Consider the following 72,089-nt stretch of genomic DNA (forward strand, 5'->3'; position numbering starts at 1 on the left):
TCCCTCCACGGGCAGAGGGGTTCGGCAACTTGTAATCCATATACACATAATCCACTCGACCGCCTCCGGGCTCCGAGACGTAGGGCTTTTACTTCCTCCGAGAAGGGCCTGAACTCGTACATCTCTTGTGTTTACAACCTCTCCATAGCTAGGACCTTGCCTCTCCATACCTACCCCCCACTCTACTGTCAGACTTAGAATCACGACAACTTCTTCTTCGCCTTTTCACTTGCGTAGTTTCTCTTTGCATTGGCAATGGCACGACCTAGATCATCAGCGTGCTCATTTGATGGGTCTTCTTCAGCTTCTTCCCGCATTTCCGGCTCAGCTTCTTCCCCCATTGTTGTACCATCATATTCAGAGAACCATGGCCAGGATAGCTGTCGTCATCCTCTTCTTCATTGTCTTCCATCATAATCCCTCTTTCTCCGTGCTTGGTCCAAACATTATAGTGGTGCATGAAACCGGACTCAATGTCAACCTTGGTCGAAGGCGGCTGGCTGCTATAACCAACATTGCCAGCTTTATTGGATTTTTTCACCGTCGGTCTCTTCCTCTGCTTCTTCTTGGTGGGCTCAGGTGTTGGTGGGTCTGTCAGACCCTCCCTGAGCACCACCCATAGTGTTGCCGGGCTCAGCATTGGACGAATCTGGCTAATTAGTTGAGCTTGGGTGGAACCGACATCTGGAGGCGTGTCCTGCGAGGATTGCATGAACAAAGACTTCTTGCACCCCCGAGGACGTTCCGGCTCTCGTACATGCATCTCATATTCATATGTTTGACTCATTGTTACTTCGTTGTCATAGCCGGTATTGAAATCCTGGAGAGGGTCATCGGCCTCCTCCTTGTCATGATCCATATCCTCTTCCATGGGGCAGATGGCATCATCTGCGGGAACGGTTGGCCCTCCTTCCTCGTGTCTCTCGGTCTCAGCAAGCAGCACAGATGATGGTTGTACTTGTGTAGGTGGGTTTGTGGTCATACCTTCCTGAGCTCCCGTTGGTGTGCTCCCGGCCACCTTGACATGAAGAAGATTTTTCGGCCACTGGATCACCCAATTTTGGCATTGGCCAAGCTGCGTGGGGGTCTCGTCATCCTCTCCATCAGTTTGTATCGGACGAGGGAAACCCTCGTAGCCCGCTTTCACACTCGCCATGGAGACCCTTAAGGCGTTATCAGGCATCTGCCAGCGGTGGAACAATCGATCCTTGGGCTTCACTATAGTACCCTTCCCCACATCCACCAACCCACCCTTCATGTGGTAAAGGAGGGTGCATGGAGTGGAGTTGGCCTACAAAGACATATACGTGCGGCGTCAGAGATCCAAAAAGAACGACAACTAAAGATTAATTAATTAGTTGAGTTGATGAGGGTGTGACGCGTATTTACCATGAGGGCATCAAGCTCAGCCAATATCGACGACCCAACATTCAAGCCAGAGATGGATCTAGGGCTGCTGTGAGAGCTGGGTGCAGGAGCAGGTGCTGGAGTAGGTGTGGATGCGGTCGCCATACTAGGTACTGGTATGGGTGCGGTGTTCATTGAGTTGCTCCCGGTGAAGCTGGGCATGGGAAAATCAGTTGGTGGCGCATTTGGATTTTGTTGCACCCAGGTGACCATAGTTGGTATCAAGCTTGTACAGGCATCCACCATATCATGTCTACAGGTAGCTACTACTTCCCTGATTGCCTCAGCTTTGGCCTCAGCTTTTGTTTTCTCCATTGCCCGCACCACCTTTTCATCGATAGTCACTTGACTGAGCTTCTTTCTCCGTCTTTTAGCCTCGGGGTCCTCATTATATTGGTGTCGTCCCTGGAACCGTGCACACGTCCATATTGCGGCCGCTGGCCCGGCGGCTGTCCCATCATTATGTTCATGGCCCGGTTGAAAGGAGTGTCCCACTTGTACATTGCCGACGACTGAGTCGACGAGTTGCTTTCGGCCGCAAGCTTGTGTTGCTCTCTCTGCAAAATGGAGTGTGAATCGTTTACGAATGCGACTAGAATGTAGTATACTTCATTGATCATAAGCTAATATGTAAGGTGTTAAAAGGATAATTAGCAGTAATCTCATGAATTTTGTAGTCGGCCCGTCGGTGAAAAAAAATCTTTTTGGGGGTCCCATGAGAATCCGGCCTTGATGAAGTCGTGCTCTTACTAGTCGGTGAACTCAGCCAATGGGTCTGGGATCCCTAGACGTTCACGTTCTGCGTCCTCCTTAGCCCACACGGGCCTCTTTCCCGTGTAACCACGACTTTCAAGGCTGTGGTTCCCCATGTTCTTTGCCTGCAGCTGCTTGCCTCTCTTCGACCTAGCCTTGGCAGCTTCTTCTTTGCAAGTGTCCTTGAACTTTTCAAAGTCCTCTATCGTAATTTTTGGATTGTCTGCAACAATCTCGGTGTAGGTTTCATGGTCTACTTCAATCGCCTTTTTCACCCTAGTTTTCTAAGCGCTCAATGCGTTGTTGAACTTCCCTAGAGTTTTGTTGTTGATTGTTTTCATGGCATCATCATCCCATAGCTCGACATCGTCATTCTGACCAGGGAATAGGAATCTTGCGTGCAACCTAGTTAGGAGCAGCTTCTTCAAATTTTCATTCTTTCATATTTTCGTTGTGTTGATGTTAGCGGTATCCCGTAGGATGCATGCTAGTTGGTTTTCATAACACGCTGCCACTTCCCGCGGCTCTATTGGCTCGAACTCGCCAGGGTGGACCGGCGTGACCACCAGTCTTTTGGTGTCGAGATCATTTGGGTGTCGTGTCCTTTTTTCCTTTTTTCCTTCACTGGCTTTGGAGGTCCCACTGAGGGAGTCCCGGACTAGGGGGTGTCCGGATAGCCGAACTATCATCTTTGGCCGGACTCCTAGACTATGAAGATACAAGATCCAAGACTTCGTCCCGTGTCCGTATGGGACTTTGCTTGGCGTGGAAGGAAAGCTTGGCGATACGGATATGTAGATCTCCTACCATTGTAACAGACTCTGTGTAACTCTAACCCTCTTCGGTGCCTATATAAACCGGAGGGTTTTAGTCTGAAGGACGAAAAACAATCATACCATAGGCTAGCTTCTAGGGTTTAGCCTCTCTGATCTCGTGGTAGATCTACTCTTGTACTACCCATATCATCAATATCAATCAAGCAGGAGTAGGGTTTTACCTCCATCTAGAGGGCCCGAACCTGTGTAAAAACACCGTGTCCCTTGTCTCCTGTTACCATCCGCCTAGACGCATAGTTCGGGACCCCCTACCCGAGATCCGCCGGTTTTGACACCGACATTGGTGCTTTCATTGAAAGTTCCTCTGTGTCGTCATCTTTAGGCCCGATGGCTCCTTCGATCATCAACAACAATGCTGTCCAGGGTGAGACTTTTCTCCCCGGACAGATTTTCATATTCGGCGGCTTTGCACTGCGGGCCAATTCGCTTGGCCATCTGGAGCAGATTGAAAGCTACGCCCCTAGCCATCAGGTCAGATTTGGAAGTTTGAACTATACGGCTGACGCCCGCGGAGACTTGATCTTCGACGGGTTCGAGCCACAGCCAAGCATGCCGCACTGTCACGATGGGCATGATCTACCTCTGCTGCCGGACAGTGCCCTGGAGGACGCACAAGTGTCTGCTGCGACCCTTAGCTCGGAGCCGACTGCGCCGATCGAGGATGGGTGGCCGCACACCGCCTCGAGGTCTGCTATCTCTACGGCGATTTGGGACACTCCAATTTTTTTTTGATTTGGTTTTTAATTTTTTTTATTTATTTGAAGGAGGCTATTTCAAGTCTTTCTATAAGGGCTCTCCTTCTCAAAAAATTTCTCTCATGTCAAAATTTTATTTTGGGTCATCCTCAACCTTGATGTTTGATATTGAAGGCTCTTCATTTGTGTTGACTCATCACAATTTATTTTTGAAAGTTTTCTATTAAAAAGAAATCCTTAGGGTTTTGGATTTATTCCTTTTTATTCCAACCATCCTCTTTCACCATGCCTCATGTTAAAAATTTTCCTCCAAAACACCTCCCTCCACTTTGGGTCAAGTCAAGTAGCCAATCCTAACAAGTTCAACCCATTTTGGATTTTTATTCCATTTATTTTATCCCCAAAACTATTTCTGTCTTTTATTTTGGACCTAGGTGATTTACAAAGGAAGTATCTAATTTCCTTTGAGTTTTAATCTCAAACCAACTCCTCTGACTAGTCCTTAGCACCCCCAACCTAGATCCATCAAGATCCACTCTTCCACAATTCAAAATTTTCAAGTTTCACTCACTGCAAGTTTGGACCAGATTCATCATTTTTGGTGAAATATATTTTTTTCCTTTTCCAAAAATTCGGACAAAAATCAGGCAGCCCCCAGGTGCATTGAGAGGCCACCCCACCAAAGATCAGCTCTAGGAAATTTCTCCACATGCCAAAATCATTTCATCGAGCACCTGGCCTGCACTGTTGCTGTACATGTTCAGAGTTCAGTGTTTCTATTCGACTGTCAATGTCGTTTTCTTTAGAGACACGACGTCGATCTCTCCAGTGCCCACTCTGGCGCCATGCACACTACTCCTTCTTCTTATCCAAAGCGCCGCATGGTCCTTTGGACGGGCACCATCGTTGGTGGTGACGTGTCCCGCCGACGCCGGCAGCTTCTGCGGTGACAGAGCCACCCATGGCAGCCGGCAGGGATCAACTCCAGCTTTCGGCGCCGTGCAGCACCGCCCAAGCCACCCGAGGCCTCTGCATGGCCGTCTGCTTGCCTGCGCACGCTGAGGCACCGTCGCCGTGGCCTGAGCAGCGTAGAGCGTGCTCCCTGCCACCGACGAGCTCCGTGCGCCGTTCCGTTCGGAACTTGGAGTATCAACCAAGGCAGGCCAAGCTTAGCACCTAAACCGAACCAGTAGACCCCCACGGTGATGCCTAGCCCCCTAAACCACCTGACCAACCACTGCACCGCCGTAATCGCCGCCGGAGTTATCCCGTTCATGGCCACCGCCTCGGATCAGCTATAAAAGGAGCCCCCGAGCTCATTCTCGACCCCGCACCACAACTCCACGTCACCAGAGCCCCGCCAAGACACCAGGAGGAACCTAAGGAGGTCTCCTTCCTCGACTCCGGCCGCCCCGATCCGCCTCGGGCTCCGGCTTGATTCACTCAGGTGCGACCATCCCCGCCTCCCAAACCGCGTCAGTAGCCCTCTAGTGCACCCAGTGCTCTTACCCGAGCCCCAATTCAACCTTTGCAGCCCTCCCCGGCGAGATCCATCAACACCCGAACGATCGTCCGCCGGAGTTGAGGCCGCCATCAACGTGGTGCTCGCTGACGACCAACTCCACCACCCACAGGTGCGGAAGGACCCAAGGAACCCGTAGGTACCCTCCTTTCTCCCTAACTCACCGTGGATCGCCGCCGGTGACTCTGTTTCAGAGTTTAAACCCGACGGGTGGGACCCCCCGTTAGTTTTTTTTGAAACGTTTTCTGAAAACGCCTTCGGGCAAATACGCTTTCAATCTGAAACGCTTTCTGTCCTTTTTTTGTTCTACCCCCTGGAAACTTTCTGTTTTATTACAGACAAGTCCCTGGGCTAAATCTTTAATAACTTTTAAACAGAAAATGATTTTCGATTGATTCTTTTTCTGTCACCTTTATTTTTCTGTCTAGTCTTTTATTATATTTATTTGAAAAATATTTGGAACACTTTTTGTGCACACACGGTATTTACGTTAGAATGTATTTTCTTTATGCCGTAGAAAACGGAGGAGGTGACGGAACTGCGAACTTCACCGAGCTAGCCTCCGACTACTCCGAACCAGGCAAGCATGTGATATGATGAGTGTTTTGCGTGTTTGCATTGAGTAGTCAGTTCATGGCATGTTTATGTGCATAGCAGTAAGTGTTATATTGCATGCAAAGCTAATGCAAGTGAACTCCGAAACTCCTTAGAGCGCATGGGTGTTTCCGGTTGGGACCAAGAGGGGGGCACCCCTTAGAGCGCGCGATATAAATTTGATCCCATGCTACTCGAGGTTGTAGCCTCCCCATCTCAAAGTTTTTCTTGAACGTTGCCAGGGTGATTCCTGGCATCGTGAGATGGAAATGGGTGTGTACTGGTTAGATGTGTTTCTACTGAATTACCGTAAACGGAACTAGTCCTTCGTGACTACTGAAATCCGTTGGCTGTGGTTAAATAGTATAAACTCTGCAGAGTCAAAATCATTCAAGTAACAGTATCTTTGGTCAAGGACTATGTTCAACTTGTCTTGTGAGTCTCAGTGTCTGTCTTAAGTGACAAGTCTCCGGTGAATAAACATGAATGTTAAAATCCGGCTGAATGATTACTCCTGTGGATGGACTAACCCGTTTATTATGATGTATTGAGTATTGTCCTTGGTGTGATTTAACTTCATGAATTTATTGAAATGAATGTTGAAATATAAGCCCTTTCTGTGATGTCGCTCAAACGTCCGACTGTGGCACTCTTATTATTTGCTTTCGATATCAGCCCTTTATGAGATGTCTCTCAGATGTCCGACTATGGCATCTTTGTTATTTACTTTCGATATAAGCCCTTTATGAGATGCCGCTCAGACGTCCGACTGTGGCACCTTTGTTATTTACTTTCGATATAAGCCCTTTACGTGATGTCGCTCAGAAGTCCGACTGTGGCATCACTGTTATTTATTCTCGTTATAAGCCCTTTCCGAGATGTCGCGTAGACGTCCGACTATGGCACGCACAGTCATTTACATTTCAATATAAGCCCTTTATGTGGTGTCGCTCAGACGCCCGACTGCGGCATGTTAAATTATTTTATTTTTACCTTTCGAGGCGTCGCTTCAGACGCCCAATCGGTTGTGAGTTACTTTATTGGGATTTTGGGAGGACTACCGCTTGACTTCCTTTTTATTTAACATGTCGTGCAAATTTATTACTTGAGTGTGTATTGCTAACTGCTCATGGCGCATCATGTTTGCATTTATTATATCTTATGTCAGAACTGTCTTGCGAGTACATTCAAAGTACTCACCTGGCTTGTTGATTTGGCCAGATGTTGACGAAGGCGATCTTATGGATGAAGAGTACGATAGAGAGTCTGACGCCTAGGGGAGTTCCAGTCAGTCCCGTGCGATCCTGGAATTGGTCACTTGTATCATATACGCTTCCGCTACCCGAATAAAATCATCGAGCCTCACTTCGATGCTTCATGAGCTGCAAGATTAGGAGTCATGTCACCCACTTCACTGTGACATATCCACCACCACTTTTATTTCGAGTCAGTAGTATGCCACCACACCCTTGTGTCATATCCGCCTTTATGTAAAATATTGGCGTGCTTGTAATAAATTGTTGAGCGACCTTAGCTCAACCCTGTATAATATTTAGTACTACTGGATTTCTGTATTAAGGATTTATCTACCAGTAAGGAGGATTTTCCTATACTGGGCTATATAAAGGTCGGTTTCTCAATAAGCTTTTATTGAAAAACCGGTCGTGACACGATTGAGCCGAACACCAACCCTGTCCTTTGCGAAGCTCGTGACTCCAAGGTGCCGGACTCCTCTCCGGACTCCAAACCTTCCGTGCCCCTGCCAATCGAATCCGATTGGGTGCCGATCATGGAGTTCACTGCTGCGGACATCTTTCAGCACTCGCCCTTTGGCGACATCCTAAATTCCCTAAAGTTTCTCTTTTTATTAGGAGAGCCCTCACTGGATTATGGTCAGGAAGGTTGGGATGCGGACGACGAAGAAACTCAAAGCCCACCCACCACCCACTTCGTAGCCACTATCGACGACTTAACCGACATGCTCGACTTCGTCTCCGATGACATCGACGGTATGGACGACGATTCAGGAGACGACCAAGAACCAGCGCCTACAGGGCACAGGAAGGCCACCTCGTCATACGACATTTACATGTTGGACATCCCAAAAGATGGGAATGGCGATGGAACGACGGAGGATGACCCCTCCAAGAAATAGCCCAAGCGCCGACATCAGCGGCGCCGCTCTAAATCCTGCCACAGTCAATACGGCGATTCCGGCACCGGAGACAATAACACCCCGGACAGTGTCGAAGACAATCCCCTCCTGCAGGATTTAGCGCAGGAGGATGGAGAGGCCAGCCCTCATGAGAGAGCGGCAGGCAGAGAGGTAGAGGACGATAATTACATGCCTCCCTCCGAAGACGAGGCAAGCCTAGACGACGACCAATTTGTCGTGCCTGAGGATCCTGTCGAACAAGAGCGTTTCAAACGCAGGCTCATGGCCACGGCAGCAGCATCAAGAAAAAGCAGCAACAACTTAGAGCTGACCAAGACCTGCTAGCCGACAGATGGACTGAAGTCCTCGCGGCCGAAGAGTATGAACTCGAACGCCCCTCCAAGAGCTACCCAAAACGCAGGCTGCTACCCCGATTAGAGGAGGAAGCACCCAAACCTACATCACCAGCGCATAATATGGCCGACCGGCCACCTTGTGGCCGCGACAGGAAGCCTCTCGGCCCTACACTCAAGCCGCACCCCGGCGCTGCTCAAAAAATACCAAGGCGCGGGAAAATGCGCCAGACCTGCGGGATATACTTGAGGACAAGGCAAGGCAAACAAGATCGATCTACGGATCGCGTGGGCGCCCCACGATACGTGATGATAACCGTCACGCCAGATATGGCAATTACGGCCGGGACGAACACAGTAGACAAAGCTCATTTGAGCTACGTCTTGATATAGCCCAATACAGAGGCGGCGCCCACCCACTATGCTTCACAGACGAAGTAATGGATCATCAAATCCCTAAGGGTTTCAAACCCGTAAACATTGAATCATACGATGGCACAACAGATCATGCGGTCTGGATCGACGACTATCTCCTTCATATCCACATGGCCCGCGGTGATGATCTACATGCCATCAAATACCTCCCACTCAAGCTTAAAGGACCAGCTCAGCATTGGCTTAACAGCTTGCCAGCAGAGTCAATTGGTTGTTGGGAAGACCTGGAAGCCGAATTCCTCGACAACTTCCAGGGAACCTATGTGCGACCACCAGACGCCGATGACCTAAGCCACATAATTCAGCAGCCAGAAGAATCAGCCAGACAATTCTGGACACGGTTCCTAACCAAAAAAAATCAAATCGTCGACTGTCCGGATGCACAGGCCCTCGCAGCCTTCAAGCATAACATCCCCGACGAGTGGCTTGCCCGGCACCTAGGACAGGAAAAGCCAAAATCCATGGCAGCCCTCACAACACTCATGACCCGCTTCTGCACGGGAGAGGATAGCTGGCTAGCTCGTAGTAATAACATGACCAAGAGCCTTGGTAATTCGGATACCAAGGACAACAATGGCATGTCGCGTCGCAACAAGCACAAGCGCCGCATTAATGGCGATAATATTGAGGATACAGCAGTCAATGCCTGATTCAGAGGCTCTAAACCCGGTCAGCGGAAAAAGCCATTCAAAAGAAATACTCCGGGCCTGTCCAATTTGGACTGAATACTCGATCGCTCATGGCAGATACACGGCACCCCCGAAAAGCCAGCCAATCACACCAACAAGGATTGTTAGGAGTTCAAGTAGGCAGGCAAGTTAACTGCCGAAAACAATGATAAGGGGCTGCATAGCGATGGCGAGGAGGAGAACCAGCCGCCGAACAATAGAGGACGGTGAACATGATATACGCAACCCACATACTCAGAAGGGAGCGGAAGCGTGCACTAAGGGACGTATATGCGATGGAGCCAGTCGCCCCAAAGTTCAATCCGTGGTCCTCCTGTCCGATCACTTTTGATCGAAGGGACCACCCCATTGGTTCTAGACCCAATCATTGACGGATTTCACCTCACTAGAGTCCTGATGGACGGCGGCAGCAGCGTGAACCTCCTTTATCAGGATACAGTGCGCAAGATGGGCACATACCCCTCAAGGATTAAACCCACAAAGATGACCTTCAAAGGCGTCATACCAGGTGTAGAGGCCAATTGTACAGGCTTAGTTACACTTGAAGTGGTCTTCGGATCACCGGATAACTTCCGAAGCGAGGAGTTAATCTTCGACATAGTCCCGTTCTGCAGCGGCCATCACGCACTGCTCGGACAAACCGCATTTGCAAAGTTCAATGCGGTGCCGCACTACGCATACCTCAAGCTCAAGATGCCAGGCCCTCGAGGAGTCATTACGGTCAACAGAAACACCGAACGCTCTCTCCGAACGGAGGAGCATACAGCGGCTCTCCCGGCGGAAGTACAAAGCAGCCTCTTAAGGCAATTCTCGAGCCCAGCTATTAAACGTCCGGACACCGTCAAGCGCGCCCGGAGTAACCAACAACAAGACCGTCTGGTACGTTCCGAGCACGTGTAGCAATGGGGCTCCAACCCCACCCCTCGCGAAATTGCGAAACCAGTACTACGCGTACATAATTACGCTCTGGAAATACCATGGGCATAGGGGGAGGGGCACGACCACGGCAGTCCCAGAATGCGGCTCAACCGCACTAGGGGCTCCCAATTGTGCCATTCTTCTTTTTTCTCTTACTTTCAGGACTCCTTTTTCAAGGAGCCCTGTCCGGCAGTAGAATTGCCGAACACACGATGCAACAGCCAGTGAAGCAGAAAGCTACGTCCAGTGTACAGGTGGTCTCTATAACAAGCAGTATACTTGTTTTACATATCATCCCGCAGCTCGCTCCTGGAGGGGGACATGTCAAATAGTCCCGTCCCTTGCTTATCGCACTATTTGTGTCGTTCTGCTTTTACCGCAGCTTTGTTTAATAAACAATGCAGCTTTTGCCTATTAGTGCATTCCTTTTTCTTATCTACATATGTTCACTTATGACATGTTGCATCCGTACGCTTTGGTACGGCCAAATACACCGGGGGCTTAAGTACCCCATAATATGGTGTGATAAGTCCGAACACTTTCACAAGTGCGGCACCCCGAATTTATAGCATTATATGCATCGGCTCCGAATCATGTCTTGGGTCAATAGTTGGGTTTGCCCGGCTCCCATGTTTTGGTACCTTACATTCCGTTATATCGGCTAAGGTAGCGCTGGGAGAACCACTGTGATTCTGCCCCGGTTGAGCTGGGTTAAGCACCTCAGTGGAGAAAGGTAAAACTAACCGTCATGATAGGGCGAGAGCCGGTCGCTGTTCGAGAGGTTTTTTCGAGTCCCTAAAGACTTATGCCGCTTAGAGCGAGGAGTCGGCTTTGTCCGGCCCAGGCGTGGATAGCGCCCCGAACTCGGTCTTCCGAATACTAGGGGCTTTGCCGAAATTTAAAATTATAGAATTCTATGGCTAAGTGGGAGTGTTCAAGCATTATAGTCCGGTTGCCTTGTTCGTTGCATTGAGTGCCTCCCTAGAAGGACCCAAGAATGGGAAAAAGAGTGCTCAAGTTTATCCCGAACACCCCAGCACTCGTGGCATGGGGGCAGAAGCCGACGACTCGCCATCTCTAAAATTTAATAAACGGCCACACAGAAGGTAATATTTTAAATTCACAAGCGTTGCTTAGCGCATATGAACAAGTTTTCAGGCGTACAGGATAACAAATGCGAGTTTACTCAAAAATTACATCTTTGGAGCATTCACCGGCTATAAGGCGGGCACCCTTCAGGATGCCCTGATAATACATCTCGGGCTTGCGATACTCCCTGCCCGGCGGTGGAGCGTCCGTCACAAGCTTCTCAGCGTCCATCTTGCCCCAGTGCACTTTAGCACGGGCAAGGGCCCTACGGGCACCTTCGATGCAGACGGAGCGCTTGACGACTTCAATCCTTGGACAGGCGTCCACAAGCCGCCTCACCAGCCCGAAGTAGCTCTCAGGCATGGCCTCCTTCGGCCACAACCGAACTATGAGACTCTTCATGGCCTGTTCGGCCACCTTATGGAGCTCGACCAGCTGCTTTAGCTGGTCGCTCAAGGGCACCTGGTGTCCGGCCTCAGCATACTGAGACCAGAACACCTTCTCCGTCGAGCTCCATTCCTCGGGCCGGTAGAATGCGGCAGCGTCGGACACACTGTGGGGCAGATCTGTGAATGCTCCTGCAGAGCTCCGGATTCGGGTAAGTAACAAGTAATTCACTTTCACATGCTTGCTTTGCATGAAGAATGCCTTACCGGCCGCTATTTTATTTATTGCTTCAATTTCCTGGAGGGCTTTTTGGGCTTCGGCCTTAGCGGCTTTGGCGCTCTCAAGAGCCGAGGCAAGCTCGGACTCTCGAGTCTTCGAGTCACGCTCCAAACTCTCGTGTTTTTCTACAAGAGCCTGGAGCTCTTGCCGCACCTCCGCCACCCGCGCCTCCTGTTTTTCTCGCTCGGTGTGTTCCGCGGCCGCATTGCTTTCGGCCTTGGACACCGCTTCCTTCAGGGTCGCCACCTCGTTCGTGGCCCCTGCAATTCTCACGTTATTCCTGTTATTTTTTGCAACCACATCTTTTATATACTTCCATAAGGTATTACTTACCTTCCTTGTCCTCGAGCTGCTTCTTGGCAAGGCCGAGCTCGTTCTCGGACCGCTCGAGGCTCTGCTTCAATGCATTGACCTCCGTAGTCAGTGCGGCAGAGGTCAACAGCGCAGCCTCCATTCCCATATTGACATGCCTATGTTAGACTCCTGCGTGTATCTTTTTAGATCCTCAGTTCGGCTTTTCTTTCCGAACACCAAACTGAGCATCAGGGGCTACTGTCTATGTGGTAATATTTTTATATATCTTAAATACATACCTCAAAGCCTGTTAGAAGGCTGGCACATGGTTCAATCAGCCCGCTCTTGGCGGACTGAACTTTCTGGACCACCCCACTCATAACAGTGCGGTGCTCCTCGCCGATGGAGGCGCCGTTAAGCGCCTCCAGCAAATTATCCGGTGCCTCCGGTTGGACGGAGGTCACCGGTGTCGCGGTCTCGCCCTTCTGACGAAGGGGCCGCCTGCAGGACTCCGGAACAGTACCGGGCTTAGAGCCCTTTGGTGTTTGATCCCCCTTATGCCCGGAGTCCGGGAGGTTGCCTTGCGGCGCCTCCGGGACCTCCTCCTCCAGGATGGGCCCCTTTTGGGACTCCACCTCGGCGTCGTCCGCAGCGCGAGGGGAGGAGACGGCCGGAAGTGAAATGCTATTCACGTCCGACGAAGCCAGGGAGCCGCTCGTTGGAGTGTCGAGCCCGTCCTTGGGCGGGCTGCAGGGTTATATTGGCGTTAGGAGATTCTATGCGACAAACAAAGCACCATGAGTTATTCCGGTATCCGGACACTTAAGAAGTCGCCAGGGGCTTAATCCTTGGTGGCCACTCCTCTTCATCGTCGTCGGCGTTGGTGGAGTAGTCTAGAGGGAGGGTCCTTCCCTTCTTGGATCCTTCGGTCTCCCCCGTTGGGGCGGCCTTCTTTTTCTTCTCTCCCCCTGCTGTGGGAGAGGCCTCTTTTTCCTCCTCCTCGCCTTCGCGGGAGGAATCCGCCTCGGAGTCATCGGACGATGAGTCCGACAACACCTAGCGTCGGGAAATCTTTCAAGTTCCCGTGGCCTTCTTCTTGGCCTTCTTCTCCGGCACCACGTAAGGTGCCGAAACCAGCAGCCCCGTCAATCGGGCGTCCGCTGGGTATTCTGGCAAGGGAGCCGGACAGTTAACCTGCCCTGACTTCTTTTGCCAGGCCTGTCAAAGGTAAGGGAGTTTAGATCCCGCATAGAGTCAAACTATGGAAAATAAGTGTCCTGTAAAGGGTAAAATAGCTTACCTCATCGGCTTGATGCTGCGAGCTGAATCCGCGATCTTCGGTAGCGGATGCGGGAGCCTAGGCGCCCTTGAACAGCACCTTCCAGGCATCTTCGTACATACTGTCGAAAAGCATGCTCAAGGTTTGGTGCTGTGCCAGATCAAACTCCCACAAGCGGGAGGCCCGTTGTTGGCACGTGAGGATCCGGCGGATGAGCATGACCTGGACTATGTTGACAAGCTTGATCTTCTTGTTCACCAGGTTTTGTACGCAGGTTTGGAGTCCGGTCAGCTCTTCCGAGTTACCCCATGTCAGGCCCTTCTCTTTCCAGGAGGTGAGCCGTGTGGGGATGCCAGATTGGAACTCGGGGGCCGCTGCCCATTCAGGGTCACGTGGCTCGGTGATGTAGAACCACCCCGATTGCCACCCCTTGATGGTTTCCACGAAGGAGCCCTCGAGCCATGTAACGTTGGGCATCTTGCCCACCATGGCGCCTCCACACTCCGCCTGCTGGCCCCCCACTTCCTTCGGCTTGACATTGAAGGTCTTCAGCCACAAGCCGAAGTGGGGCTTGATGCGGAGGAAGGCCTCGCACACTACGATGAATGCCGAGATGTTGAGGACGAAATTCGGGGCCAGATCGTGGAAATCCAGGCCGTAGTACAAGATGAGCCCCCGACAAATAGGTGAAGTGGAAAACCTAGTCCGTGGAGGAAGTGGGTGAGAAACACCACCCTCTCATGGGGCCCTGGGGTGGGGATGAGCTGCCCCTTGTCGGGGAGCCGATGCGCGATGTTGCTGGACAAGTATCTGGCCTTTCACTGCCTCTTGATGTGCCCCTCCGTGACGGAGGAGGCCATCCACTTGCCTCCCGCTCCGGACATAGCTGGGGAAGGTTGAGGCGAGATATGCGGACTTGGGCGCTGGAGCTTGAGTGCGCGGAAATGGATAAGCAAAGGAGGAAGAAGGCATAGGTAAAAAGGTGGATCCTTATCCCCTTATATGGACGGACGAAACTATGCGTCCCCACCGGCCTGGTAAAACTCGCTTATCTCCCAAGCACCATAATCAATGGCACGGTTGGGTTACCCACGCCTATATTGATGAGAATCCCGGGATAAGGGGACACGATCTCTGCTTTGACAAGACATGCCAAGGAAACCGCCTCGCTAAACGTGCTGAGGTGGGACAGTAAAAACGATTCGAATAAAGGCTTGGCCGTGGTGTGATATCACGCCACGGAATACGTCAGCAGATTGAACTTGTGTAAATATTATTCTCCCTACGGTGGTATGTGGAACTTATTTTGCAGAGCCGGACACTATCCTTGTGTTCAAAATCTTCTATGAAGTATTCAGAGGAGGAACCCGCCTTGCAATGCCGAAGACAATATGCGCGCCGAACTCGTCGTCATTGAAGCCTGGTTCAGGGGCTACTGAGGGAGTCCCGGACTAGGGGGTGTCCGGATAGCTGAACTATCATCTTCGGCCGAACTCCTGGACTATGAAGATACAAGATTGAAGACTTCGTCCCGTGTCCGGATGGGACTTTCCTTAGCGTGGAAGGCAAGCTTGGCGATACGGATATGTAGATCTCCTACCATTGTAACCGACTCTGTGTAACCCTAACCCTCTTCGGTGCCAATATAAACCGGAGGGTTTTAGTTCGTAGGACGAACAACAATCATACCATAGGCTAGCTTCTAGGGTTTAGCCTCTCAGATCTCGTGGTAGATTGATACGTCTCCAATGTATCTATAATTTTTGATTGCTCCATGCTACTTTATCTACTGTTTGGGACTATATTGGGCTTTATATTCCACTTTTATATTACTTTTGGGACTAACCTATTAACCGGAGGCCTAGCCCAGAATTGCTGTTTTTTTTGCCTTTTTCAGTATTTCGAAGAAACAGAATATCAAGCGGAGTCCAAACGGAATGAAACCTTCGGGATCGTGATTTTCCAACCGAACGTGATCCAGGAGACTTCTACCCTACTCCAAGAAGCTTCCGAGGAGGTCACGAGGGTGGAGGGCGCCCCCCTGGGCGCGCCCCCCTACCTCGTGGGCCCCTCGGAGCTCCACCGACGTACTCCTTCCTCCTATATATACCTACGTATCCCCGAACGATCAGAACAGGAGCCAAAAACCTAATTCCACCATCGCAACCTTCGGTATCCATGAGATCCCATCTTGGGGCCTGTTCCGGAGCTCCGCCGGAGGGGGCATCTACCACGGAGGGCTTCTACATCAACACCATAGCCCCTCCGATGAAGTGTGAGTAGTTTACTTCAGACCTTCGGGTCCATAGCTAGTAGCTATATGGCTTATTCTCTCTTTTTGGATCTCAATACAATGTTCTTCCCCTCTCTCGTGGAGATCTATTCGATGTAATCTTCTTTTTGCGGTGTGTTTGTTGAGAGTGATGAATTATGGGTTTATGATCCAGCTTATCTATGAATAATATTTGAATCTTCTCTAAATTCTTTTATGTATGATTGCGTTATCTTTGCAAGTCTCTTCGAATTATCAGTTTCGTTTGGCCAACTAGATTGGTAGTTCTTGCAATGGGAGAAGTGCATGGCTTTGGGTTCAATCTTGCGGTGTCCTTACTCAGTGACAGAAGGAGTTGCAAGGCACGTATTGTATTGTTGCCATCGAGGATAACTAGATGGGGTATTTATCATATTGCATTAATTTATTCCTCTACATCATGTCATCTTGCTTAAGGTGTTACTCTGTTTTTAACTTAATACTCTAGATGCATGTTGGATAGCGGTCGATGAGTGGAGTAATAGTAGTAGATGCAGAATCGTTTCGATCTACTTGTCATGGACGTGATGCCTATATACATGATCATACCTAGATAACCTCATAACTATGCTCAATTCTGTCAATTGCTCAACAGTAATTTGTTCACCCACCGTAGAATACTTATGCTCTTGAGAGAAGCCACTAGTGAAACCTATGGCCCCCGGGTCTATTCTCATCATATCAATCTCCATCACTTTATTTACTTGCTTTGCTTTTACCTTTTACTTTGCATCTTTATACCAAAAATACCAAAAATATTATCTCTATCAGATGTCACTCTCGTAAGTGACCGTGAAGGGACTGACAACCCCTAATCACGTTGGTTGCGAGTAGCTATCATTTTGTGCAGGTACGAGGGACTTGCGCGTGACCTCCTACTGGATTGATACCTTGGTTCTCAAAAACTGAGGAAATACTTACGCTATTGTGCTGCATCATCCTTCCCTCTTCGGGGAAAACCAACGCAAGCTCGAGACATAGCAAGAAGGATTTCTGGCACGGTTGCCGGGGAGGCTTACGCAAAAGTCAACATACCAAGTACCCATCGCAATCCCTATCTCTCGCATTACATTATTTGCCATTTGCCTCTCGTTTTCCTCTCCCCCACTTCACCCTTTCTATTTTATTCGCCCTCTCTTTCCCAATCTCCTCCTCTCTTTTCCGTTTGCCTTTTTCCTCGTCCGTTTGTCTGCTCGTGTGTTAGTTTGCTTGTTTGTCGCGATGGCTCAAGATGCTACCAAATTGTGTGACTTCACCAATACCAATAATAATGATTTCCTTAGCACTCTGATTGCTCCTCTTTCCAATACTTAAGCTTGTGAAATCAATACTGCTTTGTTAAACTTGTTATGAAAGATCAATTCGCCGGCCTTCCTAGTGAAGATGCCGCTACGCATCTGAATAGCTTCGTTGATTTATGTGATATGCAAAAGAAAAAAGATGTCGATAATGATGTCGTTAAATTGAAGCTATTTCCTTTTTCGATTAGAGATCGTGCTAAAGCGTGGTTTTCATCTTTGCCTAAAAATAGTATTGATTCTTGGAACAAGTGCAAAGATGCTTTTATCTCTAAGTATTTTCCTCCCGCTAAGATTATCTCTCTTAGGAACGATATTATGAATTTCAAGCAACTTGATCATGAACATGTTGCACAAGCTTGGGAGAGAATGAAATTAATGCTACGTAATTGTCCTACTAAAGGTTTGAACTTGTGGATGGTTATACAAAAAATTTATGCTGGATTGAATTTTGCTTCTAGAAATCTTTTAGATTCGGCTGCGGGAGGCACTTTTATGGAAATCACTATAGGAGATGCTACTGAACTCCTGGAAAATATTATGGTTAATTATTATCAATGGCATACTGAAAGATCTACTAATAAAAAGGTGCATGCTATAGAAGAAATCAATGTTTTGAGTGAAAAGATGGATGAACTTAGGAATTTATTTGCTAAGAGTGTTTCTTCTGGTCCCAATAATATGCCTTTATCTACTTTGCTTGAGAATAATAATGAATCTATGGATGTGAATTTTATTGGGAGGAATAGTTTTGGTAACAACGCGTATAGAGGGAATTTTAATCCTAGGCCTTATCCTAGTAATCCTTCTAATAATTATGGAAATTCCTACAACAAATCTTATGGAAATTTTAATAAGATGCCCTCTGAATTTCCATTGATGAGTGCAAAGAAAGAACCACTAGGATGCGTGCTTCCGAAGATGCCTTTATTGAAGTGTGTTCTTCTAATCCCTATGAAAATCAAGATGAATATCTAAAAGTTATTGATGTGTCCCCCATTAAATCTTTGTTTTGCAATATTAATCTTGATGAATCTGAAGATTATCTTCCTTTACCTAGAATGCGTTCTAAGAATTCGGAGTTTCTAGATCTAGATGATGAAATTGATGAAAGTGGTATTGAAATAAATAGAAACCGTGATGTTGCTAAACCCACTATTTTGGATCTCAAGGAATTTAATTATGAAAATTTCTCTTTGATTGGTTGTATTTCCTTGTTGCAATCCGTGCTAGAATCTCCTCATGCTTATAGTCAAAATAAGGCCTTTACCGAACACATTGTTGATGCCTTGATGCAATCTTATGAAGAAAAACTTGAGATGAAAATTTCTATCCCTAGAAAACTTGAGTTTCATGCTTTATGTGATTTGGGTGCTAGTGTCTGTACTATTCCGAAAACTTTATTTGATTTGCTAGACTTCCGTGATTTTGATGATTGCTCTCTAAACTTGCATCTTGCGGATTCCACTATTAAAAAGCCTATGGGAAGAATTAATGATGATCTTATTGTTGAAAATAGGAATTATGTGCCCGTAGATTTTATCGTTCTTGATATAGATTGCAATCCTTCATGTCCTATTATTCTTGGTAGACCTTTCCTTAGAACGATTGGTGCAATTATTGATATGAAGGAAGGAAATATTAGATTCCAATTTCCCTTAAAGATGGGCATGAAACACTTTCCTAGAAAGAAAATAAAATTACCATATGAATCTATCATGAGAGCCACTTATGAATTGCCTACCAAAGATGGCAATACCTAGATCTATCCTTGCTTTTATGCCTAGCTAGGGGCGTTAAACGATAGCGCTTGTTGGGAGGCAACCCAATTTTATTTTGTGTTTTTTGCTTTTTCTTATGTTTAGGAATAAATAATCCATCTACCTTCTGTTTGGATGTGGTTTTATCTTTTAATTAGTGTTTGTGCCAAGTAGGACCTATAGGATAACCTACGATGATAGTTGATTTGATTCTGCTGAAAAACAGAAACTTTGCGCGCATGAAATATAATTATGATAAATTACAGGAACGTGCTTTTGCGTTGATTCTTTTTGATGATGATCAACAAATAAATTGTCCAGAACTTCCTAGTTTGGTCGAAATTTTTGGGTTCCAGAAGTTTGCGTTAGTTACAGATTACTACAGACTGTTCTGTTTTTGACAGATTCTATTTTTCATGTGTTGTTTGCTTATTATGATGAATCTATGGCTAGTAAATTAGTTTATAAACCATACAGAAGTTGGAATACAGTAGGTTTAACACCAATATAAATAAAGAATGAGTTCATTACAGTACCTTGAAGTAGTCTTTTGTTTTCTTTCTCTAACGGAGCTCACGAGATTTCTGTTGAGTTTTGTGTTGTGAAGTTTTCAAGTTTTGGGTGAATTCTTTTGATGGATTATGGAACAAGGAGTGGCAAGAGCCTAAGCTTGGGGATGCCCATGTCATCCCCAAGATAATCCAAGGACACCGAAAAGTAAAAGATTGGGGATGCCCCGGAAGGCATCCCCTCTTTCGTCCACTTCCATCGGTAATTTACTTGGAGCTATATTTTTATTCACCAACATGATATGTGTTTTGCTTGGAGCGTCTTGTATTATTTGTGTCTTTTCTTGTTAGTTTACCACAATCTTCCTTGTTGTACACACCTTTTGAGAGAGCGATACATGAATTGAAATTTGTTAGAATACTCTATGTGCTTCCCTTATATCTTTTGAGCTTGATAGTTCACTCAGAGTGCTTCACTTATATCTTTTGAGCTTGATAGTTTTGCTCATAGTGCTTCACTTATATCTTTTGAGTGTGATAATTTTTGCTCTAGTGCTTCACTTAGATCTTTTAGAGCACGGTGGTGGATTTGTTTTAAAGAAACTTGATCTCTCAGGCTTCACTTAGATTATTTTGAGAGTTGTTAATAGCATGGTAATTTGCTTAATGTTAATATACTTGGTATTCAAGATATGTGAAACTTTCTTTTGAATGCATTGAATAATAAGATAATTTTGATGCTTGATAATTGTTTTGAGATATGAAGGTGATAAATATTAGATTCATGCTAGTTGAGTAGTTGTGAATTTAAAGAATACTTGTGTTGAAGTTTGTGATTCCCATAGCATGCACGTATGGTGAACCGTTATGTGATGAACTTGGAGCATGATTTATTTATTGATTGTCTTCCTTATGAGTGGCGGTCGGGGACGAGGGATGGTCTTTTCCTACCAATCTATCCCCCTAGGAGCATGCGTGTAATACTTTGCTTTGATAACTTCTAGATTTTTGCAGTAAGTATATGAGTTCTTTATGACTAATGTTGAGTCCATGGATTATACGCACATTTTCCCATCCTTCCACCATTGCTAGCCTCTCTAATACCGCGCACCTTTCGCCGGTATCATACACCCACCATAAACCTTCCTCAAAACAGCCACCATACCTACCTATTATGGCATTTCCATAGCCATTCCGAGATATATTGCCATGCAACTTTCCACCGTTCCGTTTATTATGACACGCTCCATCATTGTCATATTGCTAGCATGATCATGTAGTTGAAATTGTATTTGTGGCAAAGCCACCTTTCATAATTATTTCATACATGTCACTCATGTTTCATTGCATATCCCGGTACACTGCCGGAGGCATTCATATAGAGTCATATTTTTGTTCTAAGTATCGAGTTGTAATTGTTGAGTTGTAAGAAAAATAAAAGTGTGATGATCATCATTATTAGAGCATTGTCCCAAGTGAGGAAAGGATTATGGAGTCTACGATTCCTCCACAAGTTGGGATGAGACTCCGGACGAAAAAAGAAGAGGCCATAAAAAAAAGGAGAAAAGGCCCAAATAAAAAAATTCATAGAAAAAGAGAGAAGGGACAATGCTACTATCCTCTTACCACACTTGTGCTTCAAAAAAGAGAGAAGGGACAATGCTACTATCTTCATGATAGAGAGTCTCTCATTTCGTCACTTTCATATACTAGTGGGAATTTTTCATTATAGAACTTGGCTTGTATATTCCAATGATGGGCTTCCTCAAAATACCCTAGGTCTTCGTGAGCAAGCGAGTTGGATGCACACCCACTTAGTTTCTTTTGTTGAGCTTTCATCTACTTATAGCTCTAGTGCATCCGTTGCATGGCAATCCCTACTCACTCACATTGATATCTATTGATAGGCATCTCCATAGCCCGTTGATACGCCTAGTTGATGTGAGACTATCTTCCCTCTTTTTGCCTTCTCCACAACCACCATTCTACTCCACATATAGTGCTATATCCATGGCTCCACTCATTTATTGTGTGAAGATTGAAAAAGTTTTGAAAATGTTAAAGTATGAAACAATTGCTTGGCTTGTCATCGGCGTTGTGCATGATTTAAATACTTTGTGTGGGGAAGATGGAGCATAGCCAGACTATATGATTTTGTAGGGATAACTTTCTTTGGCCATGTTATTTTGAGAAGACATAATTGCTTTGTTAGTATGCTTGAAGTATTATAATTTTTATGTCAATATGAACTTTTGTCTTAAATCTTTCGGATCTGAATATTCATACCATGATTAAGAAGATTTACATTGTAATTATGCCAAAGTATCACTCCGCATCAAAAATTATTTTCTATCATTTACCTACTCGAGGACGAGTAGGAATTAAGCTTGGGGATGCCTGATACATCTCCAACATATCTATAATTTTTTATTGCTCCATGCTACTTTATCTACTGTTTTGGACTATATTGGGCTTTATTTTTCACTTTTATATTACTTTTGGGACTAACCTATTAACCGGAGGCCCAGCCCAGAATTGATGTTTTTTTGCCTTTTTCAGTATTTCGAAGAAACAGAATAACAAAGGGAGTCCAAACGGAACGAAACCTTCGGGATCGTGATTTTCCAACCGAATGTGATCCAGGAGACTTGGACCCTACTCAAAGAAGCTTCCGAGGAGGTCACGAGGGTGGAGGGAACCCCCCTAGGAGCGCCCCCTACCTCATGGGCCCCTCGGAGCTCCACCGACGTACTCCTTCCTCCTATATATACCTACGTATCCCCGAATGATCAGAACAGGAGCCAAAAAGCTAATTGCACCGCCGCAACCTTCTGTATCCACGAGATCCCATCTTGGGGCCTGTTCCGGACCTCCGCCGGAGGGGGCATCTATCACGGAGGGCTTCTACATCAACACCATAGCCCCTCCGATGAAGTGTGAGTAGTTTACTTCAGACCTTTGGGTCCATAGCTAGTAGCTAGATGGCTTCTTCTCTCTTTTTGGATCTCAATACAATGTTCTCCCCCTCTCTCGTGGAGATCTATTCGATGTAATCTTCTTTTTGCGGTGTGTTTGTTGAGACCGATGAAATGTGGGTTTATGATCCAGCTTATCTATGAATAATATTTGAATCTTCTCTGAATACTTTTATGTATGATTGAGTTATCTTTGCAAGTCTCTTCGAATTATCCATTTGGTTTGGCCAGCTAGATTGGTAGTTCTTGCAATGGGAGAAGTGCATGGCTTTGGGTTCAATCTTGCGGTGTCCTTACTCAGTGACAGAAGGAGTTGCAAGGCACGTACTGTATTGTTGCCATCGAGGATAACAAGATGGGGTATTTATCATATTGCATGAATTTATTCCTCTACATCATGTCATCTTGCTTAAGGTGTTACTCTATTTTTAACTTAATACTCTAGATGCATGCTGGATAGCGGTCGATGAGTGGAGTAATAGTAGTAGATGCAGAATCGTTTCGATCTACTTGTCACGGCGTGATGCCTATATACAGGATCATACCTACATAACCTCATAACTATGCTCAATCCTGTCAATTGCTCAACAGTAATTTGTTCACCCACCGTAGAATACTTATGCTCTTGAGAGAAGCCACTAGTGAAACCTATGGCCCCCGGGTCTATTCTCATCATATCAATCTCCATCACTTTTTTTACTTGCTTTGCTTTTACCTTTTACTTTGCATCTTTATACCAAAAATACCAAAAATATTATCACTATCAGATCTCACTCTCGTAAGTGACCGTGAAGGAATTGACAACCCCTAATTGCGTTGGTTGCGAGTAGCTATCATTTTGTGCAGGTACGAGGGACTTGCGTGTGACCTCCTACTGGATTGATACCTTGGTTTTCAAAAATTGAGGGAAATACTTACGCTACTGTGCTGCATCATCCTCTCCTCTTCAGGGAAAACCAACGCAAGCTCAAGACTTAGCATAGATCTACTCTTCTACTACCCATATCATCAATATCAATCAAGCAGGAGTAGGGTTTTACCTCCATCGAGAGGGCCCGAACCTGGGTAAAAAGATCGTGTCCCTTGTCTCCTGTTACCATCCGCCTAGACGCACATTTCGAGACCCCCTACCCGAGATCCACCGGTTTTGACACCGACACCCACCTTCCGTGCTAGAGTTAGCAACATCATCAGCGCCAGTCTCAGTGCCGGTGTCATTGTTGGCATTAGTGTCGGTGCCGGCGCCACCACCATCGTAGTCCATCATGAGAAGGGGGTCCTAAAATCCAGATTGTTGTCTCTCCTGATCCGCCAGAAAGTCGAGATAGGCGTGTGCCCGACCTAATTGGGACTGAGAACCTCCGGCCTCATCGGTGTCAGTCATGTTTCCTAGAGTTCAACGTCATAGTCGTTTAATTATCGAGCTTTATATAATAAAGTGAATAATGACAAAAAAGTGACCTTTGTTTTGCCTGAATGTCGTTTCATTCCCGTCGCGACAAATCTCTAACACTCGATATGTCTAACTTTCTAGCACAAGTCATTCGAAATTCACGGAAAATTTTGGCATGACCTTGGCTAGAAAGTGCACATATAGAGCGCCTGAAATTTGCCGAAATGGAAATGTATCAACATTTCCGGCAAAACATAGGTCACTCGCAATCGGTTTCCCTGCAAATGACAATGAGCACTATGTGCTGAAGTAGCATTTCACTACCATCTCCACTACTAGTTTACCATAGCAAAAGTGGTACTTTTCATCACAGTGTAGCGTGAACAGTACCATATGCCAATGCTGGCACAACATACATTCTAGTAAAATAACACACACATTTATATTGGCACTGTGAGCTATCTAACATTCAAAGTGGCACTGGTGCAATCTTTCATATTGGTAGAAACATTAGTATGATCTTATGCATGATCTTGCTGATAACATAAGCGAAAATGATTGTTGCTTTCTGCAGCGATCGATAGATGCTAGTTCAGTACATCATGAGGTTCAACATAGCTTGCAAAAGTCTTGTAGTCTTATTGTTATTTAACTATACGAGTGCTAAATTGTCAACATGGATGCACAACTCTACACTGCTAGAACATCTCCAATGAATATGAGATGTAAACACTAGTATTTGTTAGCTCATGATAAATGCAGAAATTGCTAATCACTAGCATATGACTAACAATACTTGCAAATGCATAATACCAGTATAACAAATGGGATTTCTATGCTATCAAATTAGCTACCATTTCTGAGGATAAAGAAGAGGGAGGGGGTGGATCACCGAGCGTCAGGGTCACCAAGGCTGAGGGGGGCGTCATCGGAGTTGAGGACGTCAGCGTCGTGGTTGGGGTCGCCGGGGCTGAGGGGGTCGGGGTCGATCTGCAAAGACCAAATTTGTTTAGAGAGAGAGAGAGATCGTAGGGAGACATGCCGGTGGAGAGAAGATGGCGCCGGTGGTCGAGGGAGCGGCGGCACGGGGGGAGGGGCCTGGCCAGGGGGCGCCACATAGGGAGGGGGTCACGGGCGGCCGGTGGCCGGCGTCGGGGTCGGGGCTGAGGCCGAGTCCGGCGTCGGCGGTGGTGTGGGTGGTGCGGCGTTGATGGTGGAGTGGGATCTCTCAGAGAAAAAGGGATCGACGAGCGAGAGTGAGAGAGAGGAAAGAGATAGGAGCTCTCGGACCGGTGATGTAGGCAACTTAGCTATAGCGCGTCTTGGCAAAACGCGCTATAGCTGAGTTAGCTATAGCGCTGCCCAAGCCAAACCGCGCTACTGCTAACTTTTTCTTTTTCTTTTTCTTTTTATTTTTATTTCATTTCATTTTCCACAAACTTACTTCCTTTTTCTTTTTTTATTTCATTTCATTTTCCACAACTTATTCCTTACTTTTTCTTTTTCTTTCATTTGCACTTTCCTTTTTCTTATCTTTTATTTACATTTGAACAAGTTTGTATAGCAGGGGTATATATAGCTCTAGCTGGGGTTTAATTTGGTCTGTCGTTGGACCGCTAACGGCGGTATACAAAATAGACACACACAAAATTTGTGGATTAGTTTGTCATCTTGGGCGACGACGATGCTTTAGACTGATCTTCTTCCCTCTTTTGTTCGTTGTCTAATAATTGAGCCCATGGTTGTGACTTTTCCTTTTCCGGGGATTACGATCTTTCGTAGGTAATGTAGTCTTCATTCTTCTATTGACATATATTTCAACATCATTAGCATCATCTTCCCCCATCGGATAACCGTACTGGTCGTAGTCTTCCTCGTTGGCGACTCCATCCATTCCGATGATGCTCCTTTTGCCTCTCCTCATGACAACACGGCTGGGGTTGATCGGGTCGGTTAGGAAGAAACATTGTGTCACATGTTTAGCATGTACCCATGTCTCATTTTTGGCGGTGGCGTTGACGGTACCGCTATGGGGGAGTCGGGTATACACATGGTAGTGAAATGTCGGTTTTCTCTTTGTACATTCTTAGCCCATCTGACACGGAACATCATCGTGCTATGCAATCCAGAGTAATTAAGCTCCCATATCTCTTCAACCCTTCCGTAATCTCTTTCAATTACATTCCGGGTCATGGCTTTCGTCGTCACCCCTGAGTTTTGGTCATCACTGTTTATATCTTTCTCCTCCGTGTAGAACATGTATCCGTTGATATCGTATGCTTGATAAGTCGTGAGGTTGGTCGATGGGCCATGTGCTAAGGCGTATATGAGCATTCCATTCGGACAGCCCTCTTCCGGGGGATTAGCCAGAACTCGCTCTTTGAACCAACGCAAGAAAGTGGAGTTGTGCTCTCTAATAACTTTAGCGTTCGTCTTGTGCACCCCATGGTCATGGTACTTCTTTGTGATGGTCTCTTTGTGCAGTGTCATGAATTCTTCTAGCACACCTAGGTGTTGTAGCACTACTAAGTTGCCCTGTCAAGGTCGTTTTCTTGGCCAGAGCGTAACACATTCACATCCCTATGACTGTTGGTGTGACCTTCGCCTTCGAGCCTTCCAGAGTGCTTGTTGACGGGCAAACCAACAACAGGGTCTCCGGTACCTACTAGATAACTCTCACAGAAAGAGATGCACTCTTTGGTCAGATATCCCTGGGCTATGCTTCCATCTGGACGGGACATGTTACGAACGAATCCTTTGATGACCCCATTCATCCTCTCGAACGGCATCATGTTGTGCAGGAATGTCGGCCCTAGGTTGATGATGTAGATGCACCATGACATCAAAGAATGCGAGCGGTAAGTACATCTCCAGCTCATTCAGTATGACAACAATCTCTTCCTGTAGCCTATGGAGTTGCTTCACACTGGTCGACTTTCGAGAGATAGCATAAAAAAAGTGGCATAGGTCAGTAATTGTCTCACGCACATGTGTGTCCACAATCCCTCTAAGTGCAACCGGGAGTAACTGCGTCATCATCACATGACAGTCGTGAGACTTCATCCCACTAAACCTTTTTTTCTTAGTGTCCAAATATCTTCTTATCTTCCCACAGTATTCGGAACTAACTTTGATTCCGGTAAGGCGCTTGAACAATTGATCGACCTCCTTCAGATTTAATTAAGGTGAAGCAATATTATTGTTCCTTCTTGTTTACTTTTTTGCCCCTATCTTCCGTCTTCGTCTCGGTCTACTCTGATGACTTTTTACCGGGCATTTGGAGATCTTTCCTGATATTAAAAAATTCTAAGTCTTTTCTTGCCTTCAGCCCATCCTTGGTCCTCTCCGGCATGTTCATCAATGTTCCAAGCAAACTCTCAAGGATATTTTTTGTGATATGCATTTGATCAAGGCAATGAGGCGTGTCGAGTTTGGGCCAGTATTCCAAGTCCAAGAAAACAGATCTCATCTTCCATACCTTCAGCAAGGGCTCCAGCGCCTTTTTCTTCATCTTTCCCGGCGAGGGGCACTCTTCCCAGTTCTTCAATAACTCATATATTTATGCACCGCTACGCTTACATGGACGACCTCGATGCTCAGCCTTACCATTGAATAGATCTCCATGCTTTCTCCACGGGTCATCCTCCTCGAGCCATCTTCAATGCCCCATGTACACGATTTTTGAAGACCCTCCCTCTTTCGATAGCTGCTGAGAAGTTCTATCATCCATGCACCTTGTGCATCCGCAATATCCGGGGCACACCTGGCCGGAGAGATGGCCGTAAGCGAGATAGTCCTGCACCGTCGTGATCAGCGCAACTCTCATGTAGAAATACTCTCCTTTGCTTGCATCCCATGTCTTGGCCGGCGTTGTCCATAAGGTATGTAGCTCCTCTTTCAGTACCCCGAGATATAGATTTATATCATTTCCTGGTTGTCTCGGCCCTTGAATAAGCATAGCCATGTGTATTTTTTTACTTCATGCACAACCAGAGGGAGGTTGTACATCCATACAAACACGTGCCATGTGCTATGATTGGTGTTCTGGTTGCCAAATGGATTCATGCCATCACTACTAACGCCAAGCACGATGTTCCTTGGATCATTTGTGGAAAAATCAAATTCAGCATTTAATGCTCTCCACTGGCTAGCATCTGTGAGGTGTCTCAGCTTCGGATCATCTCTGTCATCAGGCTTCACCCTCTCCGCGTGCCAGCGCATAAGCTTTGCTTCCTTAGGATCTATGAAATACCGTTGTAGACGCGAAGTGATCGGAAAGTACCATACAACTTTCTATGGAGCTTTCTTTCCGGCCTTTTTATATCGTGAAGCATTGCACTTTGGACAGATGGTTTTTTCTGCATGCTCGTTCCGATATATGATGCAATCATTGATGCATGTGTGATATCTAATGTGTGGTAGATCAAGAGGGCACATGATTTTCTTTGCCTCCTCGACACTAGTAGGACACAGGCTTCCAGAGGGAAGAACCTTCTTTAGATACTTCAGAAGCTCATCTAGGCTTGCATCTGTCCATTTGTTTTTTGCCTTTGTCTTTAGAAGTTCTAGTGTGAAACTCAAGCGGGTCACCTTGGGATTGCAACCATCATACAAAGGAGTCATCGAGTCTACCTCCAGTTGCGCCAGTTTGGCCTCCTCTCTAGAAGCAGCTCTATCGCTAGTCATCTTCTTGCGAAGCTGGTCTTGAACACGCGGGTCCCACATGGCTGAACTTAGTAGCGATGAAGATGACGGCATGTCTGCGTCTTCTCCACCTTTAACTGCCTCTTCGCCATCGACATTTCCGAGGCCGTCTTCCTCTTCGGGCACATAATCGGTCATCTCTTCGTCTGGTGGCCCCATGTCGTTATTTACTAACCCGTCGACATCCTCATCATCATCATCATCTTCACTCATCCACCGAGCATGGCCATCCATGAAACCATGCATGAGCAGGTGCGCTTTGAATGTACCACCCTCAAAGGGGTCGAGCCTAACTATTCCTTTGCATTTTCGACATGACATACAACATCCCCTCAGTCTATTTTCATACATGTCGTCCATAGCGGATTGCCAGTATCTTTCCACCATCCTTCCATTGACCTTCCTGATCACCTGCGCGCGGAGCAAATATTATAACCATGTATGCATGCATGGTTCAAATTCATACAAAAATTCAGCAAGACCTTCCCTAAACATAGAAAATATTGAGTTCACCCGAAATTCACCAAAATGGAATTGAATCGACATTTCGGCAAAACGTAGGCAACTCATGTCACCCACATTATTCCATCAAATACACAATGTAGGCAACTCAAATTATGCCACACACAATTCGGTATATTCTCATATCGCCCACATATATATAGTTTCGGTCCTATCCACACAAACACCTTTTTTTGCTCACCTATGTGTCGAGAGGGATATCGAGCACCTTTCTTCTTAATTACCTAGTAGATCTAGATATATAGCTCTAACTATCTAGCTAGCTATGGAGAGAGAAAGAGAGAGCTAGGTAGAGAGTGGGAGGAGAGGGAGAGGAGAGGGAACTCATTAATGGAAGGGGTTGGTGGAGGGCAAAGAAGAGGGGGAGGGAGGGCATTAATGAAGGGGGTGGTGGAGGGGCAAAGAAGAGGGGGAGGGAGGGCTCTAATGGAGGGGTGGTGGAGGGGCAAAGAAGAGGGGGGGGGAGGGCTAGAGGGGCAGGAGGGGGAGCATTGAAAGGAACAAGCAACGTGCAAGGAAAGGGGGGAAAGGAAGGGCGAGGAAGAAGAGAGGGGAGGAAGAAGGGGGGAAAGGTGGTAGGTGGTTGGCGGCCATAGCAGTAGCGCGGGTCACCAATGCGTGCTACTGCTATGGGCGCCTGCAAAATATCTACGACTAGTGTTGCACTACCTATAGCACGGGCTAGGACACCATGCTACTGGTAAAATGTTACACATAGAAGAAATAGCAATAGCGTGTTTAGGTAAATAGGTGCCATAGATCCTAAACTAACAGTAGCGCCGGTTAGACAACCAGCGCTGCTAATATTTATTAATTAGGGGGTGTGGGGTGTTACACTTACCAGTAGCATGGTACTAGACAACAGCCGCTGCTACTAATGAATACCAGTAGCGCTCTTTCTAGCCAGTGCTACTACTAACTACTAGTAGCGTTGGGTCATAAACAAACGCTACTGGTAAACTTCTATCTATAAGCATTTTCTCAGTATTAGGTTCAATTATGGTGAACCAATTGCTAGTGATTTGAGTGCACTAGATTATCTTTATAAAGTTTTGCTTGAGATTCGTGAATCTAAAAATTGTGATGAAGAAATTTATGAAGTGATTCATGATAGATCCTTGAATGAAAAGCATGATTGCAATGATTTTACTATAAATTCTATTAACGTCAATTGTGCTAATGATATGCAAAACCCCAAGCTTGGGGATGCTAATTTTGCTATATCCACTACTTGTTGCAATGATCATGATTGGGGTGATAATGATTCTTATGAACTTGAAAATTTATTTAAACCTCATGATGAATATGATATCGATAATAAAGTTTGAAATGATATTGAAAGTGGGTTTGGAAAAGCGTCAACTTTTCATAAAAGTAATCCCACACATTTGGAGAGTGTTCAATCTTAAAATTTTTTTGATGAAAGTGGGTTTGGAGAGGTCGTGACTTTAGTTAATGTTAATCCCACTATTTTGGAAGAGTGTCAACTTTGCATGCATGCAAATCATGAAGAGACTATTTTATGTGATAGTTATATTGTTGAATTTGAATATGATCCTAGATGTAATTATTATGAGAGAGGAAAATATGGTCGTAGAAATTTTCATGTTACTAAATTAGCTCTCGTTATTTGGAGATCATCAATGTTTTATTCGTCTTATTTGCATATGATAAATGTTTCTTGTCTTGATAATTTGTTTGCTTATAAAATTCCTATGCATAGGAAGTATGTTAGACTTAAATGTGTTTGTCACATGTTTCATGATGCTCTCTTTGTGTTTCAATTATTATGTTTCGTGTGAGCATCGTTGACATCATTATGCCTAGCTAGGGGCGTAAAACGATAGCACTTGTTGGGAGGCAACCCAGTGAAAAAATTAGTTTTGTCTTTTTCTTTCTATTCATTAGTGTTTGCACAATTATGCTACTGTTATTATTGTGTTTTTGTGTTTTAGTTAATGTTTGTTCCAAGTAAAGCCTTTAGGATCTTTTTGGGTGATAGTTGTTTGATCTTGCTAAAAAACAGAAACTTATGCGCTCAAGAAAATAATTTTAGTAAATCACAGAAATGTGATTTTGATCTGAATATTTTACACAAGATTGATATACAAATTGCCCTGGATGTCCTACTTTTTTAGAATTTTTGGAGGTTCATAAGTATTCGAACAATTCAGATTGCTATAGACTGTTCTGTTTTCGACAGATTCTGTTTCCTTTCCGCTGTGTGCTTGTTTTGATGGCTCTATGATTTTCTTTGATGAATTTTTGCCATAGAAAAGTTGGAATACGGTAGATATAATGCAACAATAAAATATGAATTGTTTGCAACAGTACTTATAGTAGTGATTTATTTTCTTGTACTAACGGATCTCACGAAGGTTTTATTGGGTTTTGTCTGATTGAAGTTTTCAAGTTTTGGGTTATTAAACGATGGATGAAGGAATAAGGAATAAGAAGAGCCTGAGCTTGGGGATGCCCTCGCATCCCTAGCTCTTATCCAAAAGAGAGCAAGGAACTAAGCTTGGGGATACCTCGAGTGGCATCCCCTCTTTCTTCGGGGCATCCCCTCTTTCTTCTAACAACCATCGGTATTTTACTCGAAGCTATATTTTTATTCGTCGCATATTATGAGTTTTGCTTGGAGCGTCTTGTATGATATGAGTCTTTGCTTGTTTTGCTTTTTGTTTATGTCATCAATCCTTGTTGGACACACCTATTTGAGAGGACTAAAATTATCTAATGACTTGTTAGAATTGCTCTCTATGCTTCACTTAAATTTTAATGAGCTATGGACTTGCTCTAGTGCTTCACTTATATCTTTTTGAGCATGGTATGCTTTAGTATTTTTGAAGAAATGCTCTCTTGCTTCACTTATATTTATTTGAGAGTTTAGTATTTTTGAAGAAATGCTCTCTTGCTTCACTTACATTTATTTGAGAGTTAGTAAAATTTCAAAAAATTCTCTCTTGCTTCATTTAAATTATTTTGAGAGAAAGAAATATTATGCTCATGATCCTTACTTATATTTGTTTGAGCTTATCAAAAGCTACACATGAAAATTAGTCCCAAAGTGATAGATATCCAAGAAGGATATAATAAAAACTTTCATGAAGATTATTGGGCAAAATAAACTAGAATCCTTGTAATAGTTTTGAGATATGATGATGTGATATGTGAGTCATGTTGATAAGTAATTATGCTTTAGTAAGCATATTGGTGTTAAGGTTTGTGATTCCCTATGCAAGCACGAAAGTAAATAGTCATGCACTGAATTTACATCCTACTTGTGGTGCATTATTCGATGTTAATTATGCTTAATGCTCGCTTATGAGATTATTCGTTTCTTGGTTGGTCGCTTCCCAGTCTTTTGCTAGCCTTCATTTTGCACTAAGTATGATCTCTACTTGTGTATCCAAATCCTTTAAACTAGTTTTGCCACATGAGTCCACTATACCTACCTATATGCAGTATTCTTTTGCCGTTATAATCAAATTTGTATGTGCCATATCTAATTTTAAAAATAAACTTCTCTTCTGTGTGCTCGTACCTCTCGTGAGGCGGTGAGGGGTGGCCTATATTTTCCATGCTAAGATGTGTTATTCTCATGATGAGTGTTTATTCACTTGTCATTGCACGAGAGTCAAACGCCAACACGAAGCAACACAACGTCAAATGCTGGAGCGAGTCAAGATGTTGCCGTCCCTGCTCCACATGTTTGCCGGCAAACCATCATAGGAGACGGGATGTCAACGAACTTCGGTCCAAAGGACCAGCACGCCAACGAGAAAGCCGTCGCCGACAGGACCATCACCAGATCCTTACACCCCTATACAAGCTGCAGCACCACCTGGCGAAAACCAACGGAGTAACACAGCAACACTGGTTAATACTCCCTCTGTTCCTAAATTTGTCTTTCTAGAGATTTCAACACGTGAGTACATACCAAGCAAAATTAATGAATCTACACTCTAAAATATGTCTATATACATCCGTATGTGGTAATCCATTTGAAATCTCTAAAAAGATAAATATTTAGGAACGGAGGGAGTATACCTGAGGACCTTTTCGCCAAAAAAGAGGAATCCAGTGCATGGCTGCATGCTTGCATGTAGGGAAGACAATTGGGTGACTGAACAGACGAGCACCCTAGAAGAGAAGGAGAGATATCTCAACCGAGTAATATCATGCGTGAGTTGCCAGATAATTAGCAAAGAGATTGGTGAAATTTGGGGGCCCGATGTGGTCGCTCACCTCGCATGCCCTCATAGACGGCCCTGGATGCGCCACGATAGAAGGACTCACAGATTCGTTGACTGAACAGACGTGCTTGATGAACCAAAGGCAACAATTGTTGCAGCTTGAACTTGTGCATGCCTTGCCAAAAGAGTTCCCAATATCTCCCATTTCTATGAACAATTTATCAGATACGAACATTGAACCCAATAAGAGTCGCGTGAAGGACGCCTTCTCCCGCTATACACATCACCGTTTTACCGTGCAACCTTGAGAAAAAAGAACGGCCTCTCTGATAGAGTGATCACAACAATTGGACGGAAGGGCTTCGCTCTGATTGGGTCAAACTGATCCAGATAACACCTTCCCCAGGACCGTCCTCCCTTTCCCTTCTGAACGAAGCAAACTGCAAACCTCATCTCTTCCTCGCTCGCCTCCCGCACGCAACCTCCGCCGCCTCCGCCTCTCCCACGTAACCGGCCGGCACGAGCGTCGCCAGCAGGAGAGGAACTGGCTCCGCTCTCCCACATAGTTACACATACGTCGTCGTCTCGAGGGAGGAGTGGGTGCGAGGAGAAGGCGGCAGCGGCAGTTTCGATCTGTGCTCTGCCTTACGCGGGAGGCAGCGGATCGATCCGGCCGAACTGGCTGCCGGAAGGATGGGAGGAAGAAACCATCGTTGGTCGGCTGGGGGTCAGCAGGCCCAGATGCGCGCATTGTCTCCTTCTGCACCAGGTCTCTTTTTCCAACTCCTTCCTTTTGATTTTCTGGGTGTTATTTGGTCAAATTGGGGGTGGTTTTAGCTTCCCCTAATCCAGTGCGAACCAAGGCGCCCATCGCCTGTCGCCCATGCCCATCCTCCTCGGCTCGTTATCGTCTCTGTTAGGCAGGTGAGAGATCATGCTTCCTCTCCGGGTCTCTCCGCAATAAAATAAAATAATATTGGAGAGTCGCATGGTTTTCAGCGGAGTTGACTTGTAGCTCCGCATGCACTTTCCTAATTCATCCTACACGGCGCCATTGATTTCTGCTGGTTTTCTATAACTCCATCGGGAAAATGATTGCATAGTTCGTGGATGTGAATTTCCTGAACAAGTCTCACTGTTGGATTTAGCTGCAGCCTGCTTGGTTGGAAGGAAATGAAATAGGCACAACACATGAAATCATTAACTGGTGTGTTTGTGAGAAAGCACGCAATCGCATTATCTTTTGTTTGGCTGCATGTAGTCTCACTAAAAGAGAAGAAATGATTGTTCATTACGTTCACTGGTTGTAATAACAAGTACCACGTACTCACTTCTGTTTCTTAATGTAGCCTCCAATGATCAGCACCCTTCGTTCTGCTTCATATGTATCCTAGGAGGTTGCATATGGAGCTAGGCTGAAGTTTGATTCGTTTCTTGGTTGGAAACAAATCAGTTATACCATGCTGATTATGAGATTAAATAAATAGCCAGGCTGAGGTCTCACCGGCCAGCCTGTCAATTTGTTTGTTTTGTTAGGCTGATACGGACAATAACAAACAAAAAGACACCGGAATAGGTGATAGATCACACCACCTCTTCATCTCTTCTGCATATTTCACTCTTGATGCATTTCTGCATGTTCATTTGCTATTTTGCTCCAGGTTAGTTGCAACAACTTCAGGCTGATCTTTGTTTACGCATTTTCTGTATTCCTGTCTTGAGCTGCCTATCTATACATCTAGGATATTCTATATAGCCATAATAGATTTTCTTGTGACTACCTATGTACCAATTTTGTGTCTACATAGAGCTTGCTGTCTGATATAACCTTAATGTTACTGTATTGCATGCTAATGTTTGCACACAGGGCAAACAATTGCTATTAGGAAGGTTCTTCGGGATAAGCAGTACAAGAACCGCGAGCTTAATGTCGTAGCTCTGAAGCATTGTTTCTTTTCTACAACTGAGAAGGATGAAATTTTGCTGAACTTGGTCTCGAGTATGTACATCCCATTACCGCACTACCTCCTTAAGTCTTGAGTGGTGGCGCTGTCGTAATCTTTGCAAATACTCTGATGACCAGGTGGTGATCGATGGCTCATGGCTCTCCCTAGTGGTTTGGTAGCGGGACGGAATAGGGCGGTGGAGGTGAGGCAGCAGAGAGCGGGTGCTGGCCATGCTCGCCAGGCCATCCGCGATGCATCGAATATGTTAGCAGGTTTGCACTGCGCTCATGATGATCATATGTTTGTTAAAATGCATTTCCTTCTCAGTTTTTATGTTTAATTTTTTGAGCTGTAGTTAATATATAAATTTATAAACTGAGATGTGGAGATCGCAATATTGATCTAAGTTCAGTTCAGTCTATTACGTGATCTGAGTTTGTTATCCATGATTTCCCTCATTTCTTTGTTATGGGCCTTATGGCACATGTTCATTAATTGATTATAGTCTACTTCAGGTTTTTTTTTGTGCATTTAGTTCTAGGTTGTTCTGATCTGAGCAAGTGGCGCCTAGCTTTTCATTGATTTCTTAGAATTGTTCATTATCTCGAGCCATACCTGATACTGAATCTGAACGTTTCCATCTCCGGTACCATGGCACGACATTGTGGCAGTATCTTGCGGAAGAAGAAGAGGACGACAATGGCTTACAGATGAAGATGACAGTGCCAACTTGCAGTGTAACAGGCTCACAATGCCGCCATGGATACTCTCCCGCACTAGCTATTCAGGTATACTAGATCGTCGCCGGCGCGCGTTGCTGCGCCCGTCAATTTTGACATTATAATATTAGTGATTGATGATTATATCTAAATGTACTAATTTAATCATCATATAATCACACATTATATTTAACATGCTCACACCTATGAATTGTGTTGTTTGACCCGAAATTTAACTGACGGTGTGTGCGTTTGTGCATGTTTATTTTTTCACGAGCATGTTAGTTATTGGTGGAACAAATATTTTAAGTTGATTATTATGCCCCTAGGAATGTGTTAGATGTTAAGAAGGTTGGCAATAGTATGATTTTGTATAAGAATACTCCCTTCTTTTGGGTTTATTGGGCGCTCTTTACTTCATTGACAATATATTTGTATACTTTCAACCATTCCTGCATTAAGCATTTTCTAAAGATCAGACGTTACACTTATACTATTGTACAACACATCAAGATTCAGACCATAACATAATGAACCTACACTGATTTTAATTGAATAGAAATTGAGGAATACGAGCATCCATATTGTGCAAATTACAGGCCGCTAACATTTTAATTTTATCCAAACTGATTCAACTTACTGCAATAGAACAATGGCACTAACATTTCATTTTCTATATAGAAGCAATTCAACTTACTGGCACTAATTAACCTTAGTAAAATTAACCGATCCATTCATACAATCAGTTTCCCCCCGAAGGCAAAGTAATAATGTGTGCAACCCAAGAGGGGACTTAACACTATTTATCAAACAAAGCTTAGAGGAGTCAAACTCATCTCATAGCTCTAGCAGAATGCGTCATGCACAACCAAACAACATCTTGAAGTCAAGTAGCTGCAGTAGCTTCTGATTTACCTGCTCGGACTTTAGCATCCACGCCACGAAAATATACTTAACAGGTCAACAATTTTTGGGGTACACATCATGTTCATCCTACACGGATGCGGTCATAGGTACTGCTCATTTGTTAGACTCAAGTCTGGTCAGCAACTGCCACATGTATTCCATTGTGTTCGCTGCAATAATAGAAATAGCATGAATTCTTAAAAGGCAAAATTGCAAGCTTTGCATTAACTGTAAAGTTGACTATCAAATAGAACAAGGACAAAGTACAAAGACTGAGATAATGTACAGGTTCAGCTTCTCAATCGAATTCACTCCATACAGAGAGATGTGCTCCTGTAGCTAACATTCATTCTACATAAGGCCCCATTTAGTATATCTGATCAAATGGCCAGAGCTAATGAACTCGACACCTACTGAAATTCTGCTCCACCACCTACTCAATTTCCACTCCACCTGCTCCCATTTAGTCCTCTCCTCTGTCCATAATTACAATCTTCTCTCTATGTTCCTGACATGAACAATATGCTACATAAATATTTGGTGTATCATAAAATGGACTACATCTGCTTGTAGTCTCACATGTTTCAATTTTTTTTACAATATGCTGATGCAGCCCTACACGATAAATTGCATTCTTGTACTACTTCTCTATCCCCAACTTCTAACTTGTCTTTGTTATGTTCACATAAATGATTTCATGACGCCATCCTAATCTAGAGTACATATTTTGTTGTAATACGTAAAGCTGATAAGAATAGAGATTACCCTGAAGCCAATTGATGTTTGACCTAAACTGAAGCAATATCTTGAAAAAAGAAATCAAGCATCAACAACACAATAGTGAATTCTATTGACAAATAAAGTGTTCATTGTACCCTCATGTACAAGGCTTTACCTGATTGGTGGGTATTTTAGATGTCCCAATCTGACTGAGGGGTGGATTTTGGTCACCTAAGCTTTGTGCAATATCTTCTCACCAGCGTGAAACAACAGTCACCACCTGCACGGAATAGGAATGATAAGATATTAACATGGGTGGAAGAAGGGATAGTACAGGAAAGGGGCAAAACAAAGACAGAGGCCGACCTAGCCAAGAACTGTGCTACCAGGGCAAGACAGTGATTCAGTAGAAAAGGAGCAAGGACGTTCATTGAGAGGGACAAGCGAGGGAGCTTATATTATACAGTACAACACAAGTTGGAAAGTAGAAAGACACACACCTTCATTAATCGCCGTCAACGACCGGCATATATCATCCACCATGAACGACTCTAGAAGCTGAAGATTAATTGCCTTCTTCAAATCCCAAAGGACCACACGCATCAGATGGATCCCCTCGTAGATAGATCGCGTGCGTCGGGTGTATCCAAGGATCCGCTCGTCGCCTGCATCGCGCTCGGCTGGATCGAGCCAGTCAACCCCGTCAACCTTCCATCTGGCAGCGATCAAACGCATTTTCTTCGGGAGGTTACCTGTCCAAAAGCCATTTCAGATGAACTGTTGAGAAAAAAACTTGACAGTAGGAAGCTCCAGAATCTACTCAAATCAGTCGACCAAGATCACCTGTACGACATGAGAGGATATGAGGATATTTTCTTTCAGAGGATATGAGGACAATGTAATTTTTTCATGCAATTTACAAGAAAGATACCTGAGCATGATGCTGAATAAGATGTTGATGCCGAGTGTAGAGGGTGTGGAAAGACTCGCAGGGGTGAAGCATTATATAGTAGCACTGACCATAGGAAACGATTGTAACATTACCAGGCATGAATAGGCCATGATTGCGAGATTCAAGAGAGAGCAAAGCTGTTTCATGCAGACGAGGCATCTGCCATTATCGCCCTCATCCCCAACTTTCTATAGCCGCATCATGCGCCTCGTCGCTTGAGCTCTCAACTGCATCGGCAGGACTCGGACCGCATCGCCCGCCTCATCGCTTCAGCTCTGAACTGCATCGTCTGTACCCGGATCCTGCTCCTCCGGTTGATCCCAGCGCACGGATGTACTTGCCTCGGTCCATCATGCACCTCAGGTGGACCGAATCGACCGAAGCGGCGGCTCGTCTGTGCAGCTCAAATCTGGACCGGATGAATTGGATCCTTTGAGCGCCTGAAATCCGGACTCGATGGATTCGACCGCATCTCCACTCGGGATGAATTGCCTTCTCTCTGCTCCTACAACCCGGGGTGGATGGATTCGGTGCGGTCGCTCCCACTGTGCCTGGAATCGAGACTTTTTTTTTCACGCAACCGAATCGGGAGTGGAGGACGCGCTCGCAAGCCTAGTACTGGAGTCCTTTTGCGCTGGAATGGGCCTGGCGGCTGTCCGAAGGCCCAGTGCACCACAGGCCTTCGTTTCGGCCTCTGGAGCAGCAGCCCACAAGACAGTTGGGCCAGATTAAACAGAATGCGGGTTAGATTGTGTTACCACGAGATCTGACGGCCATAATCTCTCAGATCGCGAAATTGGACGGTCTAAAACTCAAATCGCTGTGAGGGCTGGGTTTAGGCTCAGTTTTACCGTCCTTAATTTATTTTCTCCATCTGAAATTCTATAGAATTATGGGCTGCAGCTGCATACGACAGAAATTATTGCGAAGGAGAAAATGCTTGCATGATAGATAATGTAACTTTTATTGTTGGAACTTAACTGTGATAGTGTATTATTAAGAAATAAGTTAGTATATTATTAAAAGAATGTTCAGGTTAGGAAGTACATATTTGTCTATTCATACAGCAACAAGCATAATCTCATATTGTTTTATATCCTGGATTCTGACCAACTGATCACACTGGCCTGATTACAACTATTGGGTGGTCAAACTGAATTGGTAGAGTTGTAGCACAAAGGACGGGCGGTATATTTCTGTCTAATGCAGCTGCAAGGTGAGTGTATAAACTTCAGTGATTGTGCATAACAAAAGCCATTGGGAGGGGAAGAACATATTGAGTTGTACGCAAATATTTCTAAAAACTCAAGATCCATATGCTTTTAGACTTCCAGGCATGCATAAGAATACACACTTGATTAATTTAGTGTGAAGAGATCACTGTCCATGTGTTACTTAGATTAGCTTTGCTGCTGTGAGGCAATAGAGTTCTGAGGCCCACTGGTTCATTAAAGAGGTATTTTTTTTCTTCTTCTTATGCTCTCATTGTTCTTCTGTTTTGTGCTTTAATATTGTTCTTGTGTTTCTGCTTAATCTAAGGTTGTCAACAATCAACTGTTTGCTATTTGTAGGATTTTATTGTAAACTTGGAAATCCATTGGCAAATAGCGCTATTTGTCGGATACTGGTTGTATTGTCCCCCCCCCCCCCCCCCCCCCGTTGGTCTGGACATGCCTTTGGATTCCAAGTAGAAAGATGATTTTGTTTTTTCTATCTTAGTAATAAAAATGAAAGGTTAATACCATTGTGTTCTCTGAATATTGCTACGGCTGATATGCTACTTGATTAAATAACTTGTGGTTTTCTTAAACTAGCAACATTTCTAATTTTCTCTTTTTGGGAGGATAACAGTAATTTGCGTGGTCTTAACATCTGTAATTTGGTGAGGACTTTCCATTCATTGGATATTAAGATGTCCAGTTGTTGATATTCGGAAAATCTGCTCATCTTTTCTTTTGTTAGTCTCGCCATGAAGGAAAGGTATGGAATTGCGTCATGCTGCTAACTTTGCTTTTTTCACTATGGAGTTGAGGCCCTTACTCTTAGCTACATATACTAACTGAGGTTCGGTTCAATTACTCGATTCAAAGATTCAAATATATGTTCCGTGCATTCAATTCTTGCTGTTCTCAGTAGAAATTGATTCTGCTCTTATCTTCTTTTCATGGTTTTATCTTTTGATGTTCGCAAACTACTAGCAACAATAAAGCAAGACATTTGTCGATGGTGGTCGGACCCTTCCCCGGACCCTGCGCAAGCGGGAGCTATGTGCACCGAGCTGCCCTTTTATTTGTCGATGGTGGAAAGAAGGTTAGCATATCTGAGTTCTTGGTGTTCAGTATGATAAAGGTCAACATGTTTCTTTTTCTTTTTATCGTCGTCATTTTAGTTCATTCATGTGATCTTTCATGCTCTAAATAGTCTTTTGGTACTAGCAGCAATATCATATTGTGTCTCTGAAAAAATCTTTCAGCAACGATTGTGTCCTCGCAATTGCGAAGTCTGAGATTGAACTACTGAAATTCAGGGTCCCTATCTTTTTGAAACAACACATACACCGGCCGCAGAGCCGGTCTCTCGCATAGGCAACGATCGCTCTCACGAACACTACTGCTAGATAATCAGAGTAGTATCAGAAGCTCCATTGCTGGATCAAGGCTCGCCAAACCCACAGTTGGATGACACTGGTGGACGCAAGACGTGATGCATCTATGGTTATTTTAGAAAACAAACACTATATGAGGGGCCATTTCATCTCGCAATGGACTTTAAGATGGGGATTCATTTGTGATGTCATGGTACTGATACACTCGAATTATTCAGAAAACTATACAGTATACTATTTATGGTAACGTCCATCAGCTGATCACAGAGATCTTTGAGAATCAACCCTGGCCTCTTCAGGATTTAACCTCTGAATTATTTTTTGAATGAGATGTAGTTTTTGTAGCCAAGATATGCATGATACGCATGCCAAAGTCTCATGACCAGTTTATTTGTTATGTAATTTAGCTTAATAATACCTCCTGATATATATTTTTTCACTATCTTTTTTGTCTGGTTATTGTGAATGAGTAGAATGAACAAGCCTAGGATTAAAGTTCACACACAGGGTAAGCTTCTCACTTGAGTTTGCATGTATTACACCCTTAACCAAAAAGGCACGGGCTGAAATGCTCCCGCAATTAAAGGGCGCACAGCTCTGCCTCAAGAGGCGCGCCAGGGCGCGCCCCATCCACTAGTTCAAAGACAATATGTAGCCATGTTCTGTCTAGTTGTGAAGACGGAACGCATGATTATAGATTGGTAGGCAGGTTAGCGACACGCCAAAAGGAGGAAGATATATATAGGCATGTTTGATTATAAGGCACCATAAATGAGCAGGCACTGTATCTGAAATAAAATGGCTGCCTTGATGACCTGGTGGTAGGTATATAAGCAAAGTTAGGGTTAGGACAAGCATCATCAAATGCCAGCCACAACAGAGAACATCAAATGATGAAAACTACTACCTCTGATCCCTATTAATTGATGCAGATGTAATACAAAGTGAGTACAACTTTGTACTAGATTAGGATCAATTAATAAGGATCAGAGCGAGAATATATGATGAGAACAGAAATATCATGCCACAATTCTCACCCATGTTTACATTGGAAACTTTTGTGCAAATATTTGGTTAATTACCTTTTTTCAGTATACTGTTATGCACATCATTTTGAACTAGTATCTCCAGGAAGAGTCCATTACCCTCTTGATCCCCAAGTATTACGCAACAAAGCGGGCATAATGCCATGCTAAAACTGCACCAATACCAATTAAGACTAACATTCGTTGTCTCCCAACATCACCCTTGCACTCTATGTGAGCATTATTCAGTGACAGGCAGGATAGCATCGATCATTTTCTACTTCCACGTACTTAAACTAACACAGTCTTCAAGGAATGTCATCATTATCCTCTTTTGCATCATGAAGTTCTGGTACCTAACTCCATCCTTGAGAAGAAGCATCCAGGTTCCGGCACGGAGAGGTGTCGTTTTGTCTCCTACCTTTTACACGTGACCTCGTGGTCATCATTGTTGGTCCTTGCTGTCCACAGGCAAGATCAGCGCTACGTCTCCCAGTGCGAAAGGGAAGGCAACCTTCTCTAGTAAGTTTGATGTGTTTGGTGGATTGGCATCCATTGGTTTCCCTAGAAGTTGCAGGTTTCGGTCTGTGGTCTCGGGTGGTTATTGTTGGGATGACTTTTCTTTTGTTGTTCCTCGACGTTGACTTCATGGTGATTTAGTTACTTGCTCGGTGATTGTCTTCTTTTGACCTGCTTGTAAGAAGATTTCCTCATCACCATATATTGTTACAGCCATTATTTACTCTATATTTAAAGTGTGGGGAAAGCCTGTTCGAGTGAGATTAATAGTTACATGCACTGTCTACCACTCTCACACTTTCAAGAGGAAGAAAGCATGATGGAGAGATAGAATAGGGGAGGTGTTGTAAAAAAAAGGGCCTATACAAGGAGGTATACAACAAGGTCGAGCGAATTATCCCAATAGTATAACTATATTTGCAACGTCCCTCCCGAGACTCACTAGGCACGCCGTCATCCCATGGAGAAGTAATGAACACTCCACAAAATTCCCACACTTATGAGTCACCAAACTATGCATCTTCCCCTCTATATATATATCACTCCAGTATTCACCAAACTATGTTCATCCATCCACCGTTTTTAACTAGTGAGTCTGTAATCCGCTATATGCAATCCCATAAGATACACCGCAACCACAAAAATAGAGTACACCATGATAAATGAACCAGAGAGATATGTACGGACATAATATGAGAACTGCAGACATCAGGACATTAGCAAACACTTTCTGAGGTCATCTATCCACATGTTGGGTGCTATGTGCCTTTTAGACAAAGCAAAACCGGTGGCACCAATAAGCTCCGGCCAGAAGCAGCCGTTGTATCTGCTAGCTATGGCAAGAAAGTTAGAGCCGAGTTGCAACCGTTTTGTAGTTGTGCTGTACCAGTGATGATGGCTTGCGCAGCAACATGCTAAATCACTAGAATGACCTCTAGTTTTCAAGATTTGGCTTAAGTGTGTATTGTACCGTTGTAACTCTGAATGAATCGACCAGAGTTGTTTTTGCTGCAGACAACTAGTTCTTTTTTAGCAAACTTAAACTCCACGCAGAGTATATGAAAGAGTGGAATTGCACCGAACATTACAACCCATCCATCAAATAAATCACAAAATAAAATAAAATTACACAGCAGCTTATCTTAACACTGTACATACCAACAATGGAATTGCGCGTCCCTTGAATCGTCATGGGGGGTCAAGTTGCTCGATCAGCTCTCTTCGTGTCTGCCCGGATCCGACTCTCCATGTACCTATCTGTCACAACGAGATTAAGGGCCTGTTTGGTTCCAATAAGTCACCTGACTTATAAGTCAGGTGACTTAAAAGCAGTGACTTATAAGTCATGCCTGTTTGGTTGTCACCTGACACTTCTTCCCACACCAATCCACATCATGCAGGTGATGGGACCCACGCAAAAGGGAATGACTTATAAGTTTTAAGTTGGGGTGGAGCAACTTATGACTTATAAGTTAGGGTCACTTATAAGTCGGGTCTGTTTGGTAAAATAAGTCACTTTTTTCACTTTTCGACTTATAAGTTGGTGACTTATTTGGAACCAAACAGGCCCTAAAAAAGAAAACACCGAAGAGCGCGCCGGTGGTCAGACGGTTTTGTGTGTCGAGCCACTTGGCCTCCATTTACCTGTGCTTCCTCCACGGCGCAATGTGCATGCTTCTCTCCCAGGTGCACCGCTTCATAGAGGCGCACATGGTCGCGCCCATGGCCTACAGCTTCACCGACATGCTGATTAACACTTCCACGAGGGCAGCCACTAGCGCGCCATACCAGGCGCTAACGCGTACCATATAACAATCTCGGCCCGCAAGCTTGGCTCCACCACCACCCGCATTGTCTTGCCTCTTCTCATCAGACCACCACATCCACGTAGCTGTGCTGTCCCACGGGGAACTCAGGCGACCCTGACCACGTAGGCCGGCAGACGGCACTGTCATACTCGCCATCTCGTAGCGGCCCCGCGACCAACTGGAGCGTGCACCCACGGCAGGGCCATCTCCAGGAATTTGGGGGCCCGGGACGAAATACAAAATGGGGTCCTAAAATTTTAAAATTCGTATAGCTAAAGAAAGTATCCAAGGAATATCTCATATTGCAGTGGTCAAATAACACCTCCTAGCTATCCAAGGAAAACCTCATGCCAAAGCATATATATAAATTTGGTCGACCGCATAATATACGTAGAACTGAAACTCGAAACAATCCAGCCAAATAGATTAAACAAGACAAAGAAATACAAATAATAATAAGGGTACAAAATAATACCAAGTCAATAGTTTACTTCATCCATCCCCCCCCCCCCCCCCAATATGTGTAGAAACTCCTGTTGTTGCATGTCGCCAACGAAAATATGTCTTCATCTTATTTTACTGTACCATGAAATAAAATTGATATAAAAATGCATCAATTCGGGTTTCATCCATACAAACACACATCTTTTTAGTTCTAAATTCCTTAGTAGTTAATCGTTCAAAGACATCAGTTTATAAATCAACACATACAGCATGTCATCAGTTCAAACTTCCAATGCATCTTCCACTATTGTTGCTTGCCTCTCTCGGTCCAAGAAATCAGTAAATTACTCATTCATGAGTGGCTGAGGCGACGAGAAGCACCTGTGTTTCTCTAGGGGCATCTTCAGTGTAGCGGAGAAGAGGCCAGCGCCCGGCGACCAGGTGGAGGACGGGAATCAGTGCCGCTAGTGCAAGCACAGATCAGCTAGTAGGTGGAGCGACCGCCGGTGGCAATCTGCAGCAGACCAACACTGGTCGATTCATTGTACAGGGGCATGGGAGATCGCGAGAGAGGCAGCGCACGTGCGGGGGGGGGGGGGGGGGGGGTGGATCATGTTTGCTTCGTTCTTTTCTTCAATCTGGGGCCACACAATTTTGGCGGCCCTGCCAAATCGACGGGCCTAACCCCCGGCATCCACCACCGGCCGTCATTCGGGTTGTGCATCCATGACCATCGTTGTGACCACGAGTGGCGCGACAAGCTTGACCCGGCCGCTGCCCTGCCTACCGGCGCCTCTTAGGAGCGAAAAAATGTATCCTCCTCGCAGACTCAGCTGAGTATATTTAGGGATCGAGGCGTGAGCAGGGTTTTGTTTACCTCTCAAAATTTCAAGTTTTACCATGCTTACGACATATTTCGGCCCCCCTCGGTAAATGGTCATTTCGAGTAAAAAATGAATTTTTTGAATTTATTGAATTTAAACGCTCAAGGTATAGTAAAGTATGGCAGCAGGTCACAGCACTCGCGTAGACGATGTTCACCTGAGCTAGTAGATCTTTTATGATAAATATATGTTCAAGTGCTAGTTATATCTATTTTGAAAGAATTTGAATTCAAAATTGAATGGTAAATTTTTTCAAAATTTCGTGGTAACTGTTTACCGGTCCCCCTCGGTAAAAGTGCCCCATTTGCTAGCCAAAACCTTGGGTGTGAGGAGGATAAATTATCCTCCTCGAAGCTTGCAAGGGATCAGTTAGGTGCACTTTAGTTAAGGATAACTGAATTTATACTCCTCTCAAGTTCTTTCGAGGATGGGTTTGTAGAGATGCCCTGAGAAGTCCTCTCTTCTGTTTTCTGATACAAGTATACAACAATACAAACTAGTTCATAACATAGAGGAATGCTCTGCAATGGAATCAGAGAACTAGGCTGAATCACCGCAAATACAACTCCAATCAGATGGGGGTACTGTACTAGCCAGCACTGCGGGTCTCGTCGGTGACATATCTCTGGGTAACAAATTTATTTGTGAATCCAAAGGCCAATTTAGTCATCCTGAAAATAAGAAATTTATTTGTGACATGATAAAAGTAAGAGATCACTAGTAGAAAACAGGGCTTACGTTCGGGCTAGATAAGCCCATTAGTCCCAGTTCAGTCACGAACCGGGACCCATGGGCATATTGGTCCCGATTCGTGAGGCCAGGGGGCCTGCCGGGGCATTGGTCCCGGTTCATCTGGCCTCTTTGGTCCCGGTTGGTGGGGGGAACCGGGACCAATGAGCCTCGCTCCTGGCCCACCACCATTGGTCCTGGTTGGTGGCTTCAACCGGGACCAAAGGCTTAATAAGTAGGAACAAAATAAAATAAATAAGTAGAAACAAAATAAACTTTAATAAATAAGTAGAAACAAAATAAACTTTAATAAATTAAAATAAATAAAATTTAATAAAATAAGTAAAAATAGCAACAGTAAGTAGAAGCAAAATAAAATAAATAAAGCAAAAAAAGAATTTTCATAAAATAAATAAAAGAGCAAAAAAGAAAAGAAAATCAATAAGTAAAAACAAAATAAACTTTAATAAATAAGTAGAAACAAAATAAACTTTAATAAATAAATAGAAACAAAATAAACTTTAATAAATAAGTAGGAACAAAATAAAATTTAATAAATAACTAGAAAAAATAAAATTTAATAAATAAGTAGAAACAAAATAAACTTTAATAAACAAGTAGAAACAAAATAAATTTTAATAAATAAGTAGAAACAAAATAAACTTTAATAAAATAAATAAAAATAGCAACAGTAAGTAGAAACAAAATAAAATCAATAAAGCAAAAAATAAAAGAAAAAAAATAAAAAAAATGCCACCTATTAGGCCACAACAGCCTGAATACGACTAGAAACCCAACCATGGGCCAGGATTCAGGCCCGCAGAAGGCCCAGTAGGCCCACAAGCAACATAGTGTGTTATTAGGCTCAGTAAGCCTGCATTTGAGAGGAGCTCGAGAGGGCAGCCGCAGTGGGGCTCATATACCACTCCGAGCTCCTCTCAACTAGCGAGGTGGGACTAATCATTTCGCCGTGGGGCAGCAAAAGTTGTTGGTGGCACAAACCGGACTACAGGGGTGCATTGGTCCCAGTTGGTGGCACCAACCGGAACCAAAGCACCCCTTTAGTTCCGGTTGGTGCCACCAACCAGGTCCAAAGGCCCCTGCTTCGCGCCCTTTGGGCTGCTGAAAAAAGGGATTTGGTCCCGGTTGGTGGCACCAACCGGGACTAAAGGGGGGCATTGGTTCCGGTTGGTGCCACCAACTGGGACCAATGATCTTGGTATATAAGCATCACTTATCCAAATTTTCAGTTTTCATCTCATCCCCCTCCCCCCCCCCCCCCGCCGTTGCCGTAGCCCGCGCCCGCCGTCGCCCGCGCCCGTCGTCGCCGTCGCCCGCGCCCATTGTCGCCCCGTCCCCGTGCCGCCCCGTCGCCGTCACCTCCCCGACCTCGCCCCGACGCCGTCGCCGCCCCGATGCCATCACAGCCCCGTGCCGACCCGCGCCAACGCTGCCCCGACGGCGTCGCCGCGTCGCACCGCTCCACGGTCCGACGGCCTTCCGATTTTTTTTCATATGATGTTGTTGATATATTGTTGTTTTTTCATATGATGTTTTTTTGTGCATATGATGTTTTTTTCATATGATGTTTTTTCTCATATATGTATTTTTGATTTAGGTTGTTAATTAGTAGATATCGATTTTAGGTTAGTGCATTTTAGGTTAGTGTAGAGGAAAAAGTAAAATAAGGAAATGGAAGAAAAGGGGAAGAAGGAAGAAGAAGAAAAAGGAGTGGAAAAAGGAAAATAAGAAGAGGAAGAAAGGAGGAGAAGAGGAGAAATAAATAAGAAGAGAAAAAAAAGAAAAAAAAAGGAGAAGAAGAGAGGAATAGAAGAGAAGAAGAAAAAAAAACATCATATGCACAAAAAAACATCATATGCACCAAAAAAACATCATATGAAAAAACAACAATATATCAACAACATCATATGAAAAAAAACATCATATCGTTTTTCATATGATGTTTTTCTATTCCTTTCTTCTTCTCCTCTTTTTTCCTTCTTTTTTTCTTCGATCTTGTCCTCTCTCTATTCCTTTCTTCTTCTCCTCTTTTTTTCTTATTCTTCTTATTATTATTTTTTATCGAGTATATCGTTGTCGATATACCACCTCCCCGATAACTTCTACATGAGGGGGTGGGGGTCGATATACCCCCTCCCCAATAACTTCGACACGAGGAGGGTGGAGGTGGTCGAGGGGTCGGGGGTTCGAGGGTCGTCGAGGGGTCGAGGGTTCGAGGGTTCTAGGGTTCTAGGGTCAAGGGTTCGAGGGTTCTATGGTCGAGGGTTCGAGGGTCAAGGGTCGAGGGTTCTAGGGTTCTATAGAGTCGATGGTTCTATGGTCGAGGGTTCGAGGGTCGAGGGTCGAGGGTTTGAGGGTCGTCGAGGGGCCGAGGGTCGTCGAGGTGTTGAGGGTTCGAGGGTCGAGGATCGCCGAGGGGTCGAGAGGTTGCCTAGTGTCAAAGTATTGAAGAAATCCATGGCTTCATCATTAGCCAGAAGTAACCGTGGCATGATGGTACGAAGTTCTTCAATGTTATTCTGGAACGGAGTCCCGGATAGGATAATCTGCCTTTTGGTACAAATTTTAGCAAAGGCCTTCCAAATAGCGATATTCGGAAGGCTTTTGCTGTACTTTGTACCAAAAAGCGAATTATCCTATCTGGGATTCCGTTCCAGAATAACTTTGGAGAGCTTTGTACCATCATGCGCCTGTTACTTTCGCCTAATGATGAAGACATGGTTTTGTTGAATTCTTTGACACTAGACCCTAGAAGCACTGCCGAGGCCACCGAAATTTACCAAGTTAAAAGAGCATTGTCGTCGAAGCCACCCCGAACCCTTTAAGCATAGCCGAGGCCACCCCAAACCCTAGAGAACGTCGAGGCCATTAACAAATATAATTCCTTGTTGTCATTAGCTATAGCTATGTCTACGTTTTCCACTAATATATCCATCTGTCATGTTTGTATAATAATTGTCATGTTGTAATACTTGCAAAAACTATGGAGCACGGTCGAGACGAGGAAGCAGAACGGGTGTTGGAGGACATAATCATAGCCGGAGGTGATGTCATGTCGTATCTCAATGAAACCAATGGTCTGTCATAATCACAGCTGGCTATGGTTATCGAACAACGGAGGAGGAAGGACATGATTATGATGGCTCCGGTGACCAAATGTCGGTGCAAGAAGGAGATCGTGATGATGGCTCCGGTGATCGAATAGAGTCCGGCCAAGTATATATATTAATTAAGCCTGTGCTGACTAGCTAATTGATGCATTCGTTGTTTTGGTATCTACACATATGAACTCTCGCCTTTATTCTTTTTTCTAGACCTCTGGATCGAGCACAACTTCGGTAAAGAGACGAGGCCCAAAGAAATAGTTGCGCTCGGATGAAAGGTTTACGATCACAGCAATCGCGCGCGATGGCCAACCGATTGAACCCCTCCGGACCAAGGACGCATTTACTGCTCAGTGCGGGGTTCTTGTTAGGGACATGATCCCGATCAGCATCGAGCTATGGAATCAGCCTAAGGATGAAGAGCTTCAAGATTCTTTTGTCGAAGATAAACATAAAGAGGATCTTTGAAAGGGCTGAAGGTAAATTTCACCCTACCGGAAGAGGAGGATCCGGAGAATCCAGTTATGGAGCCATTGATCAAGTCTTTTTCTTTCAAGAAGATGGCAGATCTATTCAGGACGTGGAAGAATGACCTGAAAGCAAAGTTTGTCAACAAAGAAAAGACACCAGAATTCATCGACCGATTTGAGAAGCTCAGAGATCAATGGGACGCATTTGTGGCCAACAAGACATCGGAGAGGAGTAAGAAGATGTCAGCGACAAACAAGATAAATGCTGCGAAGAAGGAGCATCACCATCGCACGGGGTCAAGTGGCTACCTCAAAGCCCGGCGGTTGTGGGCCAAGGCTGAGAACGACCTGCTTGATAAAGGGGTCGAACCAGAGACATTGAACTAGCCAGACCGTTGCCGGACTTGGTTCTTTGGGGTTGGCGAAACCTTGGACCCTGTAACAGGGAAGTGCATTTGGACAAGGGAGCAACTGTGAATACCCCTCAGGAAGCTTCAGGACTATATCGCGCAGCGCAGGAAGGGACGTTCGTTCCAAACAGAGAGAAAGACGAGCTCACAATGGCCCTCGGGAATCCTGAGCATGCTGGACGGACACGAGGCACGCCAGGCTCTGTTCCGTGGAAGGCTGGGTTTCCGGACGCAGGCGTTACAAATGCCAAGAGAGGAGGAGGAAAGTGGATCAGAGCGAACTGCAGAAGCTGCACGCAAGGGTACAAAAGCTAGAGGAACGAGATGAAGTTCGAAGCAAGCGACCTGCCAGAGCTACCCCCGAAGCTACCCTGCCATCTCAGCGGAGAAGCAGCATGGCTTCCACCGAGCTGCTTCAGCTGGAGCCTGTCTTCACGGCTCCTGCTAGCTACCCCGTGGATGCTATCACAGAATCTCAACATTGCCACCTTATGACACAACAGCAAAACTACAAAGTCAAGGCGGCTGTCGGCTCTGTTCGACCTCCTGAACCCGGCGCAACTTTTCACTGCCATCCAATTCCATAAGGATATGCTAGGGTGATGGTGGACGAAATAACAGAGGGATTTCAGGAGCTCGTCCTTGACCACCCTACCGGTGAAGGGGAGACTCAGCTGGATTCTGCTCTAAAGACTCCATGCCTATGGCGGAAGCAGCTCATCAACCTTCCGAACTGGACGCCACCGCCTCCTCCTCCTCCTCCGGCAAGTCAGGGCACTCCGCCTCCTCCTCCGCCTGCTCCTCCGGTGAGTGATCAGGGCACTCCGCCTCCTTCTCCGGCGCGTGGCAGCACTCCGGCTGCTTCTCCTCCTGCGCCGGCGCGCCCGACCATCCAGCCTCCTCCTTCTCCGCCTCATCAGCAACGGCGAAAGAGACCCACCGCCGCTCCAGCTGCTCCGACGCATCGTAGTCATTCTCCTCCGCTTCGTATGCAACAAAAGAAGATAGCCGCAGCCGCTCGGCCTGCTCCGGGGTCTAGCAGTACAGCCAGAGGCGGGAGGCAATACAGAGTTGAGCCATCTCTCAAGACTCCAGAGAAGTTACCATACGAGATGACCAAACAGGAAAACGAGGAGATCTTTCCAGCCCAAGTGAAGGACTATTTCGAAACGCAAAGAGCTAAGAGACATCCACCTCCGGAGGAGAAGATAGATCCGGTGAAAGCGAAGCGCACTTTGGATGCCCTGCAGCGACCACCACCATCTCCGCCGCAAACCAACTATGAGCGCATTACTGAAAAGACATATAAGGAAGCGAAACGGTCAGGAAGTACTTGCAGTGACAAAAGGTTACAAGAACGAAGAAGTGGGAAAAAATTCCCAGTTTGGCGAACAAGCGAACCAATCGTGCCCCCCGCTCAAGGTGTGTAGCGATATCATCGCTAATCATCCGGGGATCTTGACCGGTACCAATCCTGCAAATTACATGCACGACGACGATGCACATTTTCATATAATGGAGGTGGACGAATGCAAATACGAGTACGGGAAGCCTCTCGTCAAAGATGGAACTACTCTAAAATGATGATGCGAAGATTCCATGATTGGTACATGGAAACCTGCAGAAAGTAGTCAGCTGGGAAGAAAATTGATACTTTGGAGCTGAAAGTTAAAGAGGATCAGCACGACCTCGTTCGAATTGAGGAGTTGTCTTTTCTATTTGAGGAGTTCTTCCGGTTTTTCAATCTAAAGGCCCTCGATAAATTAACGATCACTTGCTACTGCCTGTAAGTACTACTTATGTCATTAAGTCTCCATATATAGCTCAGCTCTTTCATTACATGTATATATAATTATCCTCACTATATTATGCAGATTGAAGATCGTCGAATGCAAAAAAGCTGAAATGCATGATATTGGGTTAATTAACACAAATCTCATAGATGAATTTATGGTTACATTTCATGCCAAAGAAACCGAGGACAACTTGCTACGATCGTTGTAATAAATCAAAACAAAGATACAATACTCTTTCCTTACAACTTCAAGTGAGTGTTACTGTCTTGTGCATATTCGGTTTTCCTTAATTATTACTCGAGGTTATAGTAATTAATGTAATTGATGAGTTATGCATGCGTGCGCAGGTTCCACTATATTCTCCTAGAGATTAAGCTTGAGCAGGGACTAATAAACGTCTTAGACTCGAGACGAAAAGATCCCGAGGACTATGTAGACATGTCTAAAATGCTCGAGAAGTAAGTTGAATCGATCATTATCGCACCATACCGGCAACTTTGTTCATTTCATGATATCAAGTAATTGTTTTCTTTGTCTCGCAGGGTTTCGAAAGTATTCACCGCACAAGTTTCGGGACTGCCGCAAGATCTGCGATGGAAATACCCGAAAGTAAGTACTACTAGCTAGCTAGTTCCGCGCATCTCGCGTTGATTCTAGCTACTTTCATCAATGCCATTTTTAATGCTTCATTATCAGTTTGGTTGACCTCTATTTCTCGTAAGGTGCTTGTGGCAGGAAGCTGGGAATAATTACTATGGATACTACGTCTACGAGTTCATCTACAACGCGACGACCAAGAATAGGCGGGGCTACTCTAAAAGACAATTTGAAGTGCGTAAGCAAAAATATTCGCAAGTTTATTTTAATACCATCATTTCTGTTGAGTTTCATTCATATATATGTATTGACCCCCTTATTCAAATTAGATGTGGGAGATGCGGAATGAACTCCTACCAGAAGATCGCATGCGAGCAATTCAAGAGAAATTTGCTGGATTCTTTCTTGAGCACGTCATCAATACAACCGGAGAATACCATGCATGTGGAAATTGAGTTCATATGTTAGGGTATTGTAAGAGATCTTACACATTGTATATATATATATATATATATATATATATATATATATATATATATATATATATATGTAGCCAGTACCGTCGGTAAGATATACGAAAACTTGTTGTTCGATCAATCACTCTGAGAAGGAGAGGTCGATCACTTCTCTCTGTATATGTTCATGACGATCTTCTGTACTTAATAGTTTCCTTCATTTGCTTACTAGCTAGCTAGCGTGTCGAGTCCTCCCTATATGTATAGTACGTAGCGTCAACCAAGAACGGAGATAAGAGATGACACTTCTGTCTATTAGCTACCTAACACAATATATGGAACCCCTAAATTAACCCTACAAAACCCCCCAAACACCCCCCCCCCCCCCTTCAGAAAAAACAAAAAATCCAGCCCCTGAACTGCTGACGCGTGGAAGGCTTTTGGTCCCGGTTGGTGGCATCAATCGGGACAAAAGGTCTCCCTGCCTGGGCAAGCGGCAGCGGCCACGTGAAGCCCCATCTGTACCGGTTCATGGGCGAACCGGGACTAAAGGTATAGGACTTTAATAACAACCATTTAGTCCCGGTTGAGGAACCGGGACAAATGGCCATTGCGAACCGGGACGAATGACCCCTTTTCTAATAGTGGATGCATATGGAGAACTTGCCTACGAGTCAAAATGATCTTCACAAAGTCTTGTTAAACTCAAAATTTACAGATACAAAATTATGTACGACAACAGTGTAGGCGATATTCTTCTGAGCCATCTGAAAAGCTTTAGTTGAATATGCAGTAGTGCACTCCCCCAAGAAAGAAGACTGCCAAGTAACGAAAATTTGTATTTGCGATAGAGCCCAGATGCAATAATGCTAAACATACAAAGAGTTACACGCAATTACACGCTGACTAGGATTTTTTCCATCTACTAACCAATCACAAACTTGCCCCCCTCCTCCTGATTTTCAGGGGGTGAGACGCCTCCCCACCTATTGACCAATCAAATTAACCTTTTTTGTAAAACCTTGTAACTTGTTTGTATGTGTAGCATTACTCGCTCAGATGCACCACACGGCAATGAGATGCCACATGGCATGTCCGTTTGCATGTGACGGCTCCGTAACATGCAATTGTGATTACCGAAAGCTAATCCGTGGCGGTCAGCGCACCACACGCCACTGGAACTTTTGACCCGGCAGGTGGACCCATTGGACCCACCTGTCATTGAAATATTTGATAATTTTTTTAAAGAAATGGTATGAATCAACAAAAGTTTTCTTTGCTGAGAGCTATGCAGGGCCTGCATGTCAGATTGTGGCATTTGGCTCAGGAGAGGACCACATGGCAATTCCCTATTCGTTTGTTTTACTGAGATTGGCTCTTGGCAAAGACAAGCCTCGGCATTTGGCTTGGATCCCGCTTGTCAGGTGAGGAAGACATGGCGTCATCCAAATCATTAGTGTTTGCCGATAGCCTATTTCCTGCACTCGGCGAAGCTGCCCCACGTGGCAAGCGCCATCTCTATCTGACGACGATTTATTTTGCTCTTTGCCAAGAACTATTCTTGGCAAAGACATTAACGAGTTTAATTTGCCTTTCGCCGAGTGTTTTTGGCCCACGGCGTAGGGTGAAATTCGTGACACTATGGCATGCGATTCTCAAATCCACGGTGGCGTTCCACTGGGCATCTCCGTATACAACTGTTTGATGGCGTATTTCCTCTGCCAGACCAATTTGCCGTATTAAACAACTGCCCATCGCCAGACCTACTTTTCCGCATCCCCGTGGTTGGACCAACAAAAAATATCTCTGATTCAAATTGTCTTTAGTGCTATAATATCGTTCTCGCCAAGAAATGTGAAAGTTCAGAAATATTCTTGTCGCTGTCCTAGCCTAGAAGACAGCGACGTTGACCTAATCGAAACAAATACAATAGCAGGGCATGTCACATACTACTGTATAAGATGGTGGACATGATAAACTTACTCTGACAAGCAGGAACTACTTGATGAAAAGAACAATGATAATTTCGACGGAAGATGGTCATTCGTGTTTAACACTATTATTGAAAGCTTGGATTTGAGAGAGATTGAGCTTTCGGGTAGGAAGTTCACATGGGCTAACGCTTTGCCAAATCCAACGTTCGAGAAGTTGGATCGGGTACTTGCTACTGTCGAATGGGAATAGAAGTTCCCCTTTGTAACAGTTCAGGCTCTCTCTCGCGTGATTTCTGATCACACGCCTCTTTTGCTTGACTCTGGTGGGGCTACCTACTCGGGCAACAAGAATTTGTTCTCATTCGAGCTTGCGTGGTTCGAAAGAGAAGGCTTTCTGGATCTCGTAGCCAGAGAGTGGGCTAAGGATGCAGGCGGTAGGAATGCGCTTGAGTGCTGGCAGAATAAGATTAGGCATCTGAGAAGTTTCCTACGTGGGTGGGCTAAACATCTTAGTGGAATTTATAAGGTTGAGAAGGAACGGCTCCTTACCCTTATTCAAGCCTTAGATGTAAAAGCAGAAACCACGGTTTTGCTAGCCACCGAGCTTCATACCAAGCTTGACGCTGAGATGAGGTTGAAAGAGCTACTTCGTGAAGAAGAATTAAAGTGGGCACTGCGAGCCAAGGTGCGAAAAGTGGTCCAGGGGGACGCGAACACTCAATTCTTTCACATGATTGCCAATGGCAAACATAGGAAGAAGAGAATTTTCCAGCAAGAACAAGATGAGGGTACAATTATCGGTCAGGAAAACCTGAAGCTTTACATTACTGAGTACTACAAACGTTTGTTTGGACCACCAGAGGAGAACTGTGTGTCGCTAGATGAGTCTAGGGTCCAAGATGTACCTCAACTTACTGCTGTGGAGAACGATATCTTAACTGCCCCTTTCTCGGAAAAGGAGGTTTTCGAGGCCATTTCCAAGATGAAATATTATTAAAGGGGACCTGATGGTTTTTGAGGTCCGGATGGTTTCCCGGCTGAGTTTTATAAGAAGTGCTGGCATATTATTAAAGGGGACCTGATGCCGATGTTCCATGATTTGTTCTCGGGACATTTGCAGCTTTTCCGACTAAATTTTGGAACAATAACCCTGCTCCCTAAGAAAATAGAGGCCGTGAGAATCGAGCAATTTCGGCCTATCTGTCTTCTGAATGTTAGTTTCAAAAATTTTACCAAGGTTGGGACGATTAGGCTCACACAGATTGCACACGCCGTTGTGCAGCCTTCTCAAACGGCTTTCATGCCGGACAGGAACATCCTGGAAAGGGGTTGTGGTCCTTCATGAAACGCTCCATGAGATTCACACGAAAAAACTTGATGGTGTTATTTTCAAAGTGGATTTCGAGAAGGCTTATGATAAAGTCAAATGGACGTTCCTTCAATAGGCTTTACGCATGAAGGGCTTTGATGAAGCTTGGCGACGCCAGGTGGAAGCATTCACGCAAAAAGGAAGTGTTGGAATTAAAGTAAATGACGACATAGGTCATTATTTACAAACACACAAGGGCCTGAGACAAGGCGATCCTATGTCGCCAATTTTGTTCAATATTGTGGTTGATATATTGGGGATCCTGATTGGGAGGGCAAAGGAGGTCGGTCAGGTGGATGGCTTGGTGCCTCATCTAGTTGATGGTGGTTTGTCCATTCTGCAATACGCTGATGATACAATCATTTTCATGGAACACGATTTTGCAAAAGCGAGAAACATGAAGTTAGTGTTATGCTTATTTGAACAATTGACGGGGCTGGAGATTAATTTTCATAAAAGCGAGCTGTTCTGCTTTGGTAGAGCCAAAGACGAACAAGAGGCTTATAGACAATTGTTTGGTTGTGAAGTGGGGGCTTTACCTTTCACGTATCTCGGTATTCCCATTCACCATCGTAAGCTAACAAACAGCGAGTGGAAGTGCATCGAGGATCGGTTTGAGAAGAAACTGAGTTGCTGGAAAGGAAAACTCATGTCTTCTGGAGGCCGGTTGATTCTTATTAACTCGGTGCTCACGAGTTTACCTATGTTCCTCTTATCCTTCTTTGAGGTCCCAGTTGGGGTTAGGAAAAGGCTGGACTTCTATCGATCCCGATTCTTTTGGCAGAGTGATGAGCTTAAGAGAAAGTACAGACTTGCCAAATGGGATATTATCTGTTGACCAAAGGACCAGGTGGGCCTTGGTATTGAAAATCTTGAAGTCAAGAGCAGATGCTTGCTCAGTAAGTGGTTGTTTAAGTTGTCTTCTGAGACGGACGCAACGTGGGCGCAGATTTTACATAGTAAATATCTGCAGTCCAAGACCCTATCCCAGGTCACTCTGAGACCAACAGATTCGCCGTTCTGGAAGGGGCTCATGAGAATCAAAGCTGCCTTCTTTAACAGAACGAGGTGTATTATCGGTAATGGTAACAACACGCGATTCTGGGAGGATACGTGGCTTGGCGACACGCCATTGGCGACCCAGTATCCGTCCCTATATCGTATTGTTCAGCATCGTGAGGCTCTTGTTGCCACGGTTATGCAGTCCGTTCCTCTCAACATTCAGTTCAGGAGGGTGCTTGTGGGTGATCGATGGGAAGCATGGCTTCACTTAGTCCGTAGACTGATGGAGGTTCAGTTAAGTCCTCATCCGATCAGTTATGTTGGAAGCTTACTAGATCTGGAGAGTTCACAGTTAAATCGATGTATATCGATATCATTAACTCTACTGTGATTCCTAGTTCCAAAGAGGTTTGGAAAGTTAAGGTCCCTTTGAAGATTAAAGTGTTTATGTGGTTTGTGCATAAACAAGTAATTTAAAGAAAGGACAATTTAGTTAAGCGCAACTGGACAGGTTCTACTAGGTGTAGTTTCTGTGATCGGGACGATACTATTAAGCATCTCTTTTTTGACTGTCCGTTGGCACGAGGGCTGTGGCGCTCTGTGCAAATTGCCTTTAACATTACTCCTCCGACTTCGGTCAACATGTTATTCGGGGCATGGCTTGCTGGGATAGAGTCCGAAACAGCTAGACACATTCGTGTAGGAGTATGTGCGTTGTTATGGGCAGTTTGGAATTGTAGAAATGATTTGGCTTTTAACATAACAACAACTATTCATTTTTTGCAGGTTTTATTTCGGGCTACTGCACTGATCCATATGTGGCCCTTACTCACTCCGATGGAGGCCAGAGAGCGTTTGGTTACTGGATCTGTCCGGTGGAAGATGGTAGCGCGGGATATCTTCAACTGGTTTGGATGGCGGTCATGTAATAGGATAGGCAATTAGTTTACCTATCTTTTATTTTGCCTGCCGGTTGTGGCTTTTGGGCTTTTTGTTTTGGCGTTGAGGCTCTGTGTGAGCTAGTCGTTGCTTTTATTTGCATACTTTAAGACCTTGTTGAACCTTATTTACTCTATAATAAATGTGGCCGTATGCATCGTTCTGATGTAGAGGCCGGGGAATCCCCTTTTCGAAAAAAAAAGAGCTACCTATGAGGCTCCCCAGCTCTCCTTCCTCGCTGCATCCGCCAACATGTGCGTTGTGTTTGCTCTTGCAATAGACCTGTCGGCGATCACCATCTACATCTTCTACATTGTGGTCTCCTCTGCCGGCTTCTGCATTAGAGGGCCTCCGCTCACCTAGACCCCACCGTCAGGCTGTTCTACTTGGGACACAGCGAGATCTTGACCGCTGACCCTTCCATCATTGAGCATGTCCTCAGGACAAACTTCAGTAAATACAACATGGTGACTGGTTTTACTTGTCTTCCCCTCCTCTTTGTTAACAAATAGTCCCTCCCTTCCCAAATATAAGTAATTCTAGAGATTCCAACAAGTTACTACATATGAAGCAAAATGAATGAATCTATACTTTAAAATATTCTACATACATCCGTATGTTGTATTCCATTTAAAATATCTAAAAAACTTATATTTTGAAACTGAGGGAGGAACATGGTGATAGATACTTCAGTCTGTATGTCAGAAGTTTAATTAGGTCCTGCAAGATTTATAGAGGATGGAGTCAAAACGTGAATAGCCTGAACAACATATTGCTATGTACTGTACATGATCAACCTAATCAGACCAATCATATGTTAATTAATTTTGCTAAGAATAGAGTAAAACTGACTACGACTGCAATTTGAGAAATGTTGGGGCATATTTCACATATCGTGAAGTCAACACACAAATCGTGAAGGAACTCTTTGGGAATGTGATTTTCACTACAGACGAGGAGAAGTGGTAACATCGGAGTAAGCTAGCAAGCCATGACAATAGACGGGAGAAGTGAGAACAGTGTGCTACACGATTTTAGCAGTGATGCTATCAGAATGAATGCTGCAAAGCTGTTATAGAAGATCTCATCTTCAGCTATTAGTAGAACTACCATAAACCTGCAGGTACTGGTACTTCCATGATTATGGTCAAAAAAGATGACAGTAGCGTAAGCACTGTTTTGGTTACTGAATCGGGCATTTTTACGGAGGGGACTGGTAAACGTGGTTAGCGCGATTACCACCAAATTTCGAGTAAATAGATATAGGTAGCAATTTATAATTCAATTTTGAATTCATTTTTTTTTCAAAATAGATATAGATAGCATTTGAACTGATATTAGTTCAAAAACAAGTGCAAGAAGGGGAACTTGAACCAACTACCTTTTGAAGGTGTAAATAGGTTGTTACCACCACGCCAGAATTAACTGTGTTGAAATAATTGAGATGCTACCGTACTTTACTGTAAATTGAGCGTTTAAATTCAAAATTTTCAAAAAAAAAGATTTTTTTGCTCAAATGCCCATTTATCAAGGGGCATGAAAATACGCGGTAACCATGGTAAATCTTGAAATTTCGAGCAGTAACCAAAACCCTGACCGTAAGTGCTAAGATCATATTTTTAGCTGTAGAGGTTCGCATTTCAACCTAAAAAAGAGATAAGCAAATCAAAGCATACACCTAAACTGCTAAACCCTAATTTAATTAGTTATTGTGGGCAAAGACTGGAGAAAACATAGTTTCATTAATAAGTTCAAATTGGGATATGCAGCTTGTTCAAGTAAATGTAAGGACTAATTTGATTACAAGTCTAAATCTTAGATAGCAGCTTGTTCAAATAGATAATTGACTTGAATGCTCATTTCCTGAAAATTCTCCTTATTTCTATCCTTTCACTGCAAATCAAGCCATGTGCATTCGCCTCATGGGGACAGAGTGAATACTCCACCAACTCCTTCACTTCCATGAGTAATATTCTCCGTCTGTCTCTCCCTTTAAATACACCACTTCATCTTCACCAAGCTATATTGCTCATTCATCCACACTTCTAACTAGTGATTCTGTTATTGGCGGCATATACATTAGCACATAAGATAAGTGGCAGCCACATAGATAGAGACCATAATACATAAAGGAACCAGGGAGATGATTATACATGTTGGAATTGGAGACATCGGGATATTTGCAAACCGTGGCAGTTTATTATCTGGTTTTTCAAAATTTTAGGCTCTCGACAAGTTCAATGATACATGCCTCCAGTGTCACGCCTTCACCTATGAAGGCGGACATCGAGTTGCTAGGCCAAACGAACCAGGCGATGGAGCCAAACCAACTCGTCTGTCTGGCAAAGATTCAGACTAAGCAGCAAGCAGTTTGCTCCATGAACTGGGTTGGTGGGTCCCTGGATCTGCATATAAGGCTCCATGAGCTGTACTCTGTTCATCCTCGCCCGTACAGCTGTACTCTCTTCACCACCTCAAACCCATGCTCTAACTTGATGATTTATGAATCTGTGATTCAAGCCATGACAAACTGCTAATCAGAGCCTTAGATCGCCCCCACGCGCGCTCAAATCCACACACCGGACCCATAAAATTCCACTGCAAAAGGTGGGACGGCACCTTCTAAGCCGGTCAAGCCTTCTGCTCAAATTATCCTGGTGTTCGATCGTATGGAAGAGCATCAGAAATCGTCTGCAGGGATTCTAGAAATATTTGATGCCATGACTGTCGATGTGAAGGTGGTTAGCAAGGATGCGAGCAGTCTCATGCAACAGATCGATGATTTTGGGGAGGATCAGGACAGCTTGAAGTGCCGACTCATCTACCTGGCAAGTCTGTTCCGGCGTCCAGTGGGCAGGTTGGCGTTCCGACGTCGCTTATTACATCCTGCTATTTTTTCCGTCGGGGACGAAAAAAACTCCAGTCGCCCCCTCCCCCTCGGACGCCAAATTCCGCTGGTTCGGCCCATTTTTTGGCCTGGAGATTTCAGGCCGAACCCAGCGCACTGGGGGGCGCTTGGGGGCTCCGGAGGAAGGAAAACTGACGCGTCGGCCACCATTGTCAGGCAAAAAACGACTCCCCCCGACCCCCGCCAGATTTGCCCCGCACGTTGTAGGGCAGCATTTCCCCTTTCGCCATTGTGCCGATCCCGGCGCCGCCCACCTGCCCACATCCACTGGCCCACTGCTAGAAAGGCCATTTCCCTGCCGGAAAGAGAGGGTTTCGCCGCGCCAGCCTCCATCCCTGTCCTAAGCGACCTTTCTAGCGCTCCAGCCACGGCGACAGGGGATACCGGCGGCTGCGCGCCTACCACGCCCGCCAAGTGTTCGGCATTTTTCCTATTCGGCGATGGACTCCAACGATGAAGAGGCGTTTCGCAACGCTACTGGAGGAGGAAGCCGAGGCCGACACCCAGGATGAAGAGCACCTCATGGTCCTCGCCACTCTGGCCGGCCAGTTCGCGAGCAATGCAAAGCCGCATCGAGGTGGCTAGGCGTCGGGCCGCCGTAAGAGCAAGCACAGGCATCGACTGGAGGAATATTGCTTGCTCTATGCCGACTACTTCGCCGACGCTCCACTGCACGGTGAGAAAGTATTACGGTGTTGTTATGGGATGAGCCGAAAGCTCTTCCTCGGGATTGTGAATTCCATTCGGGAGTTCGAGAACTACTTCATTTGCAACAAAGATTGCACTGGCACACTTGGATTCACCTCACTTCAGAAGTGTGCGGCAGTTATGAGGATGCTTGCATACAGAGCTCCTGGTGATTTACTGGAAGACTATGGACGCATGGCTGAGACCACCACCATTGAGAAAGTGTTTGTACAAATTCTGCAGGGCAGTGGTGAAAGTGTTTGGACCACCGTACTTGCGATCACACAATGATGAAGACACTGCTATGATCCCAGCACAAAATGAAACAAGAAGATTTCCTGGGATGCTTAGAAGCATCGACTGCATGCACTGGGCATGGCTCTCCATTTGCTTGGCAGGGTATGTACAAAGGCGCCTCAAGATCTTTGCAATGTGTTACTTGAGGCAGTGGCCACACTAGCTAGATCTTTGGATTTGGCAATCCTTCTTTGGTATGCCAGGAACTCACAATGATATCAACATACTGCAGTGATCGAATGTCTTTGCCAAGATTGTAGAAGGATATGCTCCTCTGGTGAACTTCGAGGTCAATGGGCACCACTACAAAAAGGGATACTACCTAGCTGGTGGCATCTATCCGATATGGTCCACATTTGTGAAGACTATCTCACACCCTGTGACAGGAGGCAAGAACTCCTACTTTGCCAAGTGTCAGGAGGCTTGTGAGAAGGATGTCGAGTGGACATTTCGTGTGCTCCAATCTCGATATATTGTTGCCCGATACCCCGCTCTGACCTGGTCGAAAGATCAAATATGGGAAGTCATGACTTGTTGTGTCATCTTGCACAACATGATTATTGAGAGCGTGCAGGAAGAGCCAGTGTTCGACACCGAACCATATTACAGGCAGGGTCCTATTGCCCAAGTTGATCACCAGCTACCGACATCATGGGCTGCATTCCTCAATATGCATCAAGAGATAAGAGACCCACAGGTGCATCAAGAACTGCAGCACGATATGGTGGAGAACCTTTGGAGGCTCAAGAGCAACGCCTTGTTCGACGTGTGATGAACTATGAGTTTTAATTTGTGTTTGAATTATGAGTTTGCTTCATTAAACTATTTGATTTGTATTGATTTCTATGATGAACTATGTGATAAAACTTAGTTTATGTTGAATTTGTGCAATGAGTGCCAAATTTGGGCAAATTTGGGATGAAATCGGTGGCTGGGGGGCGACCTTTGGGGGATCGGCTGGGAACCCAAGCCACCCCCCACCGAAATTACCGCTGGTTGGCCCCCAAGCGGCCACTACTAGGAAAACGGCTATAACTAATATGAACATTAATGACGCACCATGTATGTGGTGCGCCCCTGCTATATAGCAGTGGCGCACCAGATACAGGTTCGCCATTTTTGACATATTACTAATGGCGCACCTGGTATGTGGTGCGCCATTACTAGTTTTGGAAAAAAAATTGTTAGCAGTGGCGCACTAGGGGATAGTGTGCCATTACTAGTTGACATAGTAATGACGCACTTGTACAAAGTGTATCATTACTATGTGGATGACTGGGTCAAACCTTAGTCAAACTTAGTAATGGCGCACTTTGCATAGGTGCGCCATTACTATGTCAACCTTAGTAATCGCGCACCTATACAAAATGCGTCATTACTAACTTTGACCAAGGTTTGACCAAGTCATACACATAGTAATAGCGCACTTTGTGAAGGTGCGCCATTATTAACTTTCAAATGCACCCGCCTTTTCAGTTAAAAAAAATAAAAGAAAATGATGAAAATGTCAAAAAAATATTAATTTACAAATGTGATATGTGGTCTAGTTGTTGGGAAAATTTACAATATGAATTTCGACATTATTTGCAAACTCTCTCTGGAATTCGTAAAATGGGCATAACTTTTGCATACGAACTTGGATTAAAAAGTTTTTTATATGAAAAATCATCTACTCGAAAAGTTACATCCAAATTCAACCGGGAGAACCCCGTTGAAGAATTTTAGAATCCCCAAAAAACTAACAAAATAAAAGATATGGGGCTTTTAAGATCTAGAGTGGGAAAATGAAAAAAAAATTAAACTTAGTAGTGGCGCACCATTTGCTAGGTGCGCCACTAGTAATAGAAAAAAAATTAGCTTTGATTTTTTTTTTGGAAAAAATGTTTAAAATATGATACGTAATATGAACGGAAGTTTGAAATATTTTTTCAAAATTTCATCACACTCATGTACATGAAGATGAACAAAGTCTTAGACATCAACAAGGTTTAATATAATTGATATGCTAGATATATCAACAAGTGCCTGTTAAGTGAGCTGGTGCTCGGGTTTGATAGAACTGAGAAGTTAAGCGTGCTTGGGCTGGAGTAGTGTGAGCATGGGTGATCTTTCGGGAAGTTTGACCATAGAGTGCGATTTGACTTGAGATTAAGCATATTGACCCGAGATTAAGAAAACAAACAAAAAATAATTTTGAAGAAATTTTTGAAAAAAAAATTCTAAAAAAATTTTGAAATTTTTTTTGTTAGTAATGGCGCATTTCTATGTGCTGCGTCATTACTAAGTCAGATAGTAATGGCGCACCTCTATGCATAATAATGGCGCACTATAGGTGCTCCATTACTATCTGTGATAGTAATGACGCAACAAATGTGCGTCATTACTAGAAATTACTAATGGCGTGATAATAGTGGCGCACCTATAGTGCGCCATTAATGGTGCGTCACTAATAGGCCTTTTTCTAGTAGTGGGCGATATTTCACGTCCCTGGGGGCTGAACAACAGGAGATGCACTAAAACACAGGGGATTACCCTCCCATACTACTGTACTGTTTGAATGAAAAGCATATCTTGCAAGACCATCAATGTATCATGTTGGCCTCCCGTTGACTATGTTGAAAAGAATATGCATATCAACGCTCGTCCTCCAAAGATTGTGGCATATTAACTCCCGTCCTACAGAGATGTGAACTCTTCATATTCTTCCCACAATGCATGTTTGAGCCTTGTGTCACTCATCAATCTGAATAGAGATGGTTGGCTCAAATGGACTCAAATCGTTGTTTAAACTTTTTTGTTAGAATAAACTCGACGCTTTCAATAGAAAGTACAGTACTTATCAAGTACAAAAAGAAATTAATCAAAGGGAAATGGCTATCAATCGATAAGCCTATTATAGGGAGTCTCTAAGGTCTGTAATAAAACTTCTGTTACCACAAAGTTATGAAAATTATCTAGTGTGATGCCCATAAATTACTTTCTTATGTCCTGGGATTGGGAAAAAAATGATCCTACTCATGTTGACCAATTTGAAAAAAGGAAACTTGCGCATTATTATGATTCTTAGGCACAATGATGATTTAAAAGGAAATGTGATAGGCTTCCTACTGGATTTGGGACCCATCAGCATTTTGTAGTAAAATAGCAGCAACAGACTACACCATCCCCAAAGTAAAGACAAGTAGCATGTAATCCGTTTGTGGATAACTCCATGCGAACCTATAACGACAGACAAGCTAAACGTCTTGTTGTCGGAGCACATCCACCTTCCATGAACCAAAAAAAAAATTTGTACAAGAGGGAGAACACGTCGAAGAGATAGGAGGTTGAAGCCGGTGGACATAAGTGGCCATATATGGAGGTAAACAAGGTCAAGAGCGTCAATACAATAGTAAAGCCATTTTTTCTAGTAATAATTAGATTTGAAATGTCCCTAGGAAGATTGGGTGCCTACCAAGTTACCAGCATATGAAGGACCACACATGTAGCTAAAGCAGGCCATGAGCACTCGTTTTGTGGAGAAAGAATGAAGACTCCACCAAACATACACACTTGTGTGAGTAATGTTCTCTGCGCATCTCGCCCTTTATATACATATCCATCTTCACAAAAAAGTTAATTGTAACTCTACCCACAGTTCTAACTAGTGATTCATAAGATATGTGTCAGTCACAAAAGGAGAGTGTATACCAGGATAAAAGAATTGGAGAGATATGTATGGACATAATGCGGGAATCGGAGGTATGAGGACATTAGCAAACATGACTTCAATTGTGTTGGCTGCTGGACTTTCGAGAGATTGGGTGGTACGTGCCGTTGAGACAACAGGGAAGTTTGGAGCGCTAAGCTCCACATGGGACTCAAGCTGAATCAAGACTAAAAGGTGAAAGCAGGGAAACGAATTAGGGTTCAAAAGGTGCAAAGCCGGGAGAGAGAGCTATGGTCATCACTCACCAGAGCATGTTGTGGTATCGTAATCTTGGTGTACCATGCAACATTCTTATGTGGCCTGCGAATTCTCATCCTCGAAAGATGTGAGCTCTTCCTCCTGACACAAAAAGGTTGGCCTAGCACATGTATACAAGCACACAAATCCAGCTGCTATGTAGGCCGGGTAGGTGTTGCTGTCAAGTTGCCGATCCAGTTAATTGGGACGCAGTATCGAGTTTTGCTGAACTCATGCCCACGGAATCATCTATGTCACTGCCTCCCTTGACGTCCTCTCCTCTGTTTGCTGATACGACAATGCAAATTAGTTCATATCATACAACAATGATCTCCATTAGAATCACAGAATTCGCCGGCAATGCAAATTAGATGCCGCAATGTAGTAGCCAGCATTGTGGGTCTGCTCCCACTTGTCGGTGACATTTACCCGGGTACCAATTTTGTTTATGAATGGGAAGTTGAATCTTTGTTTTCCTGAAACAACAGTGTGACATGGTAAAGAGTGAGAGAATTGCCTATGGAGATCTTTGTTGCTAGGGAAACCTTTAAGTCAAAATGATATCCACGAAGTATTACCAAACTCAATATTTGCATATGCAAACTTGTATTCGACTGGTACGATCAACGCATAGGTGATGTTCTCCCTAGACATCAAGATAGTTTAAACAGAGCTTATCCATTTTCTACGATGCAAGACTGTCCAAAACCTGAAAGTATAGAAACATTCATGTCTGTGTCCTAGCCTACAAGACAGTGACATCGACCAAATCGAAACAAATACAATGGCAGTGTGGATCGCATATATAAGATGTTGGACATGGTGAACTTACTCACCAAGCAGCAGCGAGCTCTGGTCATGGCTACCCAGCTCTCCTCCCTCGCTGCATCCACAGGCATTTCCGTAGTCTCAGGTCTCGCAATAGCACTGCTGGTGAACACCCTCTATATCCTCGACACCGCCGGATCATTGGCCGTCTTATGCATCAAAGAGTTTACCCATAGAGCCCCTCACCGGCGGGCGCTCATCGGGACTGTGTAACGGCATCTCAACAAGTTTGATAAATTTTTCGATGAGCATGTGAAGTATTCGCTCCTGAACACCACCATCAGGCTCGTCTATCCTGGGCACAGTGAGATCTTAACTGCCGACCCTGCCATCATTGAGCATGTCCTCAAGACAAACTTTAGTAAGTAAACACATCAGGGTAATTTTTCTTTCCCCATCATTTTTTCCTCCTCTCTTTCTTGCTAACCAATAACATGGTGGTAGATGGTTCAGATTGCATGTCAGATGTTAAATTGGATTTTGCAAAATTTAAACAGAGGATGGCCAAAAGTCAAAACTTGAGTATTCTGTAGAACATATTGCCATGAAATCAACCTTTGAATTTCCATTCAAGCTAGTCAGACTAATCATATACTAATTATCTATTAAAAATTAAACTGAATGCCTGTGACAATTTACAAAATCTAGAAGACAATACTATGTCTTATCCTATTTTGTCTTTAACACGGAAATTGTGATGGATCTCTTTGGAAATGGAATTTTCGTGACAGACGGGGAGAAGTCACGATACCGGAGGAAGCTGGCAAGATATCCCTACGAAGACTAGCAGCCTACCAAGTTTGCAACATAAAAGGAGCAAGGGACCACACCTATAAGCTACAGCAGGCCATGAACATTCATCTCGTCGAGAAAGAATAAAGACTCTACCGAACTCCCGCACTTGTGTAAGTAATGTACTTCGTCCCACCCACAAAAAACAAAATCTCCGTCCATCTTGCCTTATATATATATATACCACTCCCATACTCGCCAAACTGTATTGTTCCTCCATCCACGGGTTCTAACTAGTGATTCTCTCACTGGGCATATGTGTAAGCCCATAGAATAGGTGTCAACCACAAAAATAGTAAGTATACAATGAGAAAAGAACCGAAAAGATATGTATGGACCTAAAGAGGGAACCAGAGACATCAGGACATTAGGGCACGCTTTTTCAAGTGTTCTATCGACTGGATCGATGATACGTGCCTCCTAAACAAGGAAAAACAGGTGGGACTACTAAGCTCTACAGGGTACTAAAGCTGAATAAGTTACTAGAGGGTGAAGAGTAGCTTTCCCACCTTGCGTGTCTTAGCCGTTGATGCCTTTTGTGGGGATTCGTACCATCTTTTCCACGAAGATGCTTGATATTATTTCTACTGTCAATATACCATCATGTACATACAGGATGTGTCAGATATGTTACAGATGTGTGAATCACCATCGAAGTTATACAGTGCAACAATCCATCTACTCTCTCCTTCCACAAATACATGCATTAAAATCTTATTATGAAAATTGAAACCTCCATATCTATCGGACACAAAGTTGGATGTATGATCTGTTTGCACATTTGCATTCTCGGTATTGACGTCTTTGTAACAAGATCATTGTTGCATATATTTTGATGGCTTTCAAACTTCAATAATGAAACATGCTGAAACTGTAGTCCCTCTCCGTACGGTCCTACCAAACCAACATATTTCTTAGAGGGCGAGGGGGGCCAGAAATCATAGAACTTGATGCGTACACCTGCATAGAGCAGAAGCAACATTAGGTGTAATTGGTTTGAGATGACCTTAATAGAAAAACAAAAATTCAGAAGTAAACTCTTCTGTTAAGATTTCTATCTTATACTTAAGACCCACTGTCACAAGAATTTGTAAGTAGCTATACCATGAGCCAAATAAAAGAAAAGCATGAAGAAGTAATGTTAAGTTTTCAACAACGCAATGAAGTCATCATTTAAAAAAAATACTCCAATAAAGAAAGTAGCCATTGTAAAGCAAGCAGAGAGAAGCAATACTAATTAAAAGATGCAGCTACTTAATAAATCAAGCAAGATTTGCTCCATATGACCCATATTATTGAATCTTGTCCTAAGAGTTAAGAGTGCAACTTCTTTACCTTCTCCATTTCACAGAAACCATTGCAGAAAAAAGAAGTTTCCGATGACCCACATGAATCACACCATACACTTCACCTTCAGAGCCACTAACAACAGGATTAAAACATTATCACCATATAAGGAGGCAAAACCACATGACTAAAACACCCATGGCAGAGTATATACACCGTAGAATGCATATATATGTAGTCTGTGTTCTTCTTTCCATAGTTGCAAGTAGGAGGAGCTCAGACTAAAACAAGACTAAAACATCCAACATCACTTCCAATTCAGTTTTTTCGCACATAGTATAGCTGCTTACATATTCTTATTGATACGGCCGGAGGTTGAGCGGGCCAGGAGTTGGAACAGGAGGTACTAGCATGTTTATCGATGCTCATCCTCCAAAGAATATGCTTATCATAGTTCACTTACAAATAAACCTTACATATTCAGTTGACCCATATTATTCTTTCCATAGTTCACTAACAAATCTATCATGTTGGCCACCCGTGGACTATGTTGAAAAGAATATGCTTATCGACGCTCATCCTCCAAAGATTGTGGCCTATTAACTCCCTCTTATAGAGATGTGAACTCTTCATATTCTTCCCACCATACATGTTTCAGCCTTGTGTCACTCATAAATTTCAGTAGAGATGGTTGGCTCAAATGGACTCAAATCGTTGTTTTAACAATTATATTAGAATAAACTCGACCCTTTCAATAGAAAGTACAGTAGTTATCAAGTACAAAAAGAAATTAATCAAAGGAAAATGACTATCAGTCGATAACCCTATTATAGGGAGTCTCTAAGATCTGTAATAATACTTCTAATACCACATAGTTATGAAAATTATCTGGTGTGATGCCCATAAATTACTTTCTTACGTCATGGGATTGGGAAAAAATGATCTACTCATGGTGACCAAGTTTAACAAAGGAAACTTAAGCATTATTATGATGCTTAGGCACAAGGATGGAAAAGGAAAGGATAGGCTTCATAGTGGATTTGGGTCCCCTCAACATTTTGCAGTAAAAAAGCAACAACAGACTGTCACCATCCCCAAAGTAAAGTTAAGCTAGTAGCATGTAATCGGTTTGTGGATAACTCCATGTGAACCTATAACAACAAACAAGATAAAAGTCTTGTTGTTGGAGCACACCCACCTTCCATGATCCAAAAAAAATGTACAAGAGGAATTAAATACGTCAATGAGATAGAAGGTTGAATCAGGTGTAAAAAGTGGCCATATATATAGGTAAACAAGGTCAAGAGTGTCAGCACAATAGTGAAGCCATTTTTTCTGTACTAGTAATTAGATTCAAAATCTCCCTACAAAGATTGAGTGCCTACCAAGTTACCATAATATAAAGGACCACATCTGCTGGTCAGTGTTTGGGTGGTGGGGAAAACCGAGAGAGTGGATATGGCTTTTACCAGAGCTCACGAGATAGCCCGACTGCTGGTCAGTGTTATGGATATTGAGTTCGTGCCTGATGTGGTCAAGTGAATATATCGAGGCCAGATATATAACCTCGTGATTGAGTTTGAGGATGAGAGTCTGTTCGCCGAGGCGGCTAACGGGACTGATGTTGATATGCACGAGGGAGATGACAGCCCGGGTCTTAAGGAGGCACCGGTTGTTGATACTGGATGAGAGTTGTCCAATGGACCAGGATCCGTTTCTCGGACGCCCGGGGATGGGACGGTACCACCCTCCTCGGTGCCTATGACTTCTCTAAGATTTGCATCTTTCGAGCCGGCTTCTGCGCCTCCGAGACTTTGGAGTGAGCGCGTGGAGTCTGACGAGGTTTTTGAGCACATGTTACCTGCTTTGGATTTTGAGGATGCTGTGAGTCCCGTCCTTGGGGTTTAGCCGATCTCGGTCAGGGGAGAGGAGGAGGAGGCTCCCTCCCATGTGCTGCACGTTGACTCTCCTCAGACCGAGGGTACGGTGGTGGAGGTCTTTCCGTCAGGAGGGGGTGCGGGGCTGGTGGTCTCGGTTCCCTCTTCTTCTGTCGCGATGCGGGAGCTGCAGGTGGCGGTTCCGCTTTATGAAGGGGGCTCGGGGCAGGTGGCCTCGGCGCCCTCTTCTCCTCTCTCGGTGGACGAGGTCTCGGTGGTGGAGGTTTTATCGTTCGGAGGGGTACGGGGCAGGTGGCCTCGGCACCATCTTCTCCTCTTGTGAGGCTGGAGCTGCAACTGGCGGCTCCGCCTTCTAGAGGGGGCTCGGGGCAGGTGGCCTCGGGGCCCTCTTCTCCTGGGGCGCCTAGGGTGGCCAGCCCTCCTGTGGCGCCGGTGAGCACTTCTTGCCGGAGGGTCGGGGTGGGTGGGGAGTTCGGGCAGGTGGCCCATGCTCTCCCCTCCCCCGGCATGGTGCCGTCTCTCTTCCGTGGGGCACGCCCGTCGTTGGCGGTGCCGTTGAGCGCCCCACCGCTTTCCGGCGGTCCAGCTGGTTCATCGATGGAGGCTAACCGGCTGCGTGTTTGGGGTGAGGCAGGAGGCCCCACCCCGAGGAGAGTCACTCGGGAGGAGGTTATTGCGTTCGGTGGGATTCCAGATCCGGTCTCTGAGGGGCGACGGTTGAGCTGCCGTCTTCAGG

At 44.6% G+C, this 72,089-nt stretch overlaps 1 protein-coding gene and 1 long non-coding RNA gene across 3 annotated transcripts; both read left to right on the top strand.

Moving 5' to 3' along the window:
• The first annotated feature begins 33,784 nt into the window (after positions 1 to 33,784).
• LOC123088211 (uncharacterized) lies at positions 33,785 to 36,226 on the top strand. Its single transcript, XM_044510402.1, has 4 exons — positions 33,785 to 34,125; positions 35,224 to 35,355; positions 35,440 to 35,574; positions 35,974 to 36,226. The coding sequence occupies exons 1-4, from the start codon at positions 34,050 to 34,052 to the stop codon at positions 36,144 to 36,146; spliced, it is 516 nt and encodes a 171-aa protein (XP_044366337.1). The 5' UTR covers positions 33,785 to 34,049; the 3' UTR covers positions 36,147 to 36,226.
• Positions 36,227 to 40,270: 4,044 nt separating this feature from the next.
• On the top strand, positions 40,271 to 41,894 carry LOC123088212 (uncharacterized). 2 transcript variants are annotated; one of them, XR_006441751.1, is made up of 3 exons: positions 40,271 to 40,663; positions 40,798 to 40,909; positions 41,073 to 41,894. It is a non-coding gene; the product is annotated as an uncharacterized lncRNA (long non-coding RNA). The 2 variants fall into 2 exon arrangements; XR_006441752.1 differs by having other exon boundaries at positions 41,127 to 41,894.
• Positions 41,895 to 72,089: the final 30,195 nt, after the last annotated feature.

Source organism: Triticum aestivum, chromosome 4A (assembly GCF_018294505.1).
Source record: "Triticum aestivum cultivar Chinese Spring chromosome 4A, IWGSC CS RefSeq v2.1, whole genome shotgun sequence".
Taxonomy (NCBI): domain Eukaryota; kingdom Viridiplantae; phylum Streptophyta; class Magnoliopsida; order Poales; family Poaceae; genus Triticum; species Triticum aestivum.

What these genes read in the sequence shown, in the direction of transcription:
- LOC123088211 (XM_044510402.1), top strand. Translation starts at nt 34,050, where the DNA reads ATGGGAGGAAGAAACCATCGTTGGTCGGCTGGGGGTCAGCAGGCCCAG. An exon ending in TTTGCTGAACTTGGTCTCGA is followed by an intron (nt 35,356 to 35,439) that starts GTATGTACATCC and finishes TCTGATGACCAG; the next exon opens with GTGGTGATCGATGGCTCATG. An exon ending in TGCATCGAATATGTTAGCAG is followed by an intron (nt 35,575 to 35,973) that starts GTTTGCACTGCG and finishes ACATTGTGGCAG; the next exon opens with TATCTTGCGGAAGAAGAAGA.